The 62,545-nt window shown below is 34.0% G+C and overlaps 1 protein-coding gene across 3 annotated transcripts; it reads right to left on the bottom strand.

Moving 5' to 3' along the window:
* Positions 1 to 15,230: 15,230 nt before the first annotated feature.
* On the bottom strand, positions 15,231 to 19,476 carry LOC112032620 (F-box/kelch-repeat protein At3g06240-like). Of its 3 annotated transcripts, none has more exons than XM_065763096.1 (2): positions 17,995 to 19,423; positions 15,231 to 15,401 (listed from the first exon to the last, which is right to left on the bottom strand). In XM_065763096.1, the coding sequence occupies exon 1, from the start codon at positions 19,210 to 19,212 to the stop codon at positions 18,004 to 18,006; it is 1,209 nt and encodes a 402-aa protein (XP_065619168.1). In that variant the 5' UTR covers positions 19,213 to 19,423; the 3' UTR covers positions 15,231 to 15,401; positions 17,995 to 18,003. The 3 variants fall into 3 exon arrangements, with proteins under 3 accessions (XP_065619168.1, XP_065619170.1, XP_065619169.1); XM_065763098.1 differs by lacking the exon at positions 15,231 to 15,401 and adding an exon at positions 15,518 to 15,762 and having other exon boundaries at positions 17,995 to 19,476; XM_065763097.1 differs by lacking the exon at positions 15,231 to 15,401 and adding an exon at positions 15,769 to 15,983 and having other exon boundaries at positions 17,995 to 19,475.
* Between the last annotated feature and the right edge of the window lie 43,069 nt (positions 19,477 to 62,545).

Below are 62,545 nucleotides of genomic sequence, written 5' to 3'. Positions count from 1 at the left end.
TTAAAAATCTAATCAATAATGCAAGTACATTCATTCTGCATATAGGACCTTAAGTTGTTTAATTAAAGTATCCAACATTTACATGAACACATATATGATAGACTTGGCGTTTTCCAACAATCATTCAGTCAATTATGGTCAAAAAGTAAAAAATGATTCACAGCCACCAATTGGACATGAGTGTCAAAGAACCATCAAATTGATAGAAATTATTTGAATTTATTTATTTGAGAAAGAGAAGTGATATATCTATAATATTTTCACAACATTTTTACAACAAATCCTAGGTGGTTAGCTGTTTTTGGTTTTAATATGAACTCATCACTTAAATTACTTTTTTGCTCACCCATAACAAATACTAATAATCTGCCACATAGAACTTGTTGTGAAAATATTGTGAGCATAACATTTCTCTTTAAAAATTTGTATTTATTTATTTATTTATTTATTTATAACATGTTATTCATTTTTTATAAGCAGGGCATGAAATCTTTATTTTTTATTTATATAGATATAGTAGAATTTATATATATGGTGTCAATGATTGTCCTTACTAATAAGTTAAGATACCAACTGTTTTGTGTGTGTGTGTGTAAACGGGAGTAGAGTATACAACACGTTTGGGTAATATTTTCCAAGAATCATTTTAGTTAAGATTGGCCAAAAGCAATTAATGATGCATCCCCACCACTTGTTCTGTCTCTCAAGTTCACAGAAATTTCTTCTAAAAAAAAAAACAAAAACCAGTTGACAGAAATGACTATACTAGAGTTGTTTAATTTGACTAAAAAAAAAAAAAACAAAGAATCTTATTTGGAGAGCTTGTAAGAGCATTTTACGGACTCGTGTGATATCATTTGAGTCTTTAACAAAAGGCATTGTCCTGAATTTTCTTATGCTCACTCCTCTATTCATGCTTTAAGGTATGGAATTTGTTCCCTGGATAAGTTACAATAGTGTGAGGTGAGGCATTTCATAGGCACGGTGGATTTTGCTTTGAAGCAGCTAGATATTCTGGAAATTGGTAACTTTTGTGACTGTGGTGTGAGTGCTAACAACGTTTTGAAGTAAAAGTTGTGCCAATGAGACAAACCATGAGATATAACAGGACCATGAGTTGTTTGTTGGATTAGAGTATCCTACACGTATTTGATAGACTTGGAATTGTCCAACAATCATTCAGTCTATTTTTGCCAAAAAGACCCACTACTTAGATATGAGCGTCCAAGAACCGTCAAGTTGACACAAATTACTTGAAATTTTTTCTTTGACAAATTGAAATTTTTTTTTATAACATGTTATTCCTTTTTTTCAAGATTATGTAATTTTTTTTCTTTTATATATATATATATATATATATGGTTGAATTTAAATTTATAATGTCTTTCATATTATTTTTATCAATAAGTTAAAACTATAAATTTAACTTTATTTTGGATTTAGCGTCATTTCTTTTAATTCAACACAAAAGTCGTATTAACCATTGATTGCAAAAAGAACACTCTTCCATAGTTCTACCCAATTCGTAAAGGTGTATACCGAGTTATTGAAAATGAAAGAAATGAATGCACCAAACCAAATCAACATGTACCTAAATATAAACACAATCACATTGGTGGTACTATAAAAGAGAAATGTACACTTTCAAACCAAATCAAGTAATAAAATGAAATATAAAAAAATAAAAATAAAAAGATAACAATCAGCCCATCTTTACTCCATGTATATCTTATTGGATTCTAATGGTAAAGCAATCCCACTCACAACCTGTTCATAAAAACTAATTTTTTTTTAAAAAAAAAAGGAAGGGAAAAAACCATAATTATTAACACATTAAACTAAATACAACAACCACTATTGTAAACATGGTGAAATAAATAACACAAAGAAAAAAACCGAAGATAGAATTTGATTCTTTTTGCGGTACTAAACTACCACCAAAATAAGGGTGGGAAAAAAATGGAGAGACAATCTAAAAGAAAAAGAGAGGTGTGAGATATTTTTAAATAGAGATAGTGTGTACTCATTTTTAGGAAATGTGTCTAACGTGTATGAGATAGTGTGTACTAATTTGATAAGTAGTAAAAATTTGATGGCAAGATGATTAGATTGGATATGCCATGACATCTACACCCATTAAAAAAAAATCAAAATTGTCACACTTTAACATAATAACCGTCATAGAAAATTTCTTTTCTTAGTGTTACTATTTCATTCCATTTCCGTTATCCTAAAACATGGGGGTTTTAAAAATAAAATGAAAAACCATGATTGAGAGTTTAGGATAAATTACTTGCGGTTAGTAGAATCCTTTACTAAACAAATTATAAATTTTAAAATTTAAAATTCTTGATTGAATAAATTAGAAGTTCAAATTAAATTTGAAAACCAAAGGGAAAATGATCCTATTTTGTAAACAATGTTGTACATGTGAGTTAGGGATGCATTTTTACCGAGTTGTCTTTCAATTTTATCTCTACTTAAACCAAATGGTGTATGGGTATTTTTGAACCAATGAAATGTTCAACCAAAATAAGAGTAGATTTTTTGTGTATGTGGGATTTAGAATGTACTACACGTTTGGGTAGTTTACATAAAAATAAAATTAAAAATATTTGAGTAGAATTTTCCAAGAATGAGAGTATCTAACACGTTTGGGTAGTATTTTCCAAGAATGATTTGGTCAAGATTGTTCAAAAGCTACTTAATGATGGGAAAAACTATCATGTACCCCCATCACTTGGATAGGAGTGTCTCTCAAGTTGATAGAAATTTCTTCTTAGAAAAAAGCAGTTGACAGAAATTACTTGTCCAATTTGACTAAAAAAAAGATGTTGAATTTATTTCTTTTTCTTTCTTTTTGTTTGTTTTTGTTTTTGAACATTATATATTTCTTTTTCTAGTGTTGAATGAAATGTATTATTGTTGCTACAATTTTTAGTTCTTAGAAACTATTAATTACTAAAGATTTGTGCCGATGCATTTATAAGCCAACTTAATGCTTATTTTTCAAACAGCTTTTACCAAACACTTTATTATTTTATTTTTTAAAATCTCAATTTCATTAAGCATTTTTTTAAACTGACACTTCCAAAAAAGTTTTAAAAAACTGAAGCCCGCAGGACCATGAGGTGTTGGATTAGAGTATCCAACATATATATGATAGACTTGGCATTGTCCAACAATTATTCCATCAATTTTGGCCAAAAAGTTAAATGATGCACACCTACCACTTGGATAGGAGCGTCCAAGAACTGTCATGTTGACACATTACTTAAATATATTTCTTTGAGAAATTGATTTTTTTTTTTTTTTTATATAGATATAGTAGAATTTAAATTTATGATGTCCACTCCACCTCTTGCTGATTATTTTTATCAATAAATTAAGATACTATTGGGTTAAGATAGCTTGACCCTAGTTAATTAATTCAATTACCCTAGTTAATTAATTAAGTCAAATTATATGCAAATTATGGAGGTACCAACAAATCACCAAATAAACTAAATGCAGTGGAAATTAAATTGACACGTTGATTTGTTGACAAATGGAGAAAACCTTTCGCAAGGTCAAAACCCCACCGAGTGAATTTAAGGTCACTACTCCCAAGAATCTACTAATAAAAAATTAAGTGGTGACAAGTATAAAGAATCTTATCACTACCCCGACCTATCCCGAAATACCAACCTACAATTGAACCTTCGCTCTAATATACAATTGGACTTAGTCTTGTAGTAGCCTTTTTTTCCTTTGTTGCACAAATCTCCAATCTGTGACTAACTCCTTTGCACAGATCTCAGTACATGACTAACTCCAGCAAGTTGAATGGTTGTCGTTAGCTGCAAAGTTCTTCACTTCATCAACAATGAAGATCAGGAAGCATTTGGTTACAAAACCCTATGGTGTACAAATGCAGTAGCTTCTCACAGAGAAAATTAAGCTCTTGGTCTCTGTATCCCTGTTATGACAACTTTTAAAATAAGCCTTATATATGTTTAGGGTTGTGAGAAAAGAAACCCTAAGCAAAAATATCAACATGGGCCGAAATTCAAATTTGGAAATTCTGAATTCGTAAAGCTCAATAGATTGAGCTTGTGTTGAGCTAGTGTCGAGCTTCCCATTAATTCTCGATAGGAGCCTCCTGTCGAGCTTCAGTAAAACAACTTTTCTTCATTTGTTTCTTGGATCAATCTTCATGTCTTTAATACAACCACTTGATATGTATCAAACCCAACTTAGATCTACCCAATCTACAAGTAAAGTGCGTTTTGTCAAAGGATTAGCCAATTACATAAAATACGACCCTAACAATCTCCCAATTTGGCAATCCGTGACAAACCACAAGCATAATTATGAGAGAAGTCCAAACCAACAATTTCCATAACTATTACATAAAAGTACATAAGCCTAACTACTACTATGAACTCTTGAAAAACTTTGCAAGAAAAGAGATCATGACATGATAGACTTGCAACCTATCTTAACTGAAACACTTAAACAAGATTCATCAAGGCATTTAGTGTGAAACACAGACAAGTTATTGTACGTGCAAGTTAGATTTGTAAACTCATATGAAAAGATGTATGAGATATCTAACAGTACATTTTGATGATAAAGCTCAAGTGTAATAAAAATGAAAGCTTTAACATCATAAAGCTTTAACTAATTTGTTTTGTTTTAAATTATCATGTAGTACAATTTAAACTTGTATTATTACTATGTATTTGAAATTTTTTTTTTCTCATTATCATTTTGTGCGTCATGATAATGAAAATAAATAAATAAATAATTACTATTGATAAGAAGTCGGTAATAGTAATAATAAATAATTATGATACTAATAAAAATAATTAATAAGTCAAAAACTATTTAATAATAATAATAATAATTATTATTATTATTATTATTATTATTAAGAAGGTGAAATCATCATATAGTATGAAAAACTCATATATATATATATATATGTGTGTGTGTGTGTGCGCGCGCGCGCGCTAGCCAACCACTCAGTTTTTTCAAAATTACTTTCAAATAGTTTTTACCAAATACCCAACTTAAAAAAAAAAAAAAAAAAAAAAAAAAAAAAAAAACCCAATTTCATCAAACACTTTTTAAAACCGCTCTATTTTTTCCGAAAATCATAATTTTATAGGAGCAATGCCAGAGACAGAAAATAATTCACAATTTTTGTCACAACTCATCACATGGCGAGTTGTGACTAATGAAGGTATGAATCTACTATTTTACTTTCATCGCTCACAGCTCCCCCCACATAGTTGTGTCCCTAGCTTTTTCCATTTTAAAAATCTAATCAATAATGCAGGACATTCATTCTGCACGTAGAACTTTGAGTTGTTGGACGTATATAATAGACTTGGCACTGTCCAACAATCATTTAGTCAATTTTGGTCAAATGGTAAAAAATGATGCACACCCTTCAAAAATTTGATCAATAATGTAGGTACATTCATTCTGCATGTAGGACCATAAGTTGTTGGATTAGAGTGTTGGATTTTGCATGTAGGACCCTGAGTTGTTGGATTAGAGTATGATATCCAACATGTATAATATACGATAGACATTGCGTTGTCCAACAATTATTTAGTCAATTTTGGTCAAAAAGTAAAAAAAATGATGCATACCCACCACTTGGATAGAGCCTCATAGGGCCGTCAAGTTGATAGAAATTACTTGAATTTTTTATTTGATAAAGAGAAGTGATATATTTACAATATTTTTAAAATAAATTCTAGGTGGTTAGTTGTTATTGTTTCCTACATAAACTTATAACTTAAATTACTTTTTCACTCACCCATAACAGCTACTAGTAACGTACCACTTAGGACTTATTATAAAACTATTATAAAAATGTTGTGAATATAGCATTTTTCTTTTAAAATATTGTATTTTTTTTATAACATTTAATATTTTTTTAAGTAGAACATGAAATTTTTATTTGTTTTTATTCATATAAATATAGTAGGATTTAAATTTATGGTATCGATCATTGTTCTTTTTAATAAGTTAAATTACCAGCTAGTTTATTTTTGTGTAAGTGGGGATTTAGAGTATACAACACGTTTAGGTAGTATTTTACAAGAACCATTTAGTCAAGATTGGCTAAAAGCAATTAATGATGCTCCCCCACCACTTGGATAAGAGTGTTGAAGAACTGCTAAAGTTCCCATCAAAAAAAAAAAAAAAAAGAACTGCTAAAGTAGTAGTAAATTCTTCTTGTCCCTCAAGTTTAAAGAAATTTCTTCTCAAAAAAAAAAAAAAAAACAGTTGACAGAAATGACGGACAAAAATGCCTTATGCCCTTTTCGGGCAAATTATATAGCATTATGCCTCCCTTCCCAAACTAAATAGGGAAATGCCCCTCTTTTAAAACTCGATTTTTGATAAATCGAGTTAGGCCCCTATAGTAGCGTTTTTAAGGAGGCAATAGTGACGTTTTAAGGACCTATAGTGACGTTTTTTAACTTGACTTTAATTAAATCAAGTTATAGGCAATGAAATCGACTTATAGTGGCATTTTTTTACCTATAACTCGATTTCATCGAAGTCGAGTTAAAAAACGTCACTATAGGTACTTAAAACGTCACTATAGGCTCCTTAAAACGTCACTATAAGGCCTAAGAATTTTTTTTTTTTTAACTCGATTTATCAAAAATCGAGTTTTAAAAGAGAGTCATTTCTCTATATAGTTTGTGAAGGAGGGCATAATGCTATATAATTTGCCCGAAAAGGGCAAAAGCCCATTTTTTTCCCAGAAATGACTATACTAGAGTTGTTTAATTTGACTAAAAACAAAACAAAGAATCTTATTTGGAGAGCTTGTAAGGGCATTTTACAGACTCGTGTGATATCATTTGATTCTTTAACAAAAGGCATTGTCCTGAATTTTCTTATGATCACTCATCTATTCATGCTTTAAGGTATGGAATTTGTTCCCTGGATAAGTTACAACAGTGTGGGGTGAGGCATTTCATTAGGCATGGTGGTTTTAGCTTTGAAGCGGCTATATATTATGGAAATTGGAAACTTTTGTGACTCTGGTGTGACTGCTAACGACGTTTTGCAATGAAAGTCGTGCCAATGGGACAAACCATGAGATTATAACAGGACCATGAGTTATTTGTTGGATTAGAGTATCTAACACGTATTTGATAGACTTGGAATTGTCCAACAATCATTCAATCTATCTTTGCCAAAAAGACCCACTTCTTAGATAGTAGCGTCCAAAAACCGTCAAGTTGACACAAATTATTTGAAATTTATTTCTTTGAGAAATTGATATATTTTTTTTATAACATGTTATTCCTTTTTTCAAGATTATGTATTTTTTTTTTTCTTTTATATATATGGTAGAATTTAAATTTATGTTGTCTTTCATATTATTTTTATCAATAAGTTAAAACTGTAAATTTAACTTTATTTTGGGTTTAGTGTCATTTCTTTTAATTCAATACAAAATTCACATTAACCATTGATTGCAAAAATAACACTCTTCCATAGTTCTACCCAAATTGTAAAGGTGTATACCAAGTTATTGAAAATTAAAGAAATGAATACATCAAACCAAATCAACATGTACCTAAATATAAACACAATCACATTGGTGGTAATATAAAAGAGAAATGTACACTTTCAAACCAAATCAAGTAATAAAATGAAATATAAAAAAATAAAAATAAAAAGATAACAATCTGCCCATCTTTACTCCATGTATATCATATTGGAGTCCAATGGCAAAACAATCCCACTCACATCCTGTTCATTAAAACTTTTTTTTTTTAAAGAAGGAAAAAAAAAAACCATAATTACTAACATATTAAACTAAATACAACAACCACTTTTGTAAACCCAATGAAATAAATTACCAAAAAAAAAAAAAAAAATAACCAAAGATTGAATTTGACTCTTGTTGCAGTACTAAACTACCACCACAATAAGCGTGGGAAAAAATGGAGAGACAATGTAAAAGAAAAAGAGAGGTGTGAGATATTTTTAAATAAAGATAGTGTGTACTCATTTTTAGGAAATGCGTCTAAAGTGTATGAGATAGTGTGTACTAATTTGATAAGTAGTAAAAATTTGATGGCAAGACGATTAGATTGGCTATGCCACAACATCTACACCCATTAAAAAAAATCAAAATTGTCACACTTTAACATAATAACCCTTGTAGAAAATTTCGTTTGTTAGTGTTACTATTACATTCCATTTCCATTACCCTAAAACATGGGGGTTTTAAAAATAAATATAAAACCGTGATTGAGAGTTTAGGATAAATTACTTGTGGTTAGTAGAATTCTTTACTAAACAAACTGTAAAAATTAAAAGTTAAAATTCTTGACCGAATAAATCTGAAGTCGGATTAAATTTGAAAATCAACGAGAAAATGGTTCTATTATGTAGGCAATGTTATACATGAGAGTTAGAAATGCATTTTTATCGAGTTGACTTTCAGTTTTGTCTCTACTTAAACCTAAGAATGTAGAAATATTTTTGAACCAATGCAATATACATCCAAAATAGGGGTAGATTTTTTGTGTAAGCAAGATTTAGAATATTCAACACGCTTGGGTAGTTTCCATAAAAATAAAAATAAAAATGTTTGGGTAGAATTTTCCAAGGATGAGAGTATCCAACACGTTTGGGTAGCATTTTCCTAGAATAATTCAGTCAAGATAGGCTAAAAGCTACTTAATAATGGGAAAAACTATTATGCATCCCCACCACTTGGATAGGAGTGTCCAAGAACTGCAAAAGTAGTAAAGTGTTCTTGTCTCTCAAGTTCATAGAAATTTCTTCTTAGAAAAAAGCAGTTGACAGAATTACTTGTCCAATTTGACTAAAAGAAAGGGATGTTGAATTTATTTCTTTTTGTTTGTTTTTGTTTTTGAACATCATATTTTTCTTTTTCTAGTGTTGAATGGCATGTATTATTGTTGCTACGATTTTTAGTTCTCATAAACTATTAATTACTAAAGATTCATGCTCATTTGGGATGTATTATAAGCCGACTTATTGCTTATTTTTTCTAACAGCTTTTACCAAACATTTTTTTTTTCATTAAGCATTTTTTTAAACTGACACTTTAAAAAAATAAATAAATAAATAATTTCAAAAAATTGAACAATAATCCAAGTTCATTTATGCCTGTAGGACCATGAGGTGTTGGATTAGAGTATCCAACAAGACCAACACGTATATGATAGACTTGGCATTGTCCAACAATCATTCCATCAATTTTGGCCAAAAAGTTAAATGATGCACACCCACCACTTGGATAGGAGTGTACAAGAACCGTCATGTTGACACAAATTACTTGAATTTATTTCTTTGAGAAATTGAAATTTTTTTTTTATATAAATATAGTAGAATTTAAATTTAGGATGTCCACTCCACTTCTTGATGATTATTTCTATCAATAAATTAAGAAACCAGCTAATTTTTTTGTGTACCCACACATTTGGAGAGTATTTTCCAAGAATCATTTGGTCAAGATTGGCTAAAAGCTATTAATTTCCACCAGGGCCACCTACCCATCTTTACTCCACTTATATTGTATTGGACTCCAATGGCAAAGCAATCCTACTCACAACCTGTTCATAAAAACTAATTTAGAAAAAAAGGAAGGAAAAAAACCATAATTATTAACATATTAAACTAAATACAACAACAACCACCACTGTAAACAAAATGAAATAAATAACACAAAGATAGAACTTGATTCTTTTTGCGGTACTAAACTACCACCAAAATAAGGGTGGGAACAAATGGAGAGACAATCTAAAATAAAAAGAGAGGTGTGAGATATTTTTAAATAGAGATAGTGTGTACTAATTTTTAGGAAATGTGTCTAACGTGTATGAGATATATCTTTTTTTTAAAAAGAAAATTGTGTGAGATATATCTAAATTAGAGATAATGACTTGTTAATTTTCAAGAAAAGGAAACCTATATTCATGTAAAGAAAAATTTTCTCATAAATTTTTTTTAATAAGTAGTAAAAATTTGATGCAAGACGGTTAGATTGGATATGCCACGACATCTACACCCATTAAAAGAAAATCAAAATTGTCACACTTTAACATAAAAACCGTCATAGAAAATTTCTTTTCAAGTGTTACTATTACATTCAATTTCGGTAACCCTAAAGCATAGGGTTTTTTAAAAATAAAATGAAAAGCCATGATTGAGAGTTTAGGATATATTACTTGTGGTTAGTAGAATCCTCTACTAAACAAATTTTAAAAATTAAAAATTAAAATTCTTGACTGAATAAATTTGAAGTTCGGATTAAATTTGAAAACTAACAAGAAAATGGTCCTATTATGTAGACACTGTTGTACATGAGAGTTAGGGATGTAGTTTTATCAGGTTGTCTTTTAGTTTTTTTTCTTTTTAAACCTAGGGGTTTAGGGGCATTTTTGAATCAATGAAATGTCCATCCAAAATAGGGGTAGATTTTTTTTTTGTGTAAGTAGGATTTAGAATATCCAACACATTTTGGGTTGTATTTGTAAAAATAAAATTAAAAATGTTTGGGTGGAATTTTCCAAGAATGAGAGTATCCAACACGTTTAGGTAGCATTTTCCAAGAATGATTTGGTCAAGATTGGCTATAAGCTACTTAATGATGGGAAAAACTATTATGCACCCCCACCACTTTGGATTGGAGTGTCCAAGAACTGCAAAAGTACTCTCAAGTTGATAGAAATTTCTTCTTAGGAAAAGCAGTTCACAGAAATTACTTATCGAATTTGACTTTAAAAAAAGAGATGTTGAATTTTTTTCTTTTCTTTCTTTTTGTTTTTGAACTTCATATTTTTCTTTTTCTAGCGTTGAATGACATATATTATTGTTGCTATGATTTTTAGTTCTTAGAAACTATTAATTACTAGAGATTCATGCACGTTTGGGATGCATTTATAAGCCAACTTATTACTTATTTTTTCTAATTGCTTTTACCAAAAACTTTATTTATATATAAAAAAAATTCCCCAATTTCATTAAGCATTTTTTTAAATTGACACTTTTACAAAAAAANTTTTATTATATAATATTACCCCAAAATTGTTTTAATTATTGCTCATTACTTAAACAAAATAATTATAATAGATAGGGTAAAATATTATTTTGGTCCCTAAAGTTTACCAAAAGTTTGTTTTTCACCCCTAAACTTTAAGAAGTTTATTTTTTATTCCTAAACTATTGAAAAGTTCATATTTCGTCCCTAACTATTGAAAACGTTTTATTTATGTCATTAAACTTTACTAAAAGTTTGTTTTTCATCTCTAAACTATTTAAAAAGTTCATTTTTCATCTTTATTTTTGTTTCTATACTATTAAAAAACTCTTTATAAAGTTTAGTGATAAAAAACAAACTTTTAGTAAAGTTTAAGGACCAAAATAGTATTTTACCCTAATAGATATATGTGTGCAATTTATAATTGTTACTTTTTATGATAAACTCATTACAAACAAAGTTTTATAATAAATATGCTATAATATATGTATAATATTTTCCAAAATCAAATTTACATAAAACATTATAACATTATCCGTGCATCGCACGGGCAACTTACTAGTTAGTTTGAAAAATAGGGCAAAATGCTGCTTAGTTTGCCCAAAAAGGGCATTTAGCAATTTTGTCCCTAATTAGTATAGTAACCATAAGGAAAAAACCTACACCAATATTTTGTGGTTTTGGGGAATTCACTTACTAAGCAGTGCAAGCCACATGAACATGTGTACCAAGGAAGGTGGGGGACAAAGGTAAATAAGCTAAACGCATACATTCTCATGCCAACAATTATACAATTATAAAATAGGTAGATATCTTGTTACTTAATAAAGGGCAATTAATAAGAGAAGACATAATATGAATATAATATTATTATAAATATAATATGACATCAACTGTTTTTTACAAGTATGATAAAACATTTGAAAATAAAGCCAAAGCCAACCATGCGACCACAAAACACTATAAAAGTTAGGGTTGGTATTATTCGTTAACATGCTCTAAGTAATACATCCGTAGCTATTAGTTAAAGGTGTATTGTTTATAAATAAAAAATAAAAAAGTTAAGGGTATGCGTGTGTGTGTGTGTGTGTATATATATATATATGTTGGATTAGGGGTGTCCACGGGTCGGGCGGGTCGGGTTTGTGCCCAACCCACAAACCGACTCGTAGAGATCGGGTAGGCAGATTTTTCACCTGCAACCGACCCGTTAAGAGGGTCAGGTTTCGCGGGTCGGTTTTCCGGTGGGTGGCATCGGTTTTGGCCTCACCCGAAACCCGACGAAAAACATAGAAAAACGGTCAAAATCGACGAGATCTCGCCCGATTCGGTCAAGACCGGTGAGGATTTCGTTAGATCCGGTGAGGATTTCGTTAGATCTGTTGAGGATTTTGTCAAATTCGACCATTTTTAGCCCAAATCCTATCGAGAATCGCTAGATCTGGTGTATCTATGCCGGATCTGATTGTTTTGGTTGCCGAAATCTGTCGAATCAAGTTGAAAACTCGCCGGAATCGCTGGAGAATTCGCCAGAATTTGATGGGGTCGGGCGGGTCGGGTTTCACGGGTTTTGAACGAGGGGACTTGAAACTGATAAAATAATAATAATAAAAAATAATAATAAAAAAAAAAAATCCTCTCTAATACCACACACTGAAGCAAACCAAAGTGCTTCTGCAATTGGACAAGAGAAAAACAAATGATTCACAATTTCCTCATATTCACAAGACATCAAGCATGAATTAGAAACTACAACTTGTCTTCTAATTTAGGTCTAACTTCACAAACAAATCATTATTAATTATTTCCACATAAAAATAAGACATTTAGGTTGTGTTTGGGTTAAATTTTATTGGGCAACTTCTTTTACAATTTAGCTTATATTTGCTACTATTCTTGAGTTTCATTGCTCTTTTTGGTACTATTATAAGTTTCACTATACTATTTTAGCTAACATTTAACTTTATCTAAAGTTCTTTCAGTAAGAAATTTTTAATTTCAGCTAAATAGGCTGTTTCCTAACAGACTCTTAAAGGTAATATCAAGCTCTCAAATCTGGCCCAAAAGGAATTCAGCCATGCAGAAACAACAGTACCATCATTATCTTCCAAAGTATAGTCTTTTTGATAAGAAATACCCTTTTATCACTATAAAGTCCAGACCAGATTCAGAGTGTGGCCAGATTAACTTGTCCTTTCCCCTTATACAATGAAATCTTACATATTTCACCTACCACTGTAGGTTGGAAAAGTTTCCTAGTGAGAGAAAATTTCCAACACAATCTATCACGATCAATTAGATCTATAGTTACCATAAAAACTATCATTTTTCAATCTACCCTTCAACTTAAACCAAGTAGACGATTCAGCGAAACTGAAGTACCATCTCCAATACACCATTTAGTTTCAGCCAAAGCTGAATATCTTCAAAACAGGACACCTTTCCAACCAAATAGTCAAAGCGCTTAAACTTGAAACTAAAACTGCTTTCCTTTACAGTACTTAGCCACTAACTCCTTATGCACAAAACATTTTGGATTACAAATAACTCCTTTATAACAGAACTGCTTTGCTATCAAACCTTATTCAAAGGACCCGTTTTCTACATCCTAATTCCTATCCCCCGATCTTTCTTTTAGATGAGCACAGATAAAATTCCACTTTAGTAAATGAATTCACCTGCTCCCTACAATGTCTCTAGAAAAAATTACAAAAAATACCACCTCAAAATTTTCAAAACACTATGTTGCATTTCATTAGTACCTTGAACAAAAATAGGGCAATTATAAAGCAAAAGAGGATCCCCTTGCCTAGAGCCACATTGAGGGAAAGAATTTTACTCAGGGAACCATTCAATAAAATTTTATAAGAAACTGTGCAGATGCATTGCTTAATCTAAAATTCATTTTTTCCAACATAGTTTATATTGTTGAGGACATAGTCATGCTTTTACGACTAGCTGCTCAAATGATTCAGCAAGATACACAACTCTACTGATCTGTTAACAGCACAATTTTCCAAGTTGAGACCCAAGTGTTCAAACAAGTCATCAGCATGTAGATAGGTAGAAGTGTAAGTGTCCTCTTTGGCCCCCAAGCAATTATAGTAAATCTATTACAGTTCCAAAGCAATTCAACCAATTATCATTAGACATCAAATGAAAATAAGTTACTTGTCACTAGCTACAAAACATTTAAGTCTACCACAAAGAAAAATCTAGGACAGAGAGCAAATAAAAAAATTACATAAACTTAGCACATTAAAGAATAATTTTATGGATCCAAGTTATAGGGTGATTATAAAAATTGGTTAAATTGCTTGAGCTGATAAAAATGGGTCAAGCTTCATTAACCAAGTCTCAATTAAGGGTTGCAATTCCCAATTTCATTCCCAAGTCAATGCAAAAACAAAGAATATCTGAGAGCTTAATGTTGCCAACCACTGTCAGTTTTCATCCAAATATCCTAAGATGACAGAAGCTTCATAAAAAAAGAGCCCTGAGTTATTAGCACTAGTAACAAAAATATAGTTCACATGAGACCAAATGCTAGCCCCCAAATCTGGTTTGTGATTAGTGACAACAAAACCAAACTAATTTTATATTTGAGTGATAATTTCACACCAAATTCCTCAATAAGAAAACTTCAAAAAGGAAATTCCATAAACTTGCATGATCAGTGTTGGAAGTGCCCTCATTAGTAAGGATCATAAAATCAGTAAATTTAAGCAATATTCTTTCTAACTTACATATGAGATCATAAATTGCAGTATTTTACTAATTTATTATTATGGCACACAAACAACTGCAATAGATTGAACATGAATTACACAATTCTAACATGCAAACAGGCATATAAATCAACACAAACATTACTTGGAAGCTCATTTTTGGAAAACTATGACTTACATTTAGTCTTGGAATGTAAAAATATTAACAAAACATGCCATTAGTATTCCTAAAAAGCAAAACAGAAAGGGGGGCGGAGGGAGAGTAGACTTAACAAAATGAAGCTAAAGCAAAAATTGTTTGTCATAGGATATTTCTGATTACCCTCTAGTATAGTTAAAGAGTAAAAACTTTCTTCCATCATGCATTGTGCCATTTAAAAAAAGGCAACAAGGTTCAAACTTCAAATGTTCATTGATCATCTATTATGTTAGATAATAAAGTCATTCAAGGGCAAGTAAGGAACTTGCAAAGTTAAAACTATATGCTTGATAAGCACTGCTAGTTGCTTCTCTTTCGTAAATTTGTTTGAATTTAATGTTCTTTCAAAATTGTACAACAGGAAGCTCCTCTTTTCTAGACATCCAACAAAAGATAATCTCTTCTAATATCATCAAAAAGTCCCTAAGATCCTTTCCTGTACAAGCATAGACAACATTAAGCAAAATGGGCTAAGAAAAGAATTAATGCATAACTAAGGACACCATAATGATCTAACTTCAATCAAACTAAAAATATTACCAGTTACATGAGATTAGAGATATGAACACATTAATACAGCGAACCATTTTAATTAAGAAATGATATTATTTAATACAATCAAAACATAGCTGCTCTTTATAAACAAATAAATAGATGCTCTACTTGTTCTCAACAAATTTACGTTATTTATATTAACATATAGAATAGCAACAGTTTGAATTTTAAGTCGTAACTACCTACATTAGGAAACAAGCTAGGAGCCTTGGTACTGCCCTTGGAGATGACCTTTTGGCAGCCTAAGAATGGAGGAATGGAGTTCAGTTAGAATTAATACATCTTTTAGAAAATCAGGGTGACAATACTTCTTTCCCCTCCTCAAGTACACTTTTCCAAATTCAAATTCATTAATTAAATATAACATGTATTCATATTGTAGCCGGATCTCACACTACAAAGTTTATCATCATCATCATCTCCAAGTTGTTCTAAACAGAACTTGTATTCATTCGCTACCAACCTGCACTTGGATTAATCAAATTGCATTTCATAAAATATGTGTAATAATGGGTTCACCAATTCATCATCCATAGAGATATCACAAGCTCTAACAAGATATGAGGCATTCCGTGCAAAACATATACCACCACCATTTATATCTCAAAACTCGCAGCATTTGTCCTGTGCCATTCAAAGCTGATAAAAACTATAAACCAGATAACAAAAGTTTTCTAGTTAAACTCATATAATTGTTTTATAAGACCACCATTTTAATTAGCAAGACAATTGCACACAATAACACAAATTAACAGTCTAACCTTTCAGCAAATTTAAACAATATATAAGCATATTGATGCACAGGAACCATACCTGCCAATAATCCTTTCTACCCAAAAGTTATTAGCATTTTAAGTGAATTTTTTCCACAGGGAAGGAAGGTGGAGACAAAGTAAAAAACGTAATGTGAAAATTAATAAAACTTAAGGAGTAAACAATTTTTTTTATAAGAAAAACAAGAACACAAATTTTTTAATGAGTGATGTGACTTGTTTAAATCACAAATGAATAGTCTTATAAATCACCACATAATGGGTTGGACAAGATAGCTCCAAATATGACAAGCGTATAAATCAACATAAACATCACTTGGAAGCTCATTTTTTGGAAAACTATAACTTACATTTACTCTTGGAACATACAAATATTAATAAAATATGCCATAATAAAAGAAGAACAGAATTACTGGTCAAAAAAGAAAATACCACACACACATAATTGTATTTAACCATAATAGCTGGTCATCAAATAAGACCAAACAACCAATTGGAGAGCAACACCAAACCAAAGGCACCATATCAAACACACTAGGGGGGAAACCTTTTTAAGTCCTATATGAGACGTAAGTGGCACATATGAATATGTTTGAGCTAGCAAAACATAAGCTTAGGCAGACCAACAATCTAGTCCAAGCGATAACCCCCCACCCCTAAAAAAAAAAAAGAAGAAAAATAAAAAAATTTAAATTCTTCAAATTCCAGATACAAATTACGCATTGATACAATAGTAGTTTTAAGTTGATGTCTTCTATTTAGCTAGTTTTTCACTTTACTGTTTCCAGTGGTATTGACCTTTTGTTTCTAATTTGTACAATTGCGCAATAGAAATCTAAACTCATCAACAAGAGATTAAGAGAGGGAAAATACAAACAATGGGATGAAATGGGGTCAACAAAATAATCCATCTAAGCCTAATTACTTTATTGGGACTAAAAAAATGACACAAACCATGCTAAGTAAGGAAAGATAACAAAATAGATCCAGGAGAAGAGTTTAGACAGTTCATTTTCAATTCATAATCATTAATCACCCAAAGCAAGCAATACTAGCTGGTAAGCTGCTTTCTCAATGAACACGTCTTTATGGGAATGTTTTTCAGTAAATTCAGCAAGAAGATAGGCATCTATGGCAATAGAAGATTTTAAAAATGTACAAGAAAAATCTTTAGCATAAACAAATTAAATTTGACAGAATGAGAAACTTTTACATAAATAACACAAGGAGAATGTGAAGAACTTTTAGTATGTTTGAAAACATTAAGTTAAAAGAGGTCACCATAGATTGCCATCAAAGAAAAAGTTTGAGCCCTTCTATGCATACATTGTATAAACCATAATTTGCAGAAAACATTGAACTTGGATAAATAAATAAGCTTGCTCAAAGTTGATAATCAACACTAAGCACTCCTTTTTCTTTATTATTACATTAAAGAAAATTTGAAGAATACAGAGTATGTACTCAACTATCACCGACCACAACCTTGATAAGCTATTTATCCTAACAATAAAGCCACTTCTTTTTTTTTTGATAAACATAAAGCCACTTCATTAAAAGGTAATCAATCAGCTTAAGAATTTATAGAACAGTAACATATCAATCATTATATATTCATATCTAATGTATTATCAATGCCAAATATATGTAAAGAATAAAATGAAAAACCACAAAAAAAGATAAGCATGAAATGCATCTTACCGAGTTTCCTCAGTATGTAACTGTACCGTTGGCAACCTTTTCGAGCAAAACTAGACTCTCAACATAACAATCAACAAAAGTATCCTCATATCCAATAATCTTAAGATGCTTGAACTCTGCGCTCCAAGGAACCCACGATACGAGTTGCCCATCATATGATAACAATACAACCTCACCATTCCTTTTAAAACCTATTGGCCTTGGTAAACCCTCCCCAATTTTTAAAACTTTGGTCCACGAAGACGCAACACCATACTCCTCCATGACCCACAAATAGAAATCACCAGTTTGACACCCCTTTACCAAACTAAAATAGCCATTTTGAAACAAGGCAATGGAATTCCCATACGCAGAAACAGAAACTGACAGCAAACCCGCAAATTTACTTGTATAATCTGGAAGTTCTGGCAGAAGTATTTCGCGAAAGACCTCGTTGCCCAAATCGAACACCAAAACAAAATGTTGAAGGTTGTTATCATCAGCCCTCCTAAAAGCAACCCAATGCAGAGCCCCATTGACAAATGCCTGTGGCTCACGACGACTCAAAGCACATTTGGGAACCAAACTAGCACTAAGCATTCTCCATTCACCAGTGGAGAGTGAGTAAATCTCAACCTCGGTTCGAGAATGTTCAAGGTCAAAACTATCTAGTAAGGTCACAAGCCTCACCACTTTATAGTCATTAGTTTTGGGATCAAATCCAAACCCAATAGTCGCATCGAAGCCACCGTGTGTAGCGTAGGTGACGTTGGGAATAGGAAGGTGAACTAACTTTCTAATACAAGGGTTCCAAAGACATAAACAGTTAGAGTATGACAGTTTATCATCGGAAAGGCAGAACAGGCCATTACAAGTGCCGACCACACGGTATATTCCGTTTGGGGACTGAAGGAATGGGACATGGAAAGGGTAATAAAACCTGGCGAGTTGGGTGAAATCGGGATCATCTTCGTTATGCAAAGCGTAGGATTCTTTGTGAGTGTGTGAGTAGAGGCTGAAGACGAGGAGGTTTTTGTTTTTGTTGTGGGAGTGGTGGAGATGGGTGGAAATGAAAGTTGGGTTTTGGATTAGGGATTTCCAGGTTTTAGAGACAGAGGTACAGATGATTATGGATTTGATAGGTAAGCGTAGAAAGATATCGGTAGCAATCTCAGAAGGTAAAGACTCCCATCGAATCAATTTGTTGTTGTTGTTGTTGTTGTTGTTGTTGTCTGACATTGCCGCTTTTAGAGAGAGAGGGGGCTACTGGCTAGGGTTTAGAGAGAGTTGCAGGTGGGTTGTGAGGACGACGTCGTTTTAGGCAGAGTTACGGAAGAGCTGCTTCAAGTAACACTGGTACTGATAGCAGCGGCGTTGAGAGTGAGAGAAGTGAAACGGGGAGAAAGAAGGCAAAGAGGGGACGACAGTTGTGATTGTTAGTGTTGGGTGCAGGAGACTAGTTGGGTTTATATATATGTTGTTGAGGGAAATGGGTTTATTTTTATGATTTTTTTCCTTTTTTATTTTTTATTTTTTTAAGCTATTGAAAAAGGTTCTATTCTTTTTTTTTTTTTTTAAAGTAAGTTTCAACTAATGGCATCCACAAACACAAATCTAAATTAGTCTATCAAAACACTAAATAAATAAATAAAATTTGTTTTATCTATCCTAAACTATAACATCTTATGCCATTCAACTTCTAGATCATCAACAAATACAACATTAATAAAAGCTCTCGCTAGAGCTCAATAATCAAAACCTAAAGATCAATTTAAACTGGGTCACATTCTAAAGTAAGATTCGTGTTTAAGAGTGTGTATGGGTTGGGTCGAGTTAGATTGAAGGTATTTTTCAACCCAATCCATTGTAGGTCTAAAAACAAACCCAGCCTAACCATTAAGGAACCAATTGGGTTGGAACCATTTTGTTAGGCATAACAAAAAATTCAACTTACAGTAAACGATTACAATTCTAAGCCAAAAAAATTATTATAATTTAAATAATTGGTTATAATATTCCAAGTAGATCAAAACTAACTCTCAAAATATTAAAACAAATCAAACTAACAAATTTAAACTAAGCAATAAATCTAAAATAAATGAAACTAACAAATTATAAAATACATATATATTTCATATTATAATTGTTGGGAGACCAAAATTTGACTCCTTACAACCATTCTAAAAATAGGCCCGCCTCGCTTGATGTCGAATGCCATAAAAGATTTGAGTGTGTCTTCCTCATCATTAATTGGTTTTGAGGTGGAATGGTACAACTCACGGTCCAACAAGCAGTATCAAAGTCAAGGTCATAGGTTTGAGTCACGGGAGTGTTATTGTGAGGGAGGGATTGTTGGGGGGACCATAATTTGACTCTCTACAACCACTCTAAAAACAGGCCTGCGTAGCATGATACTGAATGCCATAAAAGGGAAAAAATTGGAAAATAACACCAAGCTCCAAAACAATTTCATTAGTTAGTAACGTTTCCAAACTATTTAGAAAGCTAACGTCTCGAGTATAAGACACTCAATTTTGCTCTTTGAAATCAAGCCACAAAGCCTCGAGTTCTAGTGAAAACTCGAGTATGAACCACTCAAGTTCCTGCTCTACACATTTAAAGAAAAAGAGATAGAGGAAAACCCTAAGGAAGAAGAAAAGCTCTGCAACAAATTCTTCACTTGGAGCCCTTATTGCCGCTTGAGTTTAGTCTAAGCCAACTGCCGTCGCCTGGATTCAGTCCGAGCTAAAGGATGGTTAGGGAGATCTAGGTTCGTGGGTGGAGCCGAGAGCGTGGTTCTTTTTTTTTTGATCTCTTTGGGTTCGTTGTTTCTATTAAGGGTTTTGCGATTGTTGTTTTTGATTTGCCTTCTTCTTCTTTGTTGATTTGCATTTGCTTCTTCTTTTAATCTTTGCCTTCTTTGTTGCGTTCTTTCTTCTTTGAAGTTATTCGAATTCTTTGTCTTCTTCGCTGTGCTGTTCTTTGAATTTTGTTCATTATGAAAATCGAGTCTTTAAGACTCGAGTTCCAAGGGAAAAAAATCATAAAACTTGAGGCTTTGTGGCTCGAGTTCAAAGAGAAAAATTGAGTCTCTTAGACTTGAGATGTTAGTTTCCTAAATAGTTTGGAAACATTGCTAGCTAACGAAATTGTTTGGGGCTTGGTGTTAGTTTCCAATTTTTTCCCCATAAAAGATTTGAGTGTGTTTTTTTCATCACCAATTGGTTTTGAGGTAAGCCCTTTTTATAGTTGTACTCTGGTTAGTAATGTATTATAAACCCGGTTTAAAACACTAATGTTACTATTTTCATGTGTGTTCTAATAAATATTACTGTTTACTCAAAAAAAGGTTTTGAGGTGGAATGACATAATTCACGGTCTGACAATAATTTATTCATGTTAATTACTCTTTTGGCCTTTTCCCTGATATAAAACAAAAACCCTAACCTATTTGAAATCTTACTAACTAAATCTCATTTGGTGTGATAATTTGTGTATGTTGGTGTTGCTACTTAGAATTTTCCCAATGGCTCAAATGCAATAAAGTGGAGTAAAGCTTAATTAACTTGAGACTTTGTTCCATGAGGAGATTTATATAACAATAGAGTGAAATCACAAAAGTTAAAGGTATAGGGTAATATCATCCTATCATTCATTGCTTCTTCAATACAACAAAATAAAATGATTCCATTTTGATTCAAACCTCATAAACATTGAAATTTCTATCAGGGCCTGGCAAGATGAAATAGAAGGTATGTTATCAATATCAAATTCTAATAGAAAGAACAAAACCCTAGGTATTTTATCAAACACTTTGCATGAATGTTACAAAAATCAAAATTTATGGGAGGGAGAAAGGGGGGTAGTTTTTTTTAGAGATTATATACACAGCCTCTTGTGTAGCAAATACTTATCTGATATTCAAGTAGACAACATAACTATTTGAAGAATAAAAAGGACAAAAGAAAATAAAAGGCAAAAAATAAATTGAGTTTTGCCTAGAAGAAATGAAACATAAATCTAATTTGGATCCGAGAAATGGGAATATATAACATAACAAGTTTTAGAACATGCAAAGCAGACATTAATGAAAGAAATTCTTTGATTTGAGAAACAAAATATATTAGTAGTGGAAGAGTCCAATAAGTTGAAAAAGGGAGTGGAATAATGATATCATAGCTACATGCAATGTGTAATTGATAGAAAGAATATGGGAAAAAGTGATTGCACTGAAGTCCAAAAGACTAAATTCAAATCTCGTAATCTTCTGTATTTATCTGATCATAGAAGTGAGATCGCAAATCGAGTCTCTTTGGCTATTCACTAACGAAAAATTCTCTTTGCAACCCCAAATCAAGCCTTAATGTCTCCTCAGACTTGACATATGGTATCAGGTATATACTAAGGATTTTATTAAAAATCATGACTTATGAAAGCTCAAATAATGTGAAACACTATAGCTAATTTAGACCCCCAATTTTAAATTACAGCTTGATCACTTTTACTTTAATTTAACTAAGTGCAGAACAAGAGTAAATGAGTCGCAATAACTGAAACAATTCTCTAATCCATAACCACAAGCAAGCAACAATAAATATAAAGCTTAAAGAGTAGGGAAGAGAGATGCAAACACAAGATAACACTAAGACATGTTATCGAAGAAGAAACTAAAGAACTCGGCAAAAAACCTCTCCGCGACCCTCCAAGTTGAATGATCTACTAGTGAATAAGTTGGAGTACAAGGATACCAAAAAGACCCTCCAAGCCTAATTTGCCCAAAGTACTTAAGCCCTCCAAGCTCCAGCTACCAACGGACTTCTCAGAGTCTTGTCTTCACTAGCTTCCCGAATCCCGCAATACTGTCTAATTACATTCACCAAACCTCACCAACTTCTTTTGGCAAATCTCAAATGCTTCCCAAGTTCTAAAACGCTCTCTACACTTTGAATAGGTGTGAGTCGTGTTTGGATACAAATTTCCTCTCAAGGTATAACAATGGAGAGGGAAAGGAGAAGGGGCTACAAAGGAATTCTCACTTAAGGATGTGTGGCTCTCTCTAACAAGGTGGGTGTGTTGTAAAAAACTCTCTAGGGTTTTCTTTTGAATAGGCCCCTTACAATTTTGTAGATAATTAGGGTATATATAGTAGGGTAAAGAAGAGGAAAGGTCACACTTATAATCCTCCGAGCAGAGAGTTTTGCGGGTCACTTGTGGGTTAGCCAAGTAGCGAAGTGACTCACGAAATACAGTCTGACACTTGACTCTTTAGCTTCTAGCATGTGCTCTTCATGTGAACTTCGCAGGTTGCACCACTCGCGAGCCAACTCGCGTGATCAACTTTTTGAGTAATCTTCACCAACTTAATACTAAACCCATTGCAATTAAATCCCACAAAATACAAGAAAATAAAATAATGCAATTACAACACTTTTTTGTCATGGAATAAAGCCAACATAAATGTTATGTGAAAAACTACAACTTAAAAATCTCACCCTTTGCCTATTCCATGACAAAAACACTCTATAATAGATTCTAGACTTAAATGTGAGTTTGGGAACAATGACAAAACTCACTCACACCTAAATCTAAAACTTGTGATGAACTTGGAACAAAATACCTGTATATTGAAACACTTGCACAAAACACATTAGACCCTCAAGGCAAAGCAAGTAATAAAGGGCAAGTATAAAGTAACAAGTAAATAGAGATCAAGTAAACAAGATATGAAACATATGAGCAACTTGATCAAACACAAAACAGTTATATAGAAAAAGACTATGATGATCACATAGCAAAGCAAATGATGATCCAAACATGCAATTAATAAAGCACAATAGCATAAGGATGTATGCATGTCAAACACATAAACACGTTGCGATAAGAACAACAAAGCATAGATTCCAAAAATAACTCAAAGCACCATAAAGATAACAAGAAAACAAACATAAAGTAAAACAAAGCAAAATATGGTTTTCTTATAAAAAAAAAAAATGTTTTCTCCTTTGGTATATACATCTCCCATAAGACTTTCTCCCCCTACAAATGTACACAAGAAATAGAATTTCTCCCTTTGAGAATATGCATAAGAGTCATATAGAAATGACAATACTTTCTGGTATACTCTCTAGTATACTCTCTCCTTTTTTGACACGAATAGACAAAGGGGCCAAGAAAAATAAGGGAAAGAAAAGAAGATATGAACAAGGATAATGATGCATAAGGGGTACAAGATAAATGAGAAAATGAAGCTCAAACAAAAGACAAAACACCTAAAAAAAAGGCTACAAAGCATAAACTAAACATGACATGCTAAAGATGAGGAAACAAGATATAGACCAAGGCATGGCAAGGGTAGCAATGGTGTGTACACATGGTGTCTAAGTGCAAAGCATGACCAAGGCATGAAAAATGCACATGTGAGGCAAGATGTGTAAAATACACAACTAATAAACCAAACATGTTCCTAGTGAGGAAACATGAAAAACCCCAAATTTTGGTACTCATTGGAGTCCAAAAGAGTGAGAAAATGCCTAAGAGACAATTCATCAAACACTTAGCGTGCACCCTTAAACCCTATATGAAATGAAATATATGAACATAGTGAAAACTACCTTCAATACATGTTTTAAATGCCACAAGGGGCCAACATCCAAAGCAAATAGACATTTAAAACAAAACCCAATAAAAAAGATTTACATAAATTAAACTTTCCAACCCCCATTTGAGAAAATCCCAACTATGAACACAAAACCCCCCAAAAACATAATTTAAGGATCAAAATCATGAAAAGAGTTAAAGATTACCTTAGAGATGTTAATGAATGAAAAACAACTGAATTTAGTTGGATTTTGATGTAGAAACTTTGAAAAAGAGGGTTTGGAGAAGATGGGAGAAGTTTAAAACAAATGTCCCATGAATTGCCCTTTAAAAAGCTAATTCTGGGCATTTTGAGAGTCACTAACTTGCAAACTAGTCGCGAAAAATTTGGGGACTCAGTTCTGAGTAACAAGCGTCCTGCGAGCCACCCACGAAATTTCGCGGGTCAGGTTTCAAGTCACGAACCAGTCGCGAAACTCTCTGTCCAAAGTTGAAAAACTTAAGAATTGGACCATTTAAACTCGCGACTGGGCTAGGACTTGTACCACTCACGAAATAAGTCGCGAAAACACCTAGAAAACATGTTTTTCACACAAAATCAACTTGAAAAACATGGGTGATAAAAATCACTTCCAAAAAAAAATAAAATAATCAAAAATCTTTTTGATTCAATCATGATAAGCTTCAGCACACACACATCACATTCAAATATGTACAATTACACAAATGAAATGGATATTCATTGGACATTAGATTTGTGCGTTGTGTGTGAGTATCAAGTATGAATTAGTCTATAGTCTAGTATGAAGCTTCAATAATCAATTTAATCAAGTCATACATAAAAATCACGAAGTCAAGTGACCTATCTCACTAGTAGAAATGAACATAAATGACTCCTCCCCAAAGTGTTTACAATGATTGAAAACTTTTCATTTGGCTTCCATTTTTCATACTTTTTTATCAATACAACTCAATTTTTGAACAACGATGCCATAAAAGTTTTTATATTTCTTTGAAAAATAATCCTTTGGCTTTGGCATCAAACATTTTGAATACAATTTTTGCTCCACCTTTTTCTAGTCTAACTAGTTTTTTAAGCAAGACTTTTTCAGCTCTTTCTCCTATTAGAGATTGACGTTTAAATAGCTTTTCGACATAAAAATAAATGTGAGGAGATATATGGGATCAAGTCTACGCATGTATCAAGATCAATCAAGACTATTGGCTAAACATTCATGACAAGTTTGAAGATCTATTTACAACAATCAAACATAGATTTCTAGATTTCACTCACGTTCAATATGTGTATATATAACAAGCTAAACTCGTAAATACACTACGCCATTAGTACGAAGGTACTAGGCCAAACTCTACATGAGAAATGTGCTCAAGCAAACATAATCAAACTTTTTGGATTTTTCACTTTTTATGCATTTTTGAATTTTTACACACACAAAACAAAGACATAAAAGTAAGATGAAAAGCAAAAACAATGCATACATGTCTCGAAAAAATCAATCGACGCGACTAGCCACTAGTGAAACTATGACACGTGGCACATCTGATTATAAAAATAACCTCGTCCATCCAAGGAATAATGTTAAACCATATTTCTCTGGACGACACATAGACAAGGGGGCAAATGATAGTGTAAAGAAAATACGCACTTTTTGTCCATACGGGTCGTCCATGACCAAATGCAAAGAATGGGAACTTCCTTGCTAAGCTCGTCCCCCTTTAAGCTCGTCCCTCCTTCACTCGTCCTTATTAATGGACGGATGAGATCATTTGGCCATAAGCTTTATATGACTCAAGTTCTGCAATAAATGTGAAGGATGGTTTATGTTATGAACCAAACCCTCCATTAACCGTTATAGGGTGCAAATCCCGATGAGGTAACTTCCTTGGCAGTTATGGAAGTTATCTTTGAATCTCCGAATTCACGGGAACGGTTGTTAAGCGAGTAACCGTTCCACAAACACTATAGAAAGCACTCTCAAATGACAAAGTAAGGTATGAAAAACATTCTCTACAAAATAAGAACTTGAGAAATATTTCCTTTCGGTTTGGTCTTTTCACTGACTTTACCATCGGAAGATTCTAGACCGGCCTCCACCGATCTCCTCTGATTCTGTTTGATTTTCCAGGATTCAGCCTTCAAAATCAACACTCGGAGATTTTCAGCCCACTGATTTCCTTAGAATCATCAAAAACAAAAAAGAATAGAGAGAAAAGAGGTTCGGAGAACGAGAAGTAAGAGTAAAAAAGAGAGCTTTTTAAATTAAAATTACATGTAGGAAATAAGAATAAAATAATGTTATAAAATTTAAAAGTAGAAATAAAACCTGGTGAGCTAGGTAGGGTACTGTTGGGCAACTGTTGTAGTGGCTAGAAGGTCCATGTACTTATATATTATTTTATTATTTATTTGTTGTTCTAAAAAATTGAAGTCTGGTGTGCTTTTTATTAAGAGAAATGATATGTCCACAACATTTTCACAAAATTTTTACAACAAATCTTAAGTGGCAGGTTGTTATTGGTTGTGATTGTTGGGGCAAAAAAGTAATCTTAGTGTTAGGTTCAAATTTGAACCAATAATAACTAACCATCTATGATTTGTTGTGAAAATATTGTAAAAATATTATGGACGATAGTGGTTGCCAACTCAAACCCCACTAATGTTTCTAAAATACAAAATTGAATTATAAAAAAAAAAAAAAAAAAAACAAAAAAAAGGCAGTCATCTTGGTTTTAATGAACCCAAGTCCTCTGCACCAGNTGAAGTACAACTTATTTAAATTATTTTAAAACTATTGATATTGGAGAAGGAATCCCACGTGATTTGAAAAAAAAAATTAGGAAAAAAATCGATTTTCCTACTTCATTTGAATGAATTCAATATAAATGATGGTTTTGAAAATTACATAATTGCTAAGATTTTTTATGCACCTTCAAATGACAAAAAGATATGGAAGAAAAAAAAAAAATACACAATCCAATATGCTATATTAATTCTTTTTGCTCCACTATTCCAAAATTAACAAAAATAAAAAATAAAAGCATTTACAAAAAAAACTGTCACATCATTGAAATTTAATATAAATGCAAATACCTATGAAAAATCTTAGCGACAAAGTTAAAACTTTGTAAGATCCAATCAAGAATCTCCCGGTACCAATTCATTAGTGATTAACACAAATGATGCAACAAAAAGAAAAATGATGAAAGCTCAAAAATTGAACAAATATGGATGGACTAAACTTCAAACGTTGAAGATGGAGAAATTGATGATGATAACAAGCGTCACCATACCGCAATAACAAAGCATTGAAGAAACCAAAAAAAAAAAAAAATTGTAATGAAACTTTTTATTACATCACATAATAAAAATTAATAATATAGAATGAATTAATATGCTTTTATCAACTTTTATTATATAATATTACCCCAAAATTGTTTTAATTATTGCTCATTACTTAAACAAAATAATTATAATAGATAGGGTAAAATATTATTTTGGTCCCTAAAGTTTACCAAAAGTTTGTTTTTCACCCCTAAACTTTAAGAAGTTTATTTTTTATTCCTAAACTATTGAAAAGTTCATATTTCGTCCCTAACTATTGAAAACGTTTTATTTATGTCATTAAACTTTACTAAAAGTTTGTTTTTCATCTCTAAACTATTTAAAAAGTTCATTTTTCATCTTTATTTTTGTTTCTATACTATTAAAAAACTCTTTATAAAGTTTAGTGATAAAAAACAAACTTTTAGTAAAGTTTAAGGACCAAAATAGTATTTTACCCTAATAGATATATGTGTGCAATTTATAATTGTTACTTTTTATGATAAACTCATTACAAACAAAGTTTTATAATAAATATGCTATAATATATGTATAATATTTTCCAAAATCAAATTTACATAAAACATTATAACATTATCCGTGCATCGCACGGGCAACTTACTAGTTAGTTTGAAAAATAGGGCAAAATGCTGCTTAGTTTGCCCAAAAAGGGCATTTAGCAATTTTGTCCCTAATTAGTATAGTAACCATAAGGAAAAAACCTACACCAATATTTTGTGGTTTTGGGGAATTCACTTACTAAGCAGTGCAAGCCACATGAACATGTGTACCAAGGAAGGTGGGGGACAAAGGTAAATAAGCTAAACGCATACATTCTCATGCCAACAATTATACAATTATAAAATAGGTAGATATCTTGTTACTTAATAAAGGGCAATTAATAAGAGAAGACATAATATGAATATAATATTATTATAAATATAATATGACATCAACTGTTTTTTACAAGTATGATAAAACATTTGAAAATAAAGCCAAAGCCAACCATGCGACCACAAAACACTATAAAAGTTAGGGTTGGTATTATTCGTTAACATGCTCTAAGTAATACATCCGTAGCTATTAGTTAAAGGTGTATTGTTTATAAATAAAAAATAAAAAAGTTAAGGGTATGCGTGTGTGTGTGTGTGTGTATATATATATATATGTTGGATTAGGGGTGTCCACGGGTCGGGCGGGTCGGGTTTGTGCCCAACCCACAAACCGACTCGTAGAGATCGGGTAGGCAGATTTTTCACCTGCAACCGACCCGTTAAGAGGGTCAGGTTTCGCGGGTCGGTTTTCCGGTGGGTGGCATCGGTTTTGGCCTCACCCGAAACCCGACGAAAAACATAGAAAAACGGTCAAAATCGACGAGATCTCGCCCGATTCGGTCAAGACCGGTGAGGATTTCGTTAGATCCGGTGAGGATTTCGTTAGATCTGTTGAGGATTTTGTCAAATTCGACCATTTTTAGCCCAAATCCTATCGAGAATCGCTAGATCTGGTGTATCTATGCCGGATCTGATTGTTTTGGTTGCCGAAATCTGTCGAATCAAGTTGAAAACTCGCCGGAATCGCTGGAGAATTCGCCAGAATTTGATGGGGTCGGGCGGGTCGGGTTTCACGGGTTTTGAACGAGGGGACTTGAAACTGACCCGCCAGTGTCGAGTTTTGGAGCTCGGGACCCACGGCCGACCGCCAGAGCAGTCGGATTGAGTGAACACCGGGCGGGTTGGGCGGGTTTTCGGGTGGGTTGGACAGCCCTATGTCGGATCACTCAATGTATTATTTTTTGATATTCCTAACTCAACAATAATTGATCACTCAATGTGTTATTTTCATTCATATAACACCAAAAACTTATTTCTTTCACTCTTAGTTAGTAAAAGATAACTTTGACCAAAAGAAAAAACTAAGAACATTAGCACATTATAAGATGAAACAAATTTCAGCATTTGTGTTAGGACTTGTGTTAACTTAGCTTCCTGGTAGATTTTTTTAGGACTTGTGTTAGGATTTCGGATTAAATGCCACCTTCACATCATTGGTGTGGGATGAAAGGGATGTCTATAAAGAAAGGTTTCCCACGCCTACAGAGGGATATAAGGAAAGGTTCCCAATGCCTACAACTTATTGCTGCCTCCTAACCGGAAAAATTATATAGTAGAGAAGGAACAACCTAAATGAGGGAAAAGTAAAAGGAACTAGATGCAGAAGTTGGTAACCTCCATAACAAGAAAAATAACTGCATTATTTTCAAAGAAGACGTGTAGCCATCGCTCTAACCTAACCCTCACTGATTGGGGTTGCAAAGAACCTATTCTAACTTACCCCCACCCCCAAATTTTTTTTTTATAAAAAAAATCCACTCTAATAACACAGAAGCAAAACCAAAGTGCTTCTGCAACTGGACAAGAGTAAAAAACAAATGATTCACAATTTCCTCATATTCACAAGACGTCAAACATGAATTAGAAACTACAACTTGTCTTCTAATTTAGGTTTAACTTCACAAACAAATCACTATTAAATATTTCCACAGAAAAATAAGACGTTTAAAAAGTAATATCAAACTCTCAAATCTGGCCCAAAAGGAATTCAGCCGAGCAGAAAGAACAGTACCATAAGTCTAGTCTTTTTCATAAGAAAGCACTATAAAGTCCAGACTAGAATTAGAGTGTGGCCAGATTAACTTGTCCTTAAATTTTCCCCTTATACAATGAAATCTTACGTATTTCACCTACCACTGTAGGTTGGAAAAGTTTCCTAGTGAGAGAAAATTTCCAACACAATCTGTCACAATCAATTAGATCTACAGTTAGATATATAGTTCACATGAGACCAAATGCTAGTCCCCAAATCTGGTTTGTGGTTAGTGACAACAAAACCAAACTAATTTTATATTTGAGTGATAATTTCACACCAAATTCCTCAATAAGAAACCAACGGGGGCTTGGTTCAGCTGGTAAGGTTCGGACACTTCGTCTAACCCACCTAGGTTCGAATCCCGCTGCCAGCAAGTTTCTGTTGGTGGGCATACTTGGTGGGGGGTGTACTCAAATGAGGTGACTCCCACACAGGACCCTAAGAAGGCGACCCTTCAGCTGGGTGGACGTCTGGCCTGGCTCCCTGCCCGGGGTGTAATATAGCCATAAAGGCCCCCATTTTTCATTCTCAAAAAAAAAAAAAATTCCTCAATAAGAAAACTTCAAAAAGGAAACTCCATAAACTTGCATGATCAGTGTTGGAAGTGCCCTCATTAGTAAGGATCATAAAATTAGTAAATTTAAGCACTATTCTTTCTAACTACATATGAGATCATAAATTGCAGTATTTTACTATTTTTTTTTTTAATGAACATTTTACTAATTATTATGGCACACAAACAACTGCAATAAATTGAACATGAATTACACAATTCTAACATGCAAACAGGCGTATAAATCAACATAAACATTACTTGGAAGCTCATTTTTGGAAAACTATGACTTACATTTAGTCTTGGAATGTAAAAATATTAATAAAATATGCCATTAGTATTCCTAAAAAGAAAAAGAGGAGGGGGGGGGGGGCGCGGAAGGAGAGTAGACTTAACAAAATGAAGCTAAAGCAAAAATTGTTTGTCATAGGATATTTCTGATTACCCTCTAGTATAGTTAAAGAGTAAAAACTTTCTTCCATCATGCATAGTGCCATTTTAAAAAAGGTAACAAGGTTCAAACTTCAAATGTTCATTGATCACCTATTATGTTAGACAATAAAGTCATTCAAGGGCAAGTAAGGAATTTGCAAAGTTAAAACTATATACTTGATAAGCATTGCTAGTTGCTTCTCTTTCATAAATTTGTTTGAATTTAATGTTCTTTCAAAATTGTACAACGGGAAGCTTCTCTTTTCTAGACATCCGACAAAAGATAATCTCTTCTAATATCATCAAGAAGTCCCTAAGATCCTCTCCTGTACAAGCATAGGCAACATTAAGCAAAATGGGCTAAGAAAAGAATTAATGCATAACTAAGGACACCATAATGATCTAACTTCAATCAAACTAAAAAATATTACCAGTTACATGAGATTAGAGATATGAACACATTAATACAGTGAACCATTTTAATTAAGAAATGATATTATTTAATACAATCAAAACATAGCTACTCTTTATAAACAAATAAATAGATGCTCTACTTGTTCTCAACAAATTTACATTATTTATATTAACATATAGAATAGCAACAGTTTGAATTTTAAGTCATAACTACCTACATTAGGAAACAAGCTAGGAGCCTAGGTACTGCTCTTGGAGATGACCTTTTGGCAGCCTAAGCATGGAGGAATGGAGTTCAGTTAGAATTAATACATCTTTTACAAAATCAGGGTGACAATACTTCTTCCCCCTCCTCAAGTACACTTTTCCAAATTCAAATTCATTAATTAAATATAACATGTATTCATATCGTAGCCGGATCTGACACTACAAATTTTATCATCACCTCATCTCCAAGTTATTCTAAACAGAACTTGTATTCATTGGCTACCAATCTGCACTTGGATTAATCAAAGTGCATTTCATAAAATATGTGTGATAATGGGTTCACCAATCCATCATCCATAGAGAGATCACCAGCCCTAACAAGATATGAGGTATTCCGTGCAAAACATATACCAACACCATTTTTATCTCAAAACTCGCAGCTTTTTTCCTGTGCCATTCAAGGCTGATAAAAACTATAAACCAGTTAACAAAAGTTTTCTAGTTAAACTCATATAATTGTTTTATATGAGTTTAATAAAACTTAAGGATTAAACAATTTTTTTTTTTTTATAAGAGAAACAAGAAAACTTGAGGTTAAAATATGAAAATTGAAGAGACCATCTATATGTAGTTTGTCACATGACCTTTTTAATGAGTGATGTGACTTGTTTAAATCACAAATGAATAGTCGTATAAATCGTCACATAATGGGTTGGAAAAGATAGCTCCAAATATGACAGGCGTATAAATCAACATAAACATTACTTGGAAGCTCATTTTTGGAAAACTATAACTTACATTTACTCTTGGAACATACAAATATTAATAAAATATGCCATTATACAACAAGAGCAGAATTACTGATCAAAAACGAAAATACCACACACACATAATTGTATTTAACCATAATAGCTGGTCATCAAATAAGACCAAACAACCAATTGGAGAGCAACGCCAAACCAAAGGTGCCATATCAAAAACACTAGGGGGGAACCTTTTTAAGTCCTATATGAGAATAAGTGGCACATATGAATATGTTTGAGCAAGCAAAACACAAGCTTAGGCAGACCAACAATCTAGTCCAAGTGACAACCCCCACCCCCCAAAAAAAAGAAGAAAAAAGAAAAAATTTTAAATTCTTCAAATTCCAGATACAAATTATGCATTGATACAATAGTAGTTTTAAGTTGATGTCTTCTATTTACCTAGTTTTTTCACTTTACTGTTTCCAGTGGTATTGACCTTTTATTTCTAATCCGTACAATTGTGCAATAGAAATCCAAACTCATCAACAAGAGATTAAGAGAGGGAAAATACAAACAATGGGATGAAATGAGGTCAACAAAACAATCCATCTAAGCCTAACTACTTTATTGGGACTGAAAAAAATGATGCAAATCATGCTAAGTAAGGAAAGATAACAAAATAGATCCAGGAGAAAGAGAATAGACAGTTAATTTTCAATTCATAATCATTAATCACCCAAAGCAAGCAATACTGGCTGGTAAAGCTGCTTTCTCAATGAACACATCTTTACGGGAATGTTTTTCAGTAAATTCAGCAAGAAGATAGGCATCTACTGCAATAGAAGATTTTAAAATGTATAAGAAAAATCTTTAGCATAAACAAATTAAATTTGACAGAATGAGAAACTTTTACATATATAATACAAGGAGAACATGAAGAACTTTTAGTATGTTTGAAAACATTAAGTTAAAAGAGGCCACCATAAAATTTCCATCAAAGAAAAAGCTTGAGCCCTTCTATGCATATATTGTAAACCATAAGTTGCAGAAAACATTGAACTTGGATAAATGAATAAGCTTGCTCAAAGTTCATAATCAACACTGACCACTCCTTTTTCTTTATTATTACATTAAAGAAAATTTGAAATAAGTACAAATTTTTTTAAGAAAACATGGTATGTACTCAACTATCACCGACCACAACCATGATAAGCTATTTATCCTAACAATAAAGCCTCTTCATTGAAAGGTAATCAATCAGCCTAAAAATTTATAAAACAGTACCATATCAAACATTATATATTCATATCTAATGTATTATCTTTTTTTTTTTTTTGAGAAACCAGACCAAACAGCCTGGGCACTTTTATTCAAAACAAAATTAATGAACATCTCTAAACACAAAGGGAGCAATGTCTTCAGGTAAATCTTCAAGCCAAACCTGAAGCCCCGAACTAGAACTAGCTTTCTTAGCCAATGCATCAGCAACAGAGTTACATACACGGCTAGAATATGAAAAAACAACATATTTAAAATGTGATAATAGGGACCGAATGTCTTCAAGAATGTTCCCATAGCTGGCAAACTGACCCGAGCTATTCTGGAGCGCCTCAATGACAATAACAGAGTCCCCTTCAACCACCACTTGAGTCAAGCCAATCTCCAAAGCAAACTGGACTGCCCTCTGACATGCCAAAGCCTCCAACTCCACCACAGACTGCCTGAAAGGAACAGGCATGGTTAGCGCCCCAATCGGATCCCCCCTGCTGTCACGCGCAATCACACCCAAACCCGCCAGGTTCGAAGCTCGAAAAACCGCAGCATCAAAATTAATCTTGTAAATATTCGGTGCAGGGGGTCGCCATTTTTGAGTCACCTGAGGACGTGAAGAACTCTGTTCATTCTCCCGTGCTTGAAGGAATTCCTGGAGAATACTACCGGCCTCTCTGCAAATGCTATCCACAGGTCGGACAACTCTATTGAAGTGAGTGGCATTGCGCCTATTCCACACGAGCCAACCACCAATAGCAAAAATCTCAGCTTTGTAATCATCTTGACTCGGCAAAAATTTGGCCAACAACTCTCTGTAATTCATAGGCTGAACATGGACATATTGGTGGAACCATTCCAAAGACAACCAAACCGTAGCTATGTCCTTGCATGTCCAAAGTGCATGAACGGTATCCTCAGAAAACTCTCCACACAAATCACAAGTATCAGAGTCCGTGACGTGTTGATGGTGCAGATTCAGCTTTGTTGGTAAAGCCTCGTTACATGCCCTCCAAACAAAGTTTTTGATTTTGTTTGGCACCCGGAGTTGCCAAAGACTCTTCCAGAATTTCTTTTGGTGTTCTGCACTTGAGCTACCTGCATTAGACATGGAATCACAGGAAACAATTAATTTATAGGCGCTGCTAGTTGTGAACAAACCCGATGGGGTGTGCTTCCAAGCAATACGATCAGGGGGTCGCCGAAAGCTCAACGGTATGGCTAGAATTGATTCAGCCTCATGTGGAAGGAATAAATTTCGCACCACCTCCTCCTTCCACCTCACTTGGTCCTGATCAATGAGAGAACTAACCTTTGTCTCCGCTGCCATTTGGGTTAGTGGGGAAGTAATCAATCCAGTTGATTTGTCCGGCAACCATCTATCCTCCTTAATCCTCACCCCCTCCCCCGTCCCCACCCTCCATACCATCCCCCTTCGAATGACATTCCTAGCATTCAAAATGCTCTTCCATGCATAGGATCCCACAGTAGATTCCCTTGCTTCAAGAATAGAGCAATCCGGAAAAAATCTTGCCTTGAACACACGATGGCAAAGCGAGTCTGGATTATTAATCATACGCCACACCTGTTTGGCTAGTAAGGCATCATTAAATTTCTCAATTTCCTTGAACCCCATACCACCTATCTCCTTAGCCTCACAGAGTCTATCCCACTTAACCCAATGAATCTTCCTATTCCCCCACTATACCCCCACCAGAATTTACGAATCATGATTTCCAACTCCTTAATCAATCCTTTAGGGAGCTTAAAGCAGCTCATTGTGTATGTGGGAATCGCTTGAATGACTGATTTGATAAGCACTTCCCTACCAGCCTGAGACAAAAGTTTTTTCTTCCACCCTTGGAGTTTCTTCCACAACCTTTCCTTGATGTAACTAAAGCTTTGTTTCTTTGCCCTACCTACAAGAGCCGGCAAACCCAAATATTTTTCATACTGTCAAATGGCAGGAACACCCAAAATAGCCTTTATTCGATCCTTCATATCTGGAGTGGTATTGGAACTAAAGAAAATACTAGTTTTGTCTAGATTAATCTTCTGCCCTGACCCTCTCTCGTAAATAGCCAAAACATCCAGTATCTTTTGGCATTCCTCCTCTTTTGCACGATAGAATAAAATACTATCATCAGCAAAAAATAAATGAGAGACCCTAGGTCCATTTCGACAGATGGCTACACCCTGAATATGCCCTTCCATCTCTGCTGAATGTAATAAGCTTTGAAGGCCATTGCACACATGAGAAAAAGATAGGGCGATAAGGGATCACCCTGGCGAAGTCCACGTTTCGGTTTAATAAAACCCACAAGTTGACCATTAAGAAGCACAAAATAAGAAACAGATGATATGCATGGCATGATAAGATTCAACATTCTATCTCCAAGGCCTAAATGCCGCATGGTTCTCTCCAAGAATTCCTATTCCACCCTATTATACGCTTTACTCATATCAAGCTTAACCGCCATCTGACCCATCTTTCCTTGGGTTTCCTTTTAAGATAATGAAGGTTTTCAAAGGCCACAAGCACATTATCAGTTATAAGTCACCCAGACAAAAAGCACTCTGTGATTCAGGGATAGCTGTAGCTAAAATTTTTTTCAAACGGTTAACCACAACTTTAGAGATCAATTTATAAACCACATTGCACAGACTAATAGGCCTAAAATTAGAAACTTTCTTAGGATGCTTTATCTTAGGAATTAAAGCAATGAAAGTAGAATTAAGGGATTCTGGTATCACACCTGTGTTGAGGGCTTTAAGCACCACTGTAGTGACATCCTCCCCAACGATATGCAGAAAGACTTATAAAATACAGGTGACATCCATCAGGTCCAGGAGCTGTCAGAGGAGCCATTTGTTTAAGCGCCGCCCCCACCTCATCAGCTTGAAAATCACGCCCCAGTAACTCAGCTGCTTCCTCAGTAATAGCTGGATGAATGCCTTGCAAGATACTGTCAAAACCTGAAGGGTTTGAGGAAGAGAAAATAGTCCTGAAATAGTCCTCAACAATCCCACCCAATCGGCTTCCTCTTCTACCCATCCTCCATCATTATCCTCCAAACCTGAAATAAAATTTCTTTGATTCCTTTGGTTTGCACGGCAATGGAAGTAGCGAGTGTTACTATCTCCCTCCTTTAGCCAAGCATTGCGAGACCGTTGCTTCCACATACTTTCTTCACGATATTTGAGCTTTTGAATTTCCTCCCTTAACTGATAAATCTTCCCCGGATTTGAACCATAGCAACCTTCCTCTTCAGCCCATTTCAAATCCTTGAGTTTCTTTGCCAAAGTATTGCGCACATGCCCAAAACAATTCCTATTCCAGGCTCTCAAATTCAGCTGGCAAGCCGTGATCTTCTTGTTAAAACCCCTGTCTATATTAGGAGAGGACTCACCCTCCCAAGATTGCTTTATTACATCTTCACAGGTACTATCTTTTAACCATATAGCTTCAAATCTGAAAGGACGGCCTTTCCTGTAAAAGCGCTTGAATTCCGAATCTGAGCATAGTAGAAGTGGTTTATGGTCAGAGTGAAAAGCATCCAGGTGGTGAATACGAAATACTGAAAACCGAAGTACCCAATCTACAGTTGCCACACCCCTATCTAGTCGGATCCAAGTATTTTGGTCACTAGGCCTTCTATTACACCAAGTATATGGGAATCCTGTAAATCCCAGGTCCTTCAAAGCACAGTAATCCAAAGCATCTCGAAATCCCTGCATTTGCCTCTCTGGCCTATCCAACCACCCCAATTTCTCATTAGCAAACAAAATCTCATTAAAATCACCCAAGCACACCCAGGGCAAACTAAATCGATGACTTAAAGATCGAAGTAAATCCCAGGATTTTCCGGCTGGCAGTGTCAGGATCTCTGTAGAAACCCGTGAACCTCCAGGCGGCATCCGCTCCTTGATTATTACAACATCAATGTATCTCTCAGGAGTCATCCACTCCGTGTCAACGTATTCAAACCCTTCAGGTTTTGACAGTATCTTGCAAGGCATTCATCCAGCTATTACTGAGGAAGCAGCTGAGTTGCTGGGGCGTGATTTTCAAGCTGATGAGGTGGGGGTGGCACTTAAACAAATGGCTCCTCTGACAGCTCCTGGTCCTGATGGGATGTCACCTGTATTTTATAAGTCATTCTGGCATATCGTTGGGGAGGATGTCACTGCAGTGGTGCTTAAAGCCCTCAACACAGGTGTGATACCAGAATCCCTTAATTCTACTTTCATTGCTTTAATTCCTAAGATAAAGCATCCTAAGAAAGTTTCTGATTTTAGGCCTATTAGTCTGTGCAATGTGGTTTATAAATTGATCTCTAAAGTTGTGGTTAACCGTTTGAAAAAATTTTTAGCTACAGCTATCCCTGAATCCCAGAGTGCTTTTTTGTCCGGGCGACTTATAACTGATAATGTGCTTGTGGCCTTTGAAACCCTTCATTTTCTTAAAAGGAAAACCCATGGAAAGATGGGTCAGATGGCGGTTAAGCTTGATATGAGTAAAGCATATGATAGGGTGGAATGGGAATTCTTGGAGAGAACCATGCGGCATTTAGGCCTTGGAGATAGATTGGTGAATCTTATCATGTCATGCATATCATCTGTTTCTTATTCTGTGCTCCTTAATGGTCAACCTGTGGGTTTTATTAAACCGGAACGTGGAGTTTGTTCAGTATTTCCTGTTCAGACAAACCATCTATGTTCCATTCATAGAGTTTACCTAAAGTTACTGAAAACTAGTTATTAAGATTTCTTTCTTCGTACTGGAGGTCAGGGGGTGTGGGTCTGGGATACCAATTTCTGGTTAGGCTAGTAGGGGTTACCTTTGGATGGGTAAGCCTTTTAACCTCTAAATTTCTAAACTAGCTTTCTAGGTGTTCTATCTCCTTGTCATTGTCTGAGGAGGAGGTGCTAGAACTGCTAGAGGCTGTATGGACGTCTAAAACAACTAATCTGTTGGTTTCAAGACGAGGATCAACACTGGTTGAAGTACTAATTGGTGAAGGGGTGACTGGTTCCTTCTTCACAAGTTCTTCAAGCCTTTGGTTGACTATTTCTAAGGCTGTTTTATCCTTAGATCTAAGGCTGGGTTGCTTAGTTGTAGGAAGCTTGACTAAAGGCTTCTCTAAGGCTTTGACAGGTTTGCTAGGGTTTCCTGGCTGGGGAATAACCTTACTGTCTACCTTGTCTTCTGTCCTATCAAGCTGTTTTCCTATAACACCTAAACACTGGTTGGTGTAGTTGTTTTGCTCTATAACCTTCTTTACTACCGTTTCCTCTTGGGTGGTAGGGGTTTTGAAGGGAGAGGCAACTAGATTTGTTCCACGGTGATTGAAGACTATGGCTTCCTGTGGTGGATGTTGAGATCTAACAACTTCTGGAGGTTTGGGTTTGCCACTAGAGTCTTTACTAGGGGGCTTTGTCCAATTGGTTTTGGTGAGAACACAAGACTTCATATATATATATATATATATAATAAAATAAAAAAAAAACAACACTTTGTTTTATACACACACACACACACACAAATTGACGAAGTGGCACTTTCCTCCTTTATGTTTGAGGTAGTTTCATTCCCCTAAACTAAAGTTGAAAAATTTCCTCCTTCATATTTTGTAAATGAGCATATACTCCTATTGTTACTCTCTTAGTTCAATCCTAACGAAATCTTATAATTCTTAAAATATTCCATTGTGCAATGTCTAAAATACTCCTACTGAATTTTAATGTCCAAAAAATTTCTTCGTGTATTTTGAATATTATGTGGTAGAATGGTAGTCATACTTGAAAAGTTAGAATGATGATATATGGTGTTCTATTTGTTACCTAGTGAATACTAATTTATTAGATTTAAATCTTCTAGACTTATAATTTTATCTAATAGAAACTTTGATAACGGATGTCTTTTGTTATTTTGTTCTTTTTAAATTTCTTTTTTACTTAAAAGGGTGTTCATTAAAAATAAGTAAGCGAAACATCGTAGTTAGACTCATAAAATAAGATAATAAAAGAATGAAGTATGAATAACAAAATCTTCATTGTAGATGGTTACAAGTATTTAATTTGATGAAAATCTTCAAAAAAATTGTAGCATATATTATCATTCATTGTGAAAATTTAAATATTGTAGAAAGATGATGATATTCATTATCATTCTTTGTAGCATTTTAGGTGAGTAGATATTACATTTAGTAAAGAGGTTTTAAGAAATTTTCATAATAAATAGATATTCAAATAGCTATTTTAAATTTAAGTACATGATTTCATATTTTTTCAACAAAAAAAATCTATATTAATTTTCTCACTAAAAGGGCAACATGTGCAAGCCATAGTATGGTAAAAAAGTAGGGTGAGAGCATCCTTATCAAGCCTTGTATATGCTATAAATGCTATCTTTTAGCATCTTAAACCCAAAAATCCACTCCATCAAACTTGGTAAATGTTATAAAATTTGCAATACTGCTACAGTGCACTCTCATTTTTGAGAGTACACTGTAGCAGGATTGTATAATATTTTATTAATTTATTTATTCTCTCTCTCTCTCTCTCTCTTTCTCCAGCTCTCTATCTCCCACATCTCTCTCTTTCTTTGGTTCTCTCTTCGTCTCCCACATCTCTCTTTTTCTCGTTCTCTCTCATCTCTCTTTCTCAGATTCTCCCTCTAGTGGGTCTGATGGGTCTCGATGACTGCAAGTGGGTCTGGGTCTGACGGTGGAGGGTTCGACGGTGGTTGGGGTTGGCTGAGACCGTGGGTTGAGTTGGTTGAGGCTGTGGGTTAAAGATCGGGGTTGAGTTGATGATTGGGGATCAGGGTTGAGGTGAGGATCGAGGTTGCTGGGGTGGTGGGTTTTGTGGCTGTTTTGTTGTGGGTTTTTCTTTTTTATTTATTTATTTATTTTATTTTGGTGGTTGGGGGTTGAAGTTGTGGTTGGTGGTGGTGGCTGTGGCTGTGGCCGTGGTTAGAGGTGATGAGCTTGAAAAGCTCAGGCCATGGAGGTTTGAGAGCAAATAGTAGAGAAAGGGAGAAGCTTCTCGGTTTGTGCTATAGGTTTTTTTTTTTGTTTTTTTTTTTTTGTTTTAGTTCTTGGGGTTGAGGTTGTGGTTGGTGGTGGTGGCTATAGTTGTGGTTGTGGTCGTTGTTTATCGGTGATGAGTTTGAATAGCTCAGGCCATGGAGGTTTTGAGAGCAAATAGCAGAGAAAGGGAGAAGCTTCTCAGTTTGTGCCGTGGGTTTTTTTTTTTTTTTTTTTTTTTTTTGTGGTTGGGGGTTGAGGTTGTGGTTGGTGGTGGTGGCTGTGGCTATGGCTTTGGCCGTGGTTTATAGGTGATGAGCTTGAAAAACTTAGGCCATGGAGGTTTTGAGAGAAAATATTAGAGGGAGGGAGAAGTTTCTAGACCAGATTGAAAGATGGAGAGACAGTAGGAGAGAGTGACAAAGGGAGAGTGAGAAATAATAAAAAAATAATATTTAAATGAAATGTTTAAAAAATAAAAGTTTTAATGTAAGAGATATTATAAAGTAGTGTGTTATATGTTATAAAAATAGGTTTTAGATAATAAATGCTAAATTTTTTAAAAACCTTGACGAGGTTGCTCATAGAAGAACACAGGAAAGCACGAGGGAGAGAGTATATTATTTTTGGTAACCCCGCGAGTACAAGTTCTGGAAAAGCGTGACGTACGTGGCGTCCTGTTATAGAAATAGAACTCTTTTGACTCGTCAATGAAATCAAACGTTTTCCAGGAGTTCAGCTAAACCATCACTTTATGGACACGTGTTTGACTGCACACACCCTTTCACGCCACGTGTAGTCAAAGTTGAAACTACCAAAAGTTAATTTTTTTTTTTTTTTTAAATGTGAGTTTTTGCATGCTTGTCGGTTGCATCCTGTCCTCTAGATTTTTTTTTTGGTCAATGACCCAGCTTATCTACCCAAATCCTGGCGACACCTCCAAGGATCCAAACCTTTCTCACGAGATTGTACAAGACACATGGAATCCTTTGATTCCTTTACAATATTTTTAATATGGATTTTATAAATAGCTTACATAAACTAGTCGCTAACTCATGTAATGCACGTTATAATTAGCATATTTTAAATATCTTCACTTTATTCAATGTTACAATAAGTTTTAAAAAAAAATCAAAAAATATAGAGTTTATAAATTAATGAAACAAAAAAAAATATATATATATATATATACACAATAGAAAAATATAAAAGAAATATAGCATACCCTTAAAAGAATAATCCATGTCTATAGTCTTTGAAATTTGCCAAATTGTTTCAAATATTAGCAAAAAATAACCCAAGAATTCAAAAGTTAAAACTTCTAAAAAGCAAAAAGAATTTAAAGAATTAGAATATTCAATGCCTATAAATTATTGATATATATATATATATATGACTACACAATAGATAAGAGAGAAAATATTCAATTAGCTAACGGAAACTTCAATTCGACATCCAACTCTAATGGAAAGAAAATTGTAATGGGATGGGAAGAAAATATGGACTAATAAATAAAAGTCAAATGCTAACCTCCATGACTATCATAGAAAAGGGTGGAACTGTCCAAATTTGGATAAGTTGCAAGCTACAAAAGAAAACACTGTAAATTTAGCATACAATAACATAATCTATGGAAAATTATTGAGATTATGAGTCCACTAAAATGGACCCATTGAAAAGCTAACCTAGAGAAGTAATCTAAAAATATAGAGCACTAAACAATTGATCACAATTATTTAGAAAAAAATATCAGTATCTTTGTGGAGAGAGACCAACTCATCAGCATGAATCTAAACAACATTGATTAAAAAAAAAAAAAATTATAGAGTATTTGACTATTTTCTCTCTCTTAGTGATTCTTTAATCCCTTGAGTTTAGCTTTAGGTTTTAAGAGTGTTTATATATTACTACTTAGTAGTAGTTGTGTAGTAGTCAGTTTGTTTAGTTTCCTTTGGGCTTACGTAAAACTAATATGGAAGAGTCCCCAAAAAAAGTTAAAACTAATAAATAAATTATAATATTATACATAGATGATATACTTTGAGTTTGAGTTTGAATTTAAGTTAGACTTGTTAGAGAGATAGAGTTTCACTTCTTGTTAAGTTTGAACTAAACAAAAATAATTAATAAAATGATAATTTTATTTAAATATTGTGTTGAGGTGGAAAATTGTGCGAGTTTCAGAAGTTTTGATTATATATATATATATATATAGATTAGTGTATAACTCATGTATATACATAGTATAATTAAAAAAAAAATTACAATTACATACATATATGAATTCAAATTATTCTTTCTCTTTGATTTTTTTATATATTTTAATTTCTTTTGGATATACACATGAGTTTATTTTTTTATTTTATTTTGTCTATTAAGGTCTTGATGATTTATTTATATTAGCTTCTTCGTCTTTTGTACCTTATCAACTCACTTAGAATAAAAATTAAAAAAAAAATTAAGAAACCACACTTCTTGGGCACCATGTGGAATTGAGATGAAGATTAAAGGTATTCTCAAGTCTTGGTTTTGAATTTCACTGCATCAAGGTTTGTTTTCTATTCTTTGTTCTAGAATTCAAGGTTACATGTTATCTCTCATGAATGAAGTAGATCCGTAATTGTTACTTCTCTATGTGTTTTGTATGAGATACAAAACCAAATTTTCCAACACCAATATGTCCAAAGAATGTGTGACAACTCTTCCACCCATTTTTCCTTCACATCATCCAATCTCTTCTTGAGTCCATTCACTATGACCTTATTGACAACTTGGGCCTGTCCATTCCCTTGTGGATAAGCCGGGGTGGAATACCTATTTGTAATTCCCAAGTCACAACAGTACTTTCTGAAAGCTTTGCTATCAAACTAAAGGTCATTGTCTGAGATAAGGGTATGGGGGATCCCAAATCGAGTGACAATATTTTTCCAAACAAATCTCTTGGCATCCACATCCCTGATATTTGCCAATGGTTCCACTTTAACCCACTTGGTGAAGTAATCCGTGTCGACTAGAAACCATCTCTTATTCCCTTCTGCCTTAGGAAAAAGTCTTATAATATCCAAGCTCCATTGAGTAAATGGCCAAGAGCTGGATAAAGGATTAAGGACTCTCCTTGGTTGGTGAATGTTTGGCACAAATTTTTGACATTGATCACACTTATTCACTTAATTTTATGCTTCCTTCTATATGTTCAGCCACCAGTATCCCTGAATAAGGTTCTGTGAGACCAAGACCTGCCTCCTGTGTGGCTTCCACAAATCTCTTCATGTAACTCCTCAAGGAGTAACTTTGATGCCTTAGGGTGTATGCATAGCAAGTATGACCTAGAAAAAGAGTGCTTGTACAACTTTTGGTCCTCGAATAGCCAAAAGCAAGGAGCCTTTCTTCGCACCTTATCAACTTTTAATTTCTTCTCGGGCAAGATATCCTCCTTTAGGAATAGCACTATGGGGTCCGTCAAGCTAGGTCCCATCCTAATTTAATGGATATGGACCATCTATCTATTCCTCTCTGTAGGCTTGCACAAGTCTTCAACAAGGATGACCCAAGGTAAGCCCTGTGTCGAAGAGCTTGCAAGAATGGCCAAAGAATCAGCATGTGTATTTCCATTCCTAGGGATATGCAGCAAGCTGAAAGACTTAAACCCTGATTGCAAGTGCCTAACCTGATTTAATGGATATGGACTATCTATCTCTTCCTCTCAAGAGGCTTGCACAAGTCTTCAACAAGGATGACTCAAGGTAAGCCCTGTGCCAAGGAGGTTACAAGAATGGCCAAAGAATCAACATGTGTATTTCCACTCCTAGGGATATGCAGCAAGCTAAAAGACTCAAACCCTGATTGTAAGTGCCTAACCTGATTCAAATATCCTTGCATTCTCATATTCTTGGCCTCCAACTCCCCCTTCACCTGGCCTACGACCAATCTTGAATCTGAGAATATCTCAAAAACCTTTCCTCCATTTTTAAACCATGTCATCTCCACTAATAGAGCCTCATACTCAGCCTCATTGTTTGTGGTCGAGCAGCCCAGTCTTAAGGATTTCTCAATAGTGATCTTCTTAGGAGATATTAACACTAGCCCCACTCTAGATCCCCTTTGATTCGCTGCACCATCAACATATATCCTTCAAGATAAAGATTCTTGCAAGGAGACTATGCCAACTAATTTTTCATCCATGCCCTGCTTTTCTACCTCTTTTTCTAATAGGGATTCAGCAAACTCGACTACCAAATCTGCAAGGACCTAGCCCTTGACCGAGGTGCAAGGCATATACTTGATATTAAAAGCCCTAGGATCGTACCCCATTTAGCAATCCACCTTGTGAAATCAGCACTCCGAAGTAGGGATGAAGCGAAAGTTGGATTAAAATAACAACTATGTGGGATTGGAAATAGTGAGGGAGTTTACGTGTAGCATGTACTACTACCAAAATGGCCTTCTCTAATGGTAGATAACAAACTTCTGCTTCATGCAACAACTTACTTACATAGTATACTGGCCTTTGCACACCATTGTCACTTCATATCAGCACCAAGCTTACAGCATAAGAAGCCACAGCAATGTAAACAAATAAAACCTCGTCCACCTCGGACCTTGACATGACAGGTGGCCAAGATAAGTATTCCTTAAGCTGTTGAAAGGCCAAGGCACACTACTCGGTCCACTCAAATTCCTTCCACTTATTTAACAACTGGAAGAAGGGTCTGCATCTGTCCACTGATTGAGAGATAAACCAATTTCAGGCTGATGCATAATTGCAGCCACCAAGCACTGCCTAACCACAAACTGGCTCCCAACCAACTCCTCAATCTGATCCCCGAACGGATACTTCACTTTTAAGTGGAGAGTGGAAAAAACAGTCCCTAGGGCATGAAGCCAAGGTCGTGCTACAATGGCTATGTAGGGAGAATAAGTATCCACCACAATGAAATCTACCTCCTCCACTTCAGAGCCTACCTACACCGATAGTCTAATCTGATCCTTAGGAATAACAACTTTCCCATCAAAACCCATTAGAGGCGAATCATAACTTGTCAAATCCTCCAGCTTCAAGTTTATCCCCTTGTACAAATCAGGATACATAATCTCTACCCCACTACCTTGATCCACCAGCACCCTCTTCACAACATACCCCCATCCTGAGAGTGACCACCAGGGCGTCATCATGTGGTTGTATGGTTCCAACCTTATCCTTATTCGAGAAGCTCAACTCTAGTCGGATCTCCATCCTAGCCCTCTTCAGCTCATGTCTAGAGTCCACGAGGATGATATTAATTGTGCTCAAAGGGGCTCTAGAAGAAGCATCTCTCTGAGATGGTTGTATGGTTTCTCAAAGTCCTCGAAGAACAATATTATAGAACTCATANAATGGCCCCAGAATGGACGAGGACAGCTTGCACATCAATGCCTCATTCTTGGAGTGGATAGCCATTCTCTAGTTGAAGTGACTTACATGCCCCACAGGGTCTGTTCGACCATTGTATATGGTGAACGTTGACTAAGTAAACCGCCGAGGAAGTTTTCCTCCTTCAATTTTGCGTGTGAAAGGTGACCTAGAAATTTGGTTCAACGCCTTGCTCATAGCATCGTTTCCTAGGCCTTTGCAAGATGGGTTCTTGTTCCTATGTTCATGGTGGTAATCCTCATCACACGAGAAAGATTCACTAAGGGGAGTTCGTGACCTAGGTTTGTAGCTACCATCCCCCTCATCACCAGAAGAAACATCAAAGTTGGTGGGAGTTCACTTTCGCTGTTCACAGCGCAACTTCCTCTTCAAATGATCGATCTCCAATTGCATGGCTCTAGCATTTTCCTCATAAGAGACGTGACTCCCACCTCGAGAGTGGCTCCTACTAGTATGGGTGGTATGCACACTAGCCTCCTGATCCCTTCTGCGCTTAAGATTGAGGAAATAATCTTGACGTTGGGACCCCATGGATTCCTCTCAGTTTGGACCTAAACCTACCATAATTGACCATTACACTCACTATTACACAAGAATTTCCCACAGACAGGGCTAATTGTAAGGACACAATTTGAGTCCTAAGTCCAAAAAGTAAGGGGATCCAAGCCCAAAAAGACCAGTAAAATGAATTTATAACGAGTAGGTTGGAAAACTAGGTTCTAATGAGTTGGATAGCAATTATAATGGATCCAAATGACAATAAAATAAAAGTAGATAGGTTTTATCTAAAGAAAATCATCCTCGGCATAGTCCGAGGAGATTAGTTCTTGATTATATTACTTGAAGTTGTTTACAAGTACAGTTCTTATTACTTCGATTTTATACCATCTTCCTCATTTCATCTCTACCCTCCACATGTAGATCAAATTGTTGGTGTTGATCTTTGTCCCATCAACACCTTCCTGAAGTCTTTGGGGAGTAGCTGTAAGGTTGAAAATTACTATTCAGGTATCACTTACTCATTAATGTTGCCAGAGAGTTAGCTACAGAGCATTCAATGCGATGGTAGCAACTTTCTCTTAGATATTATATGGCTCCCCTCTGTCCTGTGCTTCTAGGATGTTTGTTCTTATTAATAGAACTTCTTGGGACCTTGCCCTAGATGGCAGACAACACCGTCGGACCTCGGCTTTGCTCAGCTGAGGAGGCTTTCATCCTCGGACCACCTTCTTGGACTCTTATGACCAAACTTCACCTCTTCATTTACTAACACAAACTCCCATGACAATGTTTATCCTCATACTACTTAACGTTCCTCGGATTGGGCCCCCGACCCAATATATACATAGATACATACTGTTAGGCCTATCACTCCTACATATATAATAATAATAATAATAATAGATGAAGCTGAAAGAAACTCAAATTCGAATTCCAAATTAGAGTTCTAATTTTGCGCCATGTGTCTTAAATTATTTATTCTTAAATAGTTTTATTTCTTAATTTTAGAATCAAATGTAGGACCATGTCATAAATATTCATCTAAGTGAATTATTAAGTACAAAAATCAAAGAGTCTAGAATAAATGAATCGTAAAAAAAAAAAAATGATTCACAATAATTAAAAATATATATGGACAATTTACATTTTATACCTAATAATATTCTTACAAAATTTTTTAAGGAGTTAACAAAATATAAAAATGATTATCAATAGTATTTAAATTATATATATATAGGAATTACATTATGCATCTATGTTTATGCATGGAGTTACAAGCTATGTTTAAATTATATATATATATATATAGGAATTATATGCTTTAAGTGTATCTATGTTTATGCATGGGGTTACAAGCTAGTATATATTAATAGGTAAAGCTGAGAAAAAATCCAATTAGATTCTAAATTGGATTCCAATTGTTGTCTAATTTTGTGCTACGTGTCCTATTTAAGGTTTTTAAGTCTTTTTGTACGTTGATTCTCAAAGAAAATCTTTCTTCTTCTCGTTGTAGAGAAAAACTGTTTTTTTTTTTTTTTTCATTATACGTACATACTAACCATCTTGGTAGTTACTTTATTTAATAACTCTTATTAAATAAAAACTGATTATCTAATTGGGTTACCATTTTGGGTTTACCCAATTGGCCTTTAGTTTGTGGCTTAAGATGGGACCAAAGGGAACAAATAAGACTCTAACTCCAATGGGCCTTGGCCTTATCTGTCAACTTTTAACAAGTCCAAAGTTACCATTAATTATATTTAATGCCACTATATAAATATAATTGCACTCTAGGCCTTATTAATAAATTATATCTCAAGACTTTATTATACATGCAATCCCTTCATAAAATATTTGTAGTAATACAAAGTCATGAATGTAGACTGCTACTTTGAAGATTACTACATCTTAATCCTTGAGTACCCGGTTTAATCCATTAAGTTTTTCATCATATATTTATGACTCCAATTTCATAAATATATACTTTAGTAACTCTTTACTAAAGTGGTTAGGCCTAATACTCTGAATAACCAAACTCATTAAACTTATCTCAAGTGAATATTTTATATTTCCATTAAGAAATTATGAATTTTATCTTAAGAATATATGTTCCATCAACACTAAATGTAGCTGCCCAATATACTGAAGTTTTGATTGTGACTTTACACCTCATGATTAAGTCCATTATTCTCTCAGGATTAAGAGTTTATGCAAATAGAAGTCGTGAGATTTATTATTCATTTGACAGTCGTGAGGAGAATAATAAATCTCACAACGGTTTAGTTCAATATGTCTTAACTCTTAAAATATATCAACATATCAACTAGAAGTTTCCACTCCCATGATCAAGACAAATCATCTTAGTTGATATGTTATAGTCTTTGCAGATGAAATGCCCAATTTCATTACCGACGACGAACTATAATTCTAAGTTTACAAAGAACTTGTGATTTATATCTTTTGTAACTTTTTACATAAATCACATACTATGCATTTCATGGACGATATGATAATGTCCTATTAGTTCATTTATAGATAGTCTCATATAATTAAACTATTTTATTATTTATGACATGCCAATAAATTGGATTTTAGGGCATAAACCCCAACATTCGGACCGCACCTCGTAGGTCAATAAGAGAGACACCCTTTTCAATGACTTATGGAGTTGAGGCTATTATTCCTATGGAGATTGGATTCCTGACACTGAGAACAAGTTCTTTCACATAGAGCAACAATGATGGGCTGTTAGGGAAGAGCTTAAACTTAATTGAAGAGCAAAGAGAAAATGCCACGGTCCAATTGACGTATTATCAACACAAGCTCAAGTAAGGGTATAACGCCAACGTGAAGCTAAGGCCATTAGCGCTTGGAGACTTGGTATTTAGAAAGGTTTCGGGTACTGTAAAGAACTTAGCATGGGGAAAGTTAGGGCCCAACTGGAATGGGCCATATCGTATCACCTCAGTGGCTGGAATAGGCGCATATTATCTTGAAGATCTAGATGAAAATGTTGTACCACGCCCTTGGAATGTAAACAACCTGAGAATGTATTATTATTAATGAAAGTTTTCCTTATCAATGGAGATCTTCGTGGTGAAGAGTGAGAGAGCTCTGTTAGTGATGTCAACAATGTAGCTTGCTATCCATGGTCATGGGCTTGTTGGTACTAATGTTGGCGAAGTGGTGCAGTTGATGAAGAGAAAAGACCCTTTGTCACTAAGGAGCAAGGTTTTGTTGTTGGAGAATGACACTAAATCCGGCAACAAGGTTTTTTGCTCAAGTTTGATAAATTGGATGTGACACCTATCTTGGTGAGCTAGTTTGTTCTTTGTCGCTAGCCCTTGGTTGTGCTTGCTGATATGTTGAACAAATTGTGTTGTTATTTGTGTAGGATGGATCCTCTTTGGGAAATCATAAACCCACCACGAAATAAAGACCCATGATGCTCAACTCTTGTGGTAGTTGAAGTCGAATTTCTTATTGAAGTAAACTTTCTATTGATTCTGATAGTCCTAAAACATGAAGGTAGTGCAACTGTGCTTAACCTTGAGTTGGCCATTGTGTTAAAAGTAGAATTAGTAGCATACTTGACTGTAAATTTGAAAGAGCGAAGCCAAATCTTGGTTTAGGTCCATCTGAGAAGATGATGATTAATGAGAGGCCATCTTGAATAATTGGATCACATTAGGGATGCTCCAATTCTTGAGTTGCTTGATCGTTGGTCAATTTGGCGAGATTATTTTTACCAAGATTAATTTTGATGAAGCTGTCACTATGAGCGATAAGCGATATTGCTAGTCGCCTTAGGATAGCACATTTGAGACGAAATGGAGCGAAGATATCACTTGCCGATGTGATATAGAGATAAGGCATAGCCACTATGTGGGCTGGCAGCCCTCTGTATCATATTCTTGCGACAAATGCAAGTGAAGTTAGGGTCACAAGTTTTTGCTTTGTGCTTGTTGTAATGATGAGGAAAGTGTTAGTGAAGTCGAGATTAGTGATTCCATATAGTGTGCATCTTTTTTTATCATGGTATTGCCCATCCATAATAGCTATTGTGTCTTGGGCCTTGATAGGGCAAAATAGACCATGATAGTATGAGAAGACGCTTTGTAAGATGGTCTCTATATGCACTAAAAGGAATGGACAATGCAACTTATTATCAAATGAGAGGCTCCTCAACGATGTGTGGCTATAAGAGATGTTGTTCAATGAAATGTTATTGTGTCGAGATGCTTTTGCTTTTGGCGATGTCACAGCTACTATTCTTGTTATATCATTGTAACATACTAAAAGTGGTACACAGTCAACTGCTGTGTTTGTTTGAGAACAGAGCCGCAACTTCTTTGGCAAGTCAAAACTTTATGTGATAAGTCAAAACCCATTTCCACCCCTTCTTATCATTGCAATAGAAGTTGTTGAGTGCGCCACTTTGCTGTTTTGCATGGAATAAGTGTACTTTAGGAGACTGCACCATTATTGAGTAGGAACATGTAACTCACTTGGTAAGTCACATATTTTCTTTGTTTTCTTTTCTTGATTGTATAATAGTATATTGAGTGTGTTATACTATGGTTTCTTGTAGGATGACTTTGGCTTAAGCATTTGCGATGCCATCTTTGGGACCTTCATTCACGATGTCAATCTCATTGCCAATGCATCATTTTCTGAGGTTGAAGCCATTGTGGACAGCAATATAGAGCAACAATAGATGGTACCATAGTCATCGTTAGTAACTTAGAACGCTTTTTTATCCGTTATTTATTGGCATTGGTCAATTGATGAACTTGTCATCTTGTTGTCTGTACGTAGGGCTAGTTTGCTTTAAGTTCTGATGTTAAAAGACAACATCATAAGTTGCTATAAGATTGAGTGCTAAAGTTGAAATTGAGTCTCTTTTGTCTTTTCATTCCTAGCTCGGATCAAGAGGATTGCAAGGCTTCTTTGGTTGAGCTTGGTGAGAAAAATAGCAACAAACATGGAGCTTCTCTTTTTAAAGCCTAGAGAGAGGCTGTGGTAATGAAAATGCACAAGACTTGGTTTGTTTCTTTGTCCGAGAAGCGACTATTCGAATGAAAGAGTGTCGCCAAGAACTTGATTGAGGATGGGTTGATTATAAAGTTTCTTCTCTTCTACCTTCATTGCCTCATCGAAAAACATGGCAAAACGGGCGGGTCAAGTCAGGTTAATCAGGTTGCGGGTCAAATGGGTCACGGGTCAAAAATGGGTCATTTTAAGCTGGTTAAAAACTGGTTCGGGTCAATCGGGTTATGGGTCGAGTCGGGTTGAGTTGACCCGTATTTTTCACATGAATTTTTTTAAATTTTTTTTAAAAAAATTTTATAAAGAAAACAATATGTATTTGCCATTTGGAAAGTTATGCGACAAATTACTTGATGTAAAATGCATTATTTTGAATTCACCACTTATATTAAAAATGAACTCAGTTAAACTTATTAATACTTATTCAATAATTTTAAAATTATACAAATCCTAACATTGCTATTTAAAACAAAATAATACAAAGATAAGTAAAACAAATACACAAGTTTTATTTTTACACAATATCAACATTCCAAAATATAAAACAAAATTACAAATGACTTATTGGATAACTCATTTGATAAAGAATAAAAACATATAAGAAATTTACAATCTTGAAAATTAATTTTATAATCTATTATCAATTATGGTTGGCACTCTATTTCAATTGAGATATACATTAAAGTTTGATTACTTATTTATACATTGTCTCTTTTATGAATATCATATCATTGTTAAGTAACACACACTCTATGAAATATCATAATTTATTTTGAAAAGCCGTTTATTTTGGACATAAATTGTTAAAATAATAGCTCTAAGCATTCAAATTTATGCTAATTTGATACTTTGGCTTTACTATTTTCACACTTATGAATGTTTCTCACACATATCTATATCTATATATATATATATTTTAGAGAAACTTTCAACCTATAGTGTCCACTCCTAATGATAGCTATTTATTATCAGATCAAGACACCAATCAGTTTTTGTGTAAGCGGGGATTGAATTCCAGATCTCTTATATAACTATCAGAGATTTTACCAGTTGAGCTACCTAGAACCCACCACATGTCTACAATTTTAAATCTATGTTTTTAACTCTACTATAACCAGATTATCTTGAAATGTACTTTATTATTTGATATCTAAATTTTTTTACTTATTACAGAATGCTCAACTATTTATCTTTCAATTAATTTGCATACAGTTATATAAATGTATTAATTGTTTCCTTAAAACTCACAACAAACAATTAAACCAATATTGTCTTAATTTTACTATTTTTTTTATCCCAAAAAAAAAGTTTTAAAAAAATGGTTTGGTTCGGTTTGGGTCACGGGTCAAGTCGGGTTGACTAGCAAAAAACACGGGTTGGGTCACGGGTTAACCCATTTTTGCTTCAGGTCAAAAAAATTGGGTTCGGGTCAAGTATTCTTCGGGTCGAGTCAGAAAATTCTGACCCGTTTTGCCATGTCTAGTTATTGATACATGAATCAAGTGAGGCTTTAAAGTTCAAATTGCATCTTTTGACAATTAGCTTGTTTGGTTAAAGTTTTTTTTTTAAAAAATAATAATAATAAAAAAAAAAACACACACACACACACACACACAACAACAACAACTTGGAGCTTGAATTTCGAAAGAGATCAATTGCAAGCGAGTGTTTCAAATGCAATAGCTTTGGATATTTTTGAAAGACTTGATCTTCTTCGAGTCCCCCTTTCTTTTTATTTTCTTTTGTTTCTTGAATTTTCTAAAATCTTGGGAACCCGAGCTAGTTGTAATGTGTAATAGGGGTTGCTACCTTGGAAACATATTCTCTTGTATTTTTCGCTTTTGTGGACAGTCCACTTATTTGTATAGAGCAACTCCTATGTACTGGTATTTGTTGAAACTTTGAGCTTGTGCTATCATGGTTAATATTTTGTACAAAGAAACACATATATGATGTTTAAACATGTAATTTTGAATTTTGGAATGAAAAGAATGATTTGTACCTCAAGGATGTGAATAGTTTGTATTTGATGGGCAAATTTGGTTTCATAGATAGCAACTCATATATTTTGAAACTTGGTTTACTGCTTGGTAGTTGACTTATACTTAACATGTATTAGGTTGCTGCTTCGTTAATTTCAAGAAGCCCCCACATATAGGCAACATTTTCGAGCATTGCGGCTCATGGTGCACTTGTTTGTCACCTTTTCATAGAGGCTGATTGCGTTATGACAAACAGTGACTTGAAAAATGCTTGTACTGCTATCATCTTTTGAAGATATCACATTCTTGCATATAGCAACTTATGGAATGCACAATTTTCCCATTTTCTTAAGGAGTCTTATCCTCGCCTATAACGAATTACCATGTGGCAATGAGGTAGTGATTTATTGTGTCGACTTTCCCATATTCTTGAGGGATGGTTATGTCCTCACATGCAATGGATCATTGCCCTTGAATTATAAGATATTATACTGGCTTCCTTACTACTTCGTAAGGCTTACCATTAAGAAAATGTTGGCTTTCCCTACCTTGTTGAGGGCGTTGTACCATTGTAAGTTGGGATCTTGCCACGCATGAATGATATGACATCTTGTTGGCTTCCTAATCATTCGATAGGGTTTACCTTCTAGGATGTATAGGCTTTCCTACCTTGTCGAAGGCTAGTTGCACCCACGCAAGTAGGGGTATAGCCATAATGAAACATCTCACTAGCTTCCTAACTGTTTGATAAGCCATACCATTGAAGGAGTACGTACTTAGCTTTCCCTACCTTTTTTTATTTTTATTTTTTACCCTCTCATGTAGAGGTTTTTCCGTAAGAGTAATTTGTTGGCTTTCTTGCTGCTTCGCAAGGTTTTCCATTAGGAGAAAGCATTGGCTCTCCCTACCTTATTAAAGGCATTGCACCTTCACATGCAGGGGTCTCACCATGCTTGGATATATATGATAGTCTATCGGCTTCCTAATGTTTTATAGGGCTTGCCTTCGAAAATTGGTATAAGCGAGATATATTATTGTCACTTATGATCTTGTGCGAGATGCCAAAGTGACAAATGATATGCTCCTTGATGGAGTTGGCTATTTTCACTCCCATTGCTTTTCTTTAAGTGGAATTGCTTCCACCCACTTAGTGAATTACTTAGTGTGGCAAAGACTCAAATGTACCCATTCAAGGGTGGATGGATAGATCCGATGAGATCAAGCCCTCAAGTATAAAGGCTATGAGGCGTCCATGTCTCGAATGCTTATAAGGTGTATGGGTACAAGCTTGGAGTGCACTTGGAAGTGCGGCGACTTTTAGTGAATTTGGTTATGTCAAACCCATGGTATGCCATCACCAAGAGTTGTTTGGTGGGATTTCTTCCTCCCTTAGTATTCTCAAGATTACTCAAAGATAAGTTCTAAAAATTGGGGTCCTCCCATTTGCTATATAGAGAGCAGAACATGATTTCTCTGTGCCAAAGATATGTTGTGCCACAAACAGCGGCTCCATACTTCGCTACTTGGCTTCTAATTTTGGGACAATGATATGCTAAGCATCGGAAATGTTGGTATAGGATTGTTTCATTCCCAGCACAACAATATTTTTTTTTCACACTTTGGTTAGCCTCTTTGTCAAAGATACATGGTACCGCAGATAGTGGTCCATACTTTGCCTGTTTGGCTTCTAACTTTAGGATAATGATGGGCTAAGCATTAAAAACTTCGGTGTAGGGTTGTTGCATCTCTAGCACAACAATTTCTCTTGTTAGCCTCTATGCCGCTTATTCCAAGTTTCCACATTGTACTAAGATTCCACTTAAAACTCTTTGGAATGAGTTTCCACCAACTTGCATGCAATTTTTGAGCTATTTGACATCAATATTTAGAGCGAGCTCTAGCAAAGCATTCTTCAAAGGTGTGTGCCAAGAGATATTTTCTTAAGGACGACAACATTGATGCATTTCTCTTCAACCATAATCTTGAATTCAAGATTGGTTAGGAAGTCGCCATGGCTTGGAATGGATGCACTTGTCACAACTTGAGATATATAAACATGCTATAGCTTGGCATGCGTGAATCGACTATGATTTTGGATGCATGAGCTTGTCATGGCGTAGAGTGCATGAGCATGTCACGGCTTCAGTGAGAGAGAATAGAGTCCGAATTTCCTTCTTTGTCGGATGCTCTGATTAGGTTTTCGTTTTGTTCCCTAGTATAATTATCATTTATATTAGTAAACAATAGTCATGTCTAAGCATTAGCACAAATGACTAATAGAATATATTTTGATTAAAAATTTGAAGGACTGAAATGGTTTAAGCGATATATAAAAAAGATGAATTAGCAAAAAGAAAGCTTGAGAGTCTTAGCTTAAGCGTGCTTTGACAATAGTATATCACTCGTATGACTTCAAGACTTGGTTTATGAAATGTCGCTACTTGAAGACTTGGTGTGTGGAATATCTAGCGATTTGCGGTGGGCTTAACTATGGCCTTTAGCAAGTTTGAGAAGATTTTACTTAGCGGTGACGCAAAAAATATTTAGTTGCAAAAGGTTGCACACAAAATCAACTATACTCATCCCAAAACAAGTTAATCACCTTTGACAGCCCTTATATGCTCAACGCTAACCCCAACAACATAAAGGAGACACATGCTGAGATGTTGAAAATTGAGCTTTTAGCATTGTTGTTGGGGCTTATTGGGTTGAAATTGATGTTTAGAGCTTTGCTTTATTGATTATTGGCTAGAGCCGTCATTGCCTCCGCGGTTGGACTTGCAGCTCACCATTTTGCATTTTCAAGCTACAACAAAAAAATGTTCACAAATCTATATATATAATAATAGGTGAAGCAGAGAGAAACTCAAATAGAATTCCAAATTAGAGTTCCAATTTTGTGCCATGTGTCATTCCAATTGTTCAATTAGAATATGAAATTGGAGTCCAATTTTACTATACACGTGTATAAAGAAAATAATCAGAAGAATATAATATGATTTGGGGTTGTTTTCGAGAGAACCATTACTCTGATTCATTGTTTTTATTTATTTTTACGTAAGTTCATTGTTCTCTTGGTTCAAACTTCAAAGTGCCTAGGGAACTATAACAGGAAGCCAAATATGGAAAGTGGCCATGGGAATTGAAAATAAATTTCAAAAAATTAATTTTAAAAAAAATGAAAGAATATTGCAAGAGATGCACCACTTGGAAAAATTGACTTCCAATTAAAATTCATTGGACTTGGTAATGATCATGAGATGAAATTAATAACACATTAAACACTCGTGCTTTGGGAATCGGTAGTACCAATCTAAATCCATTGGACTTGCTTCATGATAATACAACTATGAAGGATGTATAAAAACATGCATAAATCCATCTCTCTATAAAAAGAGATTTGAGAGAATTTCTTTTATCAACCATGCAACTTCAGAGGTTTTTTCTTCACACAAATACCCATCATGTTACAAAATGACCAATTGTAAAACTACAAAATGAGTACAACTCTGAGAGTTTTTTTTTTTTTTTTTTTTTTTTTTTTTTAATTTTAAATTTTTTAAGCTACAAAAATTTCAATCACCAATAGAGATTGAAGATTCAAAAGCGTAAATGAATCTTTTGGATAAACATCGTCACTAAGGTTCATCTTTCTGTGAAATATTTCCATTTAGTTTTGATTCCCTTAATTGATATAGTGATGGGTTTGTGTGTATGCGCATACATTGAGTAAATATTAACATTTTTTTGAAATCCTTTGGTCCTTGCTTGATGATTGACTTCTCTTGCAGATATCAATCTTGCACGAAGATAGCTTTTAACCTATTTGGTGTGACCTTACTAAAAACAGTATTTAGCACATGGGAAGAATATCCAATGTCAACCTTGTGAATTCTTAAACCTATTAATTAGTCCCCTTTATGGCAAACACTTCTCTCTTTGTAGCTTCATAGCCGCCAATTTAGTTTCATATTACTCTATTTTGGCTTATAGTTGTGCTACTTTTGAATATTTTTTTACTTAAGTTTGATTGCTGTGCCAAATGTCTCTAAAGTTTTATTTACTTAAGAACCAATTAATTGTATGGGCTTAATTACCCTTTAATTACCCTTTCAATATACGCATGACTGCGACTATAACTTGTATACTATATCAATCTATTGTGGTTCAACTCGCTTTCTTTTATACACACACACACATACATATATATATATATATATAGATATATATACTGCTAAGTTTTGTTAGTAAAATTTTATGGTTAATAATATGAATTTAGACTTAACTGAGCTTTTTAAACATGAATAAACTTATGATTAATAATATATCCATTCTCATGCGGTAGCATGGGTTACATACTAGTATTCTATAAAGCAAGAGATGTGGGATGATTTATCCATAAGAATGATAGCTAAAAAATAATAAAGATGAGTGGAAGAAAATTTTTCCCTTGAATAAGAAAGTCAATTCTCCCTCCATCCTTCACTAATTGGATGGCTTCCGGAGGTTAAAGTGATTTCATCACATGATTTGGAGCATCTCTAGCAGCTCAATGAGCTAAGGATATAACTTTTTTCAGCTTAACTTCACCATGCTTTTCTTGCATGGCAAAGAATCAAATGGTTTTTCTTGGAATGACAAGTTGGTGTGAGAAACACCATCTTTTTGCTAGTTTCGCATCTTCGAATACATGACTTCTCTTGTTTCAGTTGCTTGACTCCCCAGTTGAAATTGCCAAAATGTCAAGGATCTTTTTGCAACAGGGGCCAAAATTGCTAGATTAGCCCATATCTCCCCTTGGGTTCTTTAGAAGTGTTTATTTGTAGAGAATCAAGCCCAAAATTCCAATATTTAATAAATAAAGGCTAATGATTATTTAACAAGAGAGAAATCAAATTGCCATAACTGAAATACAAGAAAATACAGAAAAAGTACACAGGTTCGAAACTTCGACCCACAGTCAGCGAGAGGAGGAAATTGAGAGAGGTTATGAGGAAGAGAGGGAAGGTTCCCCTATACCCATATTTCCACCCCTAAACTTCATAATTGTGAGAATGTTAGCTGACTGAATGGGCTTTTAGTCTCAAGCTTCAGCTTTGTGGGGGAAAACGTGGTTGGTTCATTTTAAATCTGATTGGGGCCTTTTGTATTGAGTTTGGAGTGCTCTAAGTGACTTTTTTTTTTTTTTTTTTTTTTTATCAATAGAAAAGGCTTTGAACCCTAGGATCTCAATTAAAGAGGTTATGGTCAGATATGCTTTAATTGGGTAAGAAGGTTGGCTTGCTTTTTGCATAATTTGGGAAATGGAGTGGCCTAAATTCATGGCTAATGTTTCCTAGACATGGTAGACCCTTGGAATCTACATTTGGTTGTTGCAGTAGACAAGGCCAGCCACTTAGGGTCAGCTATATGTTTTAGGCAAATAATGGTAGAGCAAAAAAGTTCGGCCACAATCAGCCAGAGCATAAAGGCTCTTTTAAGGTGGAAATTTCGGGTACAAGACCTCCTCTATGAGCCTAAGGTGCTACCAGTGTCCCTTCCCCACTTGGTAGCAATCATGGGCTGGGTTCATGCAAAAGGTCTAAAAGAAACTGACACATACCCTCCAAACCACACTTCCTCAATTTCTTCCAAGTTGTATGGGCTTGGACCATGCTTAAAAGAATAAAAAATAATATAATACATGAATTGGGCCCACAAGGAAGTTCGGCTTGGTTGAAAATGTGTCGCAAAAATGGGTATCAACAAGCGCCACATGGCAAGACCTCATGCACTCCCACATGAGATCTCTGCTTTTATATATACTAGTATTATACCACTGCGATGCACGACTTAATCAAAAATCATATCAAAACTAAAGAAAATATTTTTTAATTTAATTAAAATAAAATAGTAAAATAGATAATTAAAACAAAGTAAAGAGAAGTAATCTTTTATTTTAAGTTATATAATGAATGCATATGTATAAGATTAAGGTTTTTTTTTTTTTTTTTAAATCATATATAAGTCCAAAATTAACTATGTAACTAATATAAAAAGAGACGGCTAAAAAATACATAAAAAGAGTTTACAAAATAATATATTAAGCTTTAAAGTTCAAGTAATCACCACTGCATATTTAAATGAAAAAAAAAAAACTTGAATTCAATAATTAAAAATGATTAAAAAAAAAATTTGAAAGCTTATTTAAGTGGTAACCTAAATTTAATAGTTAAGAATTAAGAAAAACCTAAATTATTAAACATTAAAAAAATAAAAATTACTAGACATTAAAAAATAAAAATAGATAGACTTACATGAGAATTGATTTTTTTTTTCTTTGAAAGCGAGGGAGGAGGCACCGAATTTCACCCTATCAAATATATGTGTATTATGAAATAGAAAAAAGAAAAGAAAAGAAAAATATCATATCAAATATATGTGTATAACGAAATAGAAAAAATAAAAAATAAAAAGAAATGATAGAGTTAAATAACCTTAGAGAGGAAAAGAGAACTTGTAGCTTTCATTGTAGGCATCCTTAAAGTATTGTTTAGTAAAAAATATTTATATATTTTTTTCTGACTGGTTTTACTATTAAGAGTTAGTACAGTTTCAAGTTAAACTCTTATATAAAATCTCATCAAATTATACTCTATGATCTAATCTCAAGTTGTAAATATACTTGAAGATAAATATGAAAATAAAAAATTATTGATAACCTTATTTTTATATAAAGGTAGGCATAACTAATATAGATTTTTGCATAAGCAAACATAATGAAATAGTGCAAACAATTAAAATCATATATATTTTTTTCAAAAGATAATGATTTAGTTTACAAAATTTTATCTTTTAAAATTTCCATATGTTAGTAGGTTTATAGGAATTGTCATGGGATTATAGGAATTGTCATTGACTAAATAAATAAAGATACAATTAAGAAAATTAAAAAAAAAAATGTAAAAAAGTACTTGCAAAGAAAAATTATATGAAAAATACACATGACCTTCATTTGTATTTCAAAACAAATTTATTATGAAATAAATGTGCACAATCGAAGTAGATGAGTTTGTAGTTTTTTTTACAACAAATTTATTGCAACAACATTAGCATCCTGGTTTGTTGAAATATTCATAATTCAAGAAGATTAGTTTATTGAAACAAATTTATTATAAAATAAATGTACACAATTGAAGCAGATAAATTTGATATTCGATACAAATTTATTATGTAAAATAAATGTATGAATATATTGACTACCTTCAACTATTCATTGCTTATATGATCTATTTGCAAGAATAGTGTTTCTTTTCTTTTTGTTGGCTGAATCTACATATCTTGATAATTGTAAACTCATAATGGATTTTCATTTTAATCTTGCTAATGATTATAAAATACACAACCAAACTGTATGCATATTTGAAACACAAATCAAGTGCATGTAAAGTGTAAGATGTACGCGACCCGAAAAATACCCGACCCGAACCCGATTTTTTTGACCCGAAGCAAAAACGGGTTGACCCGTGACCCGACCCGTGTTTTTTGCGGGTCAACCCGACCCGACCCGCGACCCGACCCGAACCCGAACCATTTTTTTAAAACATTTTTTTTTTTTGTAAAAAAAATAGTAAAACTAAGACAATATTGGTTTAATTGTTTATTGTGAACTTTAAGGAAACAATTGATACATTTACATAACTATATGCAAATTAATTGAAAGATTAATGGTTGAACATTCTGTAATGAGTGAATATTTTTAGATATCAAATAGTAAAGTACATGTCAAGATAATCTGGTTACAGTAGAGTTAAAAATATAGATTTAAAATTGTAGACATGTAAGAAATATTCACAAGTGTGAAAATAGTGAAGTTAAAGTATCAAATTAGCATAAATTATGAATACTTAGACCTATATGACTCCTTTAATTTTCAAACTAAGTTTTTCGCTCATTTAAAAAAAAAAAAAAAAAAAAATCTTTCTCTCTTCCTCTCCTAGAAGTGGTTTCACATGGAAGACATCTAGACATGGCAAAACGGGCGGTCGGGTCGGGTTCGGGTCGGGTCAATCGGGTTGCGGGTCGGGTCGAATCGGGTTGACCCGTATTTTTCACATGAATTTTTTTTTATTTAATTTTTATATAGAAAACATGTATCTGTCATTTGGAAAGTTATGCAACAAATTACTTAATGTAAAATGCATTATTTTGAATTCACCACTTATATCAAGAATGAACTCAATTAAACTTATTAATACTTATTCAACAATTTTAAAATTATATAAATCCTAACATTACTATCTGAAACAAAATAACACAAAGATAAGTAAAACAAATACACAAGTTTTATTTCTGCACAATATCAACCTTCCAAATATAAAACAAAATTACAAATGACTTATTGGATAAC

The sequence above is a fragment of the Quercus suber genome, unplaced genomic scaffold (genome assembly GCF_002906115.3).
Source record: "Quercus suber isolate HL8 unplaced genomic scaffold, Cork oak 2.0 scaffold_491, whole genome shotgun sequence".
In the NCBI taxonomy this organism is placed as follows: Eukaryota; Viridiplantae; Streptophyta; class Magnoliopsida; order Fagales; family Fagaceae; genus Quercus; species Quercus suber.
The sequence above is the reverse complement of the archived record's forward strand: the minus strand, read 5'-3'. Positions and strand labels throughout refer to the sequence as shown.

Bases quoted from the DNA above. Each gene is read 5' to 3' on its own strand.
- LOC112032620 (XM_065763098.1), bottom strand. From the start codon at position 19,212: ATGTCAGACAACAACAACAACAACAACAACAACAACAAATTGATTCGA.